Source organism: Argopecten irradians, unplaced genomic scaffold (genome assembly GCF_041381155.1).
Source record: "Argopecten irradians isolate NY unplaced genomic scaffold, Ai_NY scaffold_0171, whole genome shotgun sequence".
Taxonomy (NCBI): Eukaryota; Metazoa; Mollusca; class Bivalvia; order Pectinida; family Pectinidae; genus Argopecten; species Argopecten irradians.
Genome location: NW_027187638.1, coordinates 1 through 70,272, shown reverse-complemented (window position 1 = coordinate 70,272; position 70,272 = coordinate 1). Strand labels below are relative to the sequence as shown.

The following is a 70,272-nucleotide window of genomic DNA, read 5'->3' as shown; positions in this document are numbered from 1 at the left end:
ACTCTAGCTGATCTGCTGATAAAGGACCATGGACCGGTTCCCTGTTACCCTTTGACTTTTTAAACATATCTTTAATATTATCATAAATGTACAAATGGATTAGGCAGTTATTTCAACATAAGAAGCCTTCTTCAATCAACATGAAATATTTACAGGTGATGACATACATACTATAGGTATAAATAATAATTACGGGTATATTTGTCAGAGTATATAATAACAAGATATATACTATGTATTATAATATTATGTAGAATTCAAAATCTTCTGCTGGACTTTATAAATGATTGCACAAGTTCAAATACATGACAGCTATTTACTTCCAAAGCCAAGTTTTCATTTCCATAAAGTAATAAATTTAAATTTACTTGTATATCTAAATCATTTAAAACTTGGAGCATTTCTGTATGGGCAGCAGCATAATTTTGACATACAAAAAAGAAATGGTTAGCATTTTCACAAGTGTAGCCACAATTTATACAAATAGAATTTGGTGCCAAATTTACACGAAAAAGGTCATCGTTTAGAGAACTACACTGATGACTTAATTTAGTATGTATAATATTAAATTTTCTTTCTCCATAATTAAAATAACATGGTAGACTCATAGATATAGACTGAGAAAGAGCTAGTTTAAAGGAAGAAAAAGGTAAAGATTTAACTTTAACATCTAAGTTGTTCGAGCTTCTTTAAGTAGTGGGAAAGAAAGATTTTGTTGTAGTGGAGTCGATAATTGGAATTTGGAAACTTTCACAATTTCTTAAAGTATAAGGATTATGATAGCCTAGTAGGAGGTAATAAGTTATTTATCTTATAAAGTAACTGTAGTTTTCTTTTAGCTCTTCTGTCTGAAAGGGGTTCCAAATTTGTTTCAAAATATAATGATTCATTTCTAGTATAACACGGTAATCCGCTAATAATTAGCCTGAGAACATCCGTCCCAAACTTCACATGCATATTCAAGAACAGGTAAAATAAAAAAGACTTATAAATTCTTAAAAGAGCATCATGCTTTAACATATATTTGATTTTCCTTAGGATATTATTTTTTTTTTTTTTTTTTTTTTTTTTTTTTTTTTTTTTTTTTTTTATAACTGATTTATAAATTTCATTGATGTGATCAGACCATTTAGCATTTGAATTAAAATGACCTCAAAATGTCTATGAAAACTACTAAAATCTAAAATGTTCCATCAAAAAAAAATTAAGTCCAAATATTTGTCAATGTTATCAAAATTTGATATAAAAATTACCTCAGTTTTATTAGGATTAAAAGAAACAAGCCACGTTTTGCCCATCGATTTGATTTATCTAAATCCCTATGTAAATCTGTTTCTAATTCACGACATGAAGATGATGACTTTATAAGGGTAGTGTCATCAGCGAATAAACGTGTTGTTGATTGAAGTTCATCAGCTAAATCATTTATATAAATAAGGAAAAGAAGTGGTCCAAGAATTGAGCCTTGAGGGACATCTTCTCATATCATACCAATATAAGAAGAAGAATTGTTTATAAATACGTTTTGATGTCTTTCTCTTAAGTAATTTTCTAACCAGGACAATAGGTTACCCAATCGAAATACCATATGATTTTAATTTAATTATAAGACCTTTGTGCCAGACTCTGTCAAAGGCTTTAGAAATGTCACAGAATATCATACAAATACCGGGTATGAGATTTAGACAAATGTTATGGTATATTTATTTCAATTAATTGGTATACTATTGAATGACCAGGCATAAATCCGTCTTGAAACTGGTAAAATAAATTATTATCATTATTAAATAATTATGCACGTGCTTAAACATTACCCTTTTAAAAACACTTTCCCAACTGTGAACAGTAGAAAGGAGAGAAATGGGACGATAGTTTGATATAGAATGTCTATCTCCTTTTTTAAAGAGAGGCATAACTTTAGCCATTTTCCATTCATTTGGAAATATACAGGTAGATGAAAGAACCTTAAGAGGTTTACAAACTGTATCAGCCATGTATTTAAGTCTATGGTGACTTATACCATCTTCACCTGAAGCTTTTTCCAAGCTTTAAATTAATTAAAACATCACAAATTTCATTAGAAGTAACAAGTAGATTATTTAAAACACTATTAGTTTTCAACTGTAAAATAGGCACTTGCTATCGTCAATATTAGTAAACCTACAGAAATATTCATTTAATAGATTTGCCTTGTCTTTATCATCTACAATGTTACCCCCACTAGCTACTGCTGGAGCTGTAACACTCGAAGTACTGGGACCATTCTCACTCCGACTGGCTGCTGCACTCAACGACATGGAACCATTCTTGTTCCTTACATAGGGGCTGGTAGAGAGCCTCGAGGGTCGCTTTCCCTTACCCCGCACGACAATTCTGTATAACAGACACACAAAGAATGTCCGTATGAACACTAAATTACTGCTGGCACCACAAAACTTCAACAAGCGTTTTTTTTTTTGGCAAACAAATCTATGGGAGCAAATATTGTGCACCTTCCCTGTACGTAAACTAGATTAAAAAGGATTTTATTCACCTCCCAACAGGAGAGTTCCACTGCTATAGAAGGACAGGGGGCGTAACTCTTTTGTCTTCATCTGATAAACTGAACTAATTGAGAGACCATTAGTTCTTATTAACTTCAGTGCTTGTGAACATTTGATGTGTTTGTGGAATATTCGACATCCACAACTGTTAATAAATTATATTTTGTCATTGTTAACTGTTACAGGTATGACATGTATAATTAACAAAAATTATAACAAAATAAACGAGTTTGTCAAACCACAAAACAAAAAATGTTTGTACAATGAACAGTATCAACTTCATTGTAAAATCTCCTTTTCAAAATGTCTTATTGATTGGTTAAAACTTAAAATTAAATTAAGAATTGAGGAGAACAGAGCTGATGAGATGAAATGTTGTCTAATATTACTAATTACTGTCATAACAGTAAACTTAATATAAAATCTAAGATTTGATATAAAACGATTAAAAAAAACCACACAAATTTTTTATTTAGTCCAAGCATTATAGAACAGGTAAGCTCTTCAGCATGCATCGCAATATACCATGTAACTGTTCTTTTTATAAAATCTGTATGTTGTGTTATAGTAAGATTTAATCTTGGAATGTTTGATTGTGTAACTTGAATGGTATCCACTGCACTAATCCATGCATTAAATAGTGTACAAATACTGGGGCATAGACACTTCCAGGGGACATCTAATTTTATGGAACTTTTGCCAAAGTTAAGAAAAAATACACAATTTGTATTTCTTCGTCTAGAAATTCTTGTTGAGCTTTTAGGCCTAATGCACACAAACATGTGTTCATTTTACGATAATTATTATAATATTCTTTCTCAAAAACGATCATTTTTTGGTTAGAATAGACACGTGTAAGTCTTTATATGCGGGATCTTTGTTATTATATGTTGTAGATATATTAATTACTTTCCTATTCTCCACTATTCTCATTAGCTAATTCATGATCACATGACGTTCGACAAATATAAGATTTTACCTTTAAATAAATGAAACTATTTCCTTTTTTTAGGTTTATTAAAAAAATGTCCTGCTGTTAGGACACGGATTTCTCAAAAGATATAAACGAGTAGAACATTTTCTTTCAAGTTATTAGTGCCGTAATTTTCAAACTTCACCAGAAATTGTCAACATTTTGAAAATTATAAAAAAACTTACAATGCATAGCTTTTAATTTTACAAGTATGAATGAGAGCTGAAAATGATTTTCGGTAGTACATGTATATACAGTACAGTGAAATGAGTACATACGGTCAGAATATGAAGCCAATATATGATCTGCAATTTATTTTTTTTTTCATTTCTACATATATATTTCCATTTGTTCTTGTTTTATTATTGTTGTGTTATACATGTAATGTTATCTTTGTAATTTGCTATCGATCCTTGTTTGTGGATGTAAAAATGCAAATAAATGAATTGAATTTAAACACACATAGGCATTAATTCTGAATTAATAATGTTTACAAGGCATCATACATGCTTTTTCTGTCCATTTGAATGATTTTCACAGCTTAAAAAAAACCTGATAGTTTTCAATAGATAACTGAAGAAAAATAACATGTCAAAATATTCTCCCAGTTACGGCTCATATACATATAAGTCAACCAAAGTTTCCATCAATACATAAATCGAGTAAATTAATAAAACAAAATGTAAAAAAAAATACAAAGAATATATACGCAATATTTTTTTCATTTTCCATGTCCTTCCCAGCTACCGTGTCTTTATCTTATTCTATATCGGCTTTATTATCTATGCTATATAGGTATCTCATATTATCCGAATAGCGTATATTGAACTCTGATTTCTAGCTGTAGCGACATTTTAAGATTTTTTTTTTAAATAACAAGATATGTACCCTGTTGAGATCAGCCGTTTGATTTGTATACTTTGAAGCACCTTATCCTTAAAATGTTCCCGAAAAGATTTTGTTGAATTCGGACCAGTTGAGAAAATGATGAAATAGTTATATTTAAAGGTGGAACATGTAGACGATAGACATTATAGACGGCAGATAACAGAGATGGTGATAGGCCACCTGGATGACCGCCTAATCCCCAAGGCCTAATAGTCCGAAGGCCCGTTAGTCTAAAGTTCTGTTTTTTTTCCGGAGGCCTAAAAGTCCGAAGGCCCGTTAGTCTGAAGTTCCGTTTTTCCGGAGGCCTAATAGCCCGAAAACAGATAATGTAACTGGAATTTATACGCGAACAGAAATCGAAATGAGACAGACCTTTATGACTGTTTTCGATACAAAAGACTCAGTAGTAAACTTGCTGAGATACATGTATGTGTATGAAAAAGATTCTTGATTTAACACAGAAAAGGATAATAAATGGCGAAATGTCACGAATTCTAGAAATTGCGAATCTTGCAAGAAGTAAACGTATATGATATTTATAAAAAGAGAACATTACCTTATTGTATATTTGTGTACATTGCAATCCTCTTAAATATTTTCCCACGAACCATTATTATGCGAACTATTTTCATCATTTAGGATGAAAAAAGAAGTAAAAGAAAATGGAAGGAAATACAAAAATAAGTCGTTAATGCATATTGTACAATAAAATGACGTTTACACATACATGTATACAGGCCAGTTTTCGGTAAGATTTGATCATATATAATAATATCATCCTTTCACGGAGCAATATTATCCCTAATGCAATCAAATTACAGTGGACATTGGGTTACAATAGGACATCTTAAAGCTAACATGCATATGTTTGAAAGGTAATTCATAGAATGTATATTTACGAGACATCTTATGAAATATATAAAATGTTAGATATTTTCTTTCTTTTTATGATTTTTTTTAAGATTTTGATGCAATTTTTATCAGGCAATGCTCCTTGAAGAAATGTCAGCTTACCGTCTATAGAAATTGGCATTTAGATAATTCTGAAGCATTGCCAAAAAATGTATTTGTCTAAATTCATCGAAAACATACCAACCTATCAAATCTATGTGAAGTATAACAAACTATATAAATTGCAATGTTTTCTAATTTTCGGATTAGGCCTTAACTATAAGAATGTGTCATGAAAAAAATATATCTAAAAGAAGAGAAAATCATAAAATTTTGCAGTTCCAAAAAATGTATCATGTGAAAATTCAGACAGTTTACAGCTACTAAATTGCAAAACACAATTTTATAAAAATTCTTTTTTTTTTTAATTCTTCAATTAAAGCCGCATAATCCGTATCTTTCAGGGTCCGTAAAACAAACAATGAAAAGAAATGGTGTAATAGCCCTAAAAATTTATGAACTTTCCCCAAATTACAAGTCTAGAAAGCTAAAAGGTCCAAAGATATAAATATACAAAAAATAATTTTAGACTTATGCGCGGTCCGACAGAAAGTCAAAAGTTAACGCCTCCAAAGCTTAGAAATGCTACTTTGCGCATGTCGGGAAATAAAGTTGTTTACCGCAATGGAGCGAGCTTTGCAGTGAAAGCTCGCCGGCTTAGAATCAACTGCTGATTCGAAGTGAATAAGGAGATTATTTAAACTAAGAAATGTTGTGAATTGCTGAGAATATTATATGGAAACGAATTCGAGTTATGTCAACAACTATGATTTGTGAATGATCTACCAAAACCACATAAACTGACTTCTCTTCGTCTCTATAAGGTGAGTGGGGCTCCGAAGGGGTAACAGTGATATTCTATTAGTATTTGGTCGCTTTTTGGAATTGGTACCATAGTGAAATAGAGATTAGAAATCAGGAAAAGGTGTTGATAAATTGGGGAACATATAACAGATTTATTCTTGGATTACAACAGAAGGATTAATAGAGTCGTATTATACGCGTTTCCTTAAAAGATGATCGCATTCTTCAGTGTTATACATGTACGATATACATGTAGCTACTGTTACAGGCTTACAGCGTCAGGAGTGTGATATCTTTTCCAATATCAATTTGTGTATTTATGTATATCAGTGATATATATCCTTTTACTGTATGCTATGGATATTACTGTATTAAAGAAGCCACTTTCAAACTTACTTCATCACTGCTCGTGTGTGTAAGATTGTATTTTTTAGACTTACAGTCACTTAGTCACGTACTCGTTATCCTATCTGCTAGTCTTAATTATATAAAATTCACACCAATACATCATAAGTGGTGTAAGTAAAGAATAGTAATTGACTTTTTACAATATGTTTATATATATTATGTCCAATACATTTAGGCTACATAAATTCTGGCACTAATTAGTACCATTATTCTTCACATGAAAATGCCTAGACCCCTGTAATTCAAGAAATGACTAACTTAGTATCTCGTGAGGTTTGATTTTGATAAACTTGTGTTCAAAAGATTGCAATTGTTATAAATGTCTGTTTGACAGAAAACAATTGGAACTAGTTTGTTTTACATGTAGGCTTACACTGAAAGATTATGTACATGCATGTATACAGTATTTATCTATGTACATAACTGACATTTACTCCATATTTTCTTTGTAGAATGTACGGGACATTCAACCAGATGACAGAAGTGCAAGATCAGATGGCAGCTCGCCCAAAAATAAAAAGGAAAAACAACTGCGTGTATCTCTGAGATCAAAACTGACAGTAAAAAATAAAGTCTGTTTGTAATGTACCCATTATGAACCAGAAAGAATTTATTTTCAAGAAGGAAGGACAGAACAAACCTAGCACAATTCTTTACTATTATCACCAGGATATTTTCAAACTATTTATTTGTTCTTCACACAAAAAGGAATAATAATGATTATTGCAAGTTTACATACCTAGTATGTATAACTTTTGAATAATTTATATGGGACAAGGAAGTAATTTCAATTTATGAACAATAAACCAATTAAAATAATATATGTCATTTGTCTGAGTTGTTTAATTATGTAGTGTTCATTTTAGAAATGTTCAAATACAGAAAAATAAATAGCAAACAAGACTGAAGCTAGATCAAAGGTTATTTGGGTCAAAAGTCAGTGTCAAATCTCAAGATTTTGGCTCTAATAGATATACAGATATCCCTATGTGTAATAAAAAATATCTTGCTGTTGTGTAATACACACATATAAAAGAATATCCATATATCTGTAGAGACAATAGCCTGTGACGCATTATTCATTATTGACTATTTTAAGTTGCAAAGTTTTGATTGAATTAGAAAGGAATAGACTGACAATAACTTCTAATTAGTCCAGGTCAATCAAGGTCTACATGTACAAGCTCTTAGCAACTTCACTTAGTGTTTGGAGCAAGATCACACTAAAGGATTTAGGATTGCTTGAATATATAAAAAATAAACTAACAAAATACAACTATTAAAGTTAGATTTTCCTAAAAAATACTAAAAAATGAATTTTACTGCAATTACTCTGATGACATGTACATGTACAATATACAATATATATGAATGTGCTATTTGTGCATGAATATGATTGTATAAGAAACACCTAGGTCTTTCATTATACATGTTTCTGATTCATTTGATTCAGAGGCAAATTCACCGCTGGACATCATATTATATGATAGCTATATGGTTCATTGGCAAGCTATCATGTACATGTACATCAAAATTTAACCAAGGGAGCTGTCTTCATTATCTACACAGAAAATACATACATAATTGCATGTTAGACATTCAGAACTTTTAACACACATTAATCCGCCTTATTGCAACCTCAACCCAATTCTTTCTTTTATTTTTTTTTTTTTTTTAATTTTCTGTAATCCTTGAAATCATATAACCAAATGTTTATAGTTTCACCAGGAATTTATCATCATGTTTTTTTAACGAACATGGAGCTTTTCCAACATACACTGTAAATATCAGAAATATACATACAATAAACATGTATTAAGTTTTATATTCGTTTATGGCGGTACATAGTTATTTTTAACTATATGTATGTATACATGTATACACATATGACATTGAACAAAAATGCATACTATGTCAAGTTTGCTCTCCATGCTTATTTTACTTGATTTATTATTATATTTCATTTGGACCTTTATAAAACAAGTTATATGGTTATCCAAGGCAAGTCAAATATCGTCTGAGATATTTATTTTAAAAAACTAGTATCACCAGAGATTTACATGTAGATAAAATTTTTCGTCTCTATATAGTACGATGTGTCTTGTCTGTTTCCTTATTTATCAATGTCATTATTTATATATCTGGTACATTTTTGTACAATTTATTATGTTGTCTAGTACGATGTTTGGAATCGCAACACGAATTTTTTTACGAAGTTTAAATACCGTTCCCACAAAAAATCCCTCCGGTGGCCCCCGGAAATTAGGCAAAGCATAGTCAACCGATCGCCGTATTGTAAACACTCAAAATGACCAAATGGAAGTATTGTTTACACGACGATAATGTATATATATTATTCCGGGGGACTCTTTAACTTCATCACATAACAAAACATTCACTTATTCATGATAAGTAACAAGTTCTTCCGTATAAGTTCCTGCTAACATGAACGACACACTTTTGACTGCGCACGCCATTTCGTTTGGTCTGGAAAGTCACGTGATCGTCTACGATTGAAAATGCATATTCAAACACTCTGGATATAGAACTTTTAATCATTAATTTATTTTGAACTCGGGACTTTTTGGGTGTGTAATTATGGAAAAGTTGATAACTTTTTATAATATATGTACCCTAATTTTCTTTTGTTGATTTACGGACCCTGTAAGTTCCAGTGCCGAAATTTCCTCTGGCTTGATATTTCAGGGAAAGTAATTTATATAAGCTTTAAGCTTGTTTTCCGATCCCGAAATGTGTTTATTTACTGTATTATATGTATCATTATATGAATAAAATACTATTTAAACTAATGTGTCATGAGCGGTACAAGTGATCTAAGGCCAGATCAATATTACACTGTTATTAGAAAATAAGGCAATGATTGTACTTTGACAACTTTCAGTAATTTGAAATTGCTATCAAACATGTACATACTTTTGAACTTCTTTTTTTTATAATTTCTGTTTACTATACATGTCATACCTGTAACAGTTGAAAATGACAAAATATGATTTATTAACAGTTCTGTACGTCGAATATGTCACAAGCACTAGTGTGTTTTTTTGTATTCAAAGAAAGCGGCTTTTTGTTATATAATTTGCGCATGTGTAACAGGAAGGCAACAAGTCGACAACACGACAACACGACAAGTCGACATTTTACCGCGACAACACGAGATTCTGTACGTATGGAAACGTATTTGGCCCTGCATTTGTGGAGATAAAACATAGTCTAAACGACTTTAAAAACACGACATGTCGAGCAACTTGGCACTTTCGCGATATAGATTGTGCGACATATCCCTAGTGATTGACGTCATATCATGTCGACCTTTACTTTGTCGACTTGCACAGATACAAATCGATAGGCGACTTCGGAAAGTCGTTTGTATCAAAGATTTTAGACCATGTTGACTTAATTATTTCGACTTGTCATTCAAATAAAAAGAAGTCGATTTCAAAAATATCGACTTGGTGCTCAGCGAAGGAAGCGGCTGCAGTAATAACAGGGTTATCTTCATATGCAAGTAAAGATTAATTATTTTTCGAAAAAGGTCTAGTTAATCTTTCGGAAAAGGCGAAAAAGGAGAAATTAAGTCTAGTGTACAAAATGAAAACAAATACTCCTATATATAGTTTTTTAACAACCCTTTTACCAAATAAGGTTGGTGACAATAGTCAGTACAATTTACGTATAAAGTATGCTATACCTTCTTTTTGACTCTCTACTAGTACCGCGTCCTTTTTACCAACAACCTTACGCCTGTGGAATTTTGTAGAAAAAGAGGGAAAAACCTTTCCTTCTTTACAAACTTTTGAAAATGCTATAACATATTATTCTTATTAGTCGCCGTCTTCCTAATATAGTTCCGTATACGGCGATCGCATTTTTAATTTAATAAAGTTCATCAAAATATTTGATTTGCTTCGTTTTAATATTGTTGAAAATCCAGCATGTACAGTAAGCAATGGATACCCTTTCGAGAATGCTTCACATTATTTCTTAGAATACAACCTTTATCAAGCAGCATTAACTTTTATTTTTTTTAAACATAGATAATCTTAATATTGGTATTGTTAATCTACATTTATTTTTATATGATAATAAAAATTCGCCTATACACATAAAGGTAGAATTATGTCTTTAGACATATACAAGCTTTTATCCAGTCAAGCAACACTTTTTTAAGTAATAGTAATTATATTCAATTTATTTGTATGCCTTGTTATAGTTATCATGTATACAATATGTACTGTATATATTAGAGGAGAAGGCTTAATAAAGGACAATAAATCAATATGTTTAAATCTACATCTGTCTGCAACTCACGTGTCTGCTATAACAATATCATAATATTGTGAACTTGACTGACCGTTTTGGAGGTTGTAACATATTGACAGGAATTAGGAGAGAGGAAGGAAGGAGGTATCATCAACTCTGTCTGCCGCACTTCATTCCGCCACCAAGTTGTCACCAATCTTTTCATTTAAGCATATGAAGGAGCATCATTCTTTCCCCGTTTTTGCTTTCATACTAGTATTGATATTCGTAGAATGTTATACCATTTTATTCAAATATTATATCACCATTCAACCGATTATTTACTAGACCAAAAGAGACCAGTTTTACATGGCCCTATAAAGTCATTAAAGATGCTCCACCGCCGACAGTGCATAAATTATACTCATCATTTGAACAATAACTGATATTTAACCGTGTATATGTGTGTCTAATAAACACAAAAAATACATATAAAAGATCCAAATTACCATTTGGTAATTTGGCTCAATCAGTACTTTATTCCATATAGGGTAGAGTGTCATGGATTTTTTTCGGAATTCAATTAATTATTTCTAATATTTTAAGTTAAATCACAAACTCAAACTTTTCAATGGCGGTAATGGTGTAAAGTAAGTAACTTTTGTAGCTAAAGAAAGGACTAATTCGTCTGCTCCTGTTTTTGATTTTTGATAGAGAAAAAATACATGTACCATTCGGTAGTGGTGAAGCATCTTTGATTACCGGGACTCAAAAATAATCTGTTCATACCTCTTTCAGTACATGGACCACAACATATAAATAGGCCCTCGTCTGATACATGTCAAGGTGCAGACAATTCTAGAATTCAAGCTGTTAAAACTGAAACATATGCAGCTTATGAATGTATTCGTTAATATAGGCTAGCTCGGAGATAAACAACATATTTGTACAATGAAAGTTAAAACGTAGTTAAATGGGAACAAATCAATATCAAGGCGTGAAAAGACAGCTTTTACTCTAGCCTAATTTTTGTAAAGTGACATGGCTCTTGCAATATGTTTTAAGATCACTAAGTCAAATTCTAGGATGACCTATGGACATAACCTTATGTCCGGTATTATCCGTCGAAAACATTTTACATTTTCGACCACTGTACAAACTCAATTTAAACTTTGCAACAACATTCTTCGCTATAGGGAATTTCGGTAGAGCGGCGGAATAGTAATACGTATTTGTACTAGGGTCGGAGCTTCGATTCCGGCTGGCTGCACACTACATGTACTCTTGCTCATATTACACTTTATTTGATTGGAAGTTCCGCAGGTCATGGCTATCCCAAGTACAATTGTAACTAGATGGCTATAGCCACAGGACATTGAATTATTTTGAAAGAAAAGCAATGGATAAAATTTCTTTATGTATTTTCAATAAACTCCATATATAAACAAAACATTAGTTTAAAGTCCAACTGTTGAAGGTCAATGTTGATAATCCGATATATTCTGTCGTTTAATTGTCTTATATGTCTACCATTCTTTCCTGTTTTTAAATCAGATTGGAGCTATGTTAATTGGCTATATATAGAATATATATAGAATGAACGCCAGAAGTTTTCAGTTAATGTCACTGGTATTACAAGTTAGAATTTTAGGGCTATTAGGTTTGGGTCAGAGTCATCGTGACTATTCTTAGAAATAAAAAACACACATTGTCAGCATTCTCACTTAGTTTTTTTTTTTCATAGATCGTAACAAAACCTGTGAATATACATGAACTATCAAAATATCTTAGACAAGTTTAGAGTTTCATGGTTACCAGATCAAGGTCAAAGGCACTTTGCTATTTCTTGGAAACATTTGTCAACATTCTCTTTTTGCTTCATTGCATCAAATATAATGTAAACACGTGTTTTATTCAGCAGCACAGCAGGTTGCATGTACAATTAAAAAAATGTATATGTTTGTTATAAGTTCGATAGTACTGCTTAACTCAAGTGACGCTCAAAATACATGGACCTCTTGTTTTCCTCAATGTACGCCATGTAAAGATACATTTTACCAATTGTTATACATTTGTATTGATCAAAAGGAGTAAGTTAGTATAAAGAATATCTGAGCGCCCCTACGTCTTGTCTAGCCTTAAATATTTACATTTTGCCACAGCAACTTCCATTACTCTAATGATAATCGTCATCTGCATTATGAGCCTATAAATGCAGCAGTAATATCTACATAAATGAATGTGAGTCTTGTTTACTAATAACATGTTAGTCCGCGCGGGAAAATTAACATTGTAGTTGAATGAACCAGTTTGGTTATGAAACTTATAAAAATAACTTTAACCCTTAGACTGCCACAGGGCCGATTTGAGCCGCTCTGACTTTTACGATGACTGCCACAGGGCCGATCTGGGCCGATCTACTTTTAAACGAATTTTGACATCACGTTTTGCATTGCTGACGACGTCATCAATGTATGTGTGCTGCGCCTGCACCGACATGAGGCAAGCTGGAAATTGCATATGTAATGACACAGCTTTAAAGTTATCTTGCTCCAAAACCGCTCAACTTATTTCCACGAAACTTTGAGTATATGTAAGGCTAGTGTCATAGCTGTACCTTTTAATATCCGGAACCTTCTATTTTTGGTATTTTATCTGTTAGTATGAAAACAAAAATAGCAAATTACAGTTTATTGGTACTCCAAAACGGTTCAACGTAGATGCACGAACATGTTTACATACTGTGTATATATAGACTTTAAATTTTACGGATGTATCATAGCGAAATTTCGTACGTTTATTGTTCTTAAATAATTGTTTGTAATTGACCTGTGAATGTTTTGATAGTTAATTATTCTGATCTTCAGATCAACCATATTTCCTTATCTTTGTGGAATTACCGCCAATTAATATGACCTCAATTCATCATTATTCACTTATCAATCAAAGTGTTTATACTGTCGATATCTCTACCTGAGGCGATGGTGTCATAGTCATGTATATCAAAGCGCACACTCTATTGTCAAATCTTTTAATTGTTATGTAATTAACCTTACATCCGGAGTTGCCTGCCAAACTGGACAGTAGTCACTTCATAAAAACGCCTATTGGATATTTGGACGCCAGTTGGATCCCAACGGTCAAGCGGACAAGACGGTCCACTATATCGGACTTTTATTACATATTTTAAAAGGTTGGATTTCCAAATAGAGCACAAGTGTGCAACAGTGAACTTATTGATGGATTGCCATCTACGGTCATAATATACAGTGTCTACATTGGATTACCAATATCAGTTTAAATTTAAATTTACCTTCTAAGCAATGTGCCACTATTTTGTTTATTTATGAAATGAAAACCAATTCAAATTACCAATACAAGAAACGAGTATAAGCCAGTCGAACTCTTTGTTTTGTGTCCTGCTAATTCAACAAATACCAACGGTCCGAAAACAACCAACAATCATCATCAACAATATACAACAAAAAAATCTTATGATAGATGCATAAAAAGTTTCACGATTTACAGTTTGGAACATATTTGCGGGAACTTATCTTTGCGAATCATCTATTTCACCATTTGAAAGTGGCATTCATAAGACATGCTATAATATGTGAAACCATATTTTTTTTTGTTAATTTTTTTTCGAAGTAAAATAAATTTCGCTAATTTGGATAGGTCCGCGAATTTAGCGAAATTAAAAACTCCGTGAATATTAGCAACTATACATGTATATATACATAGTATTACACTAGTGCTTAAGTTTTGCGTTTGGTCATTAATTACTTCCATAGATTATATTTATGTAACATCGGAAACTTATTCAAAACGCTAAATTACAGATTACGTTCTTTTCTGACCGACCCTTAGTTAAAGCTCCCTAATTGTTCGACTGATCTCCATGTTATGGCAATGACATCTTATATCGACATATATCTAATAGCATTAATAATTTGGCAACATCAATTTTTTGTTGGAAAAGAAATAAAGACTAAAGACGTGGTTAAGCATAGTTTTTAGCAAATAAGTAGATATGATATTCGCAGGTTCACATTATAGTGGTCCCGTGTTACGTACCTAGCTAAGTTATGTTAGGTGAAAATACTGTAACACATATTTCGATTTTTATGATTGAAAATGTGTTGCTACAAAGCACATTAAGAATGGTGATGAACATGTTGATTATTAAACCTATATAAAACATACATATATATTTTAAGGAAATTAAGGGATATGCTTGGATGGTTGAGGTATGGGGGTGGGGTACATGTATTTATTTATTTTTATTGTTGATCCCTATTTTCGAATTCGAATTTTGAAACATTTTCGCCTTTTCCGTGTTTAATTTCTGGATATTAGATTTTGCATTTTTTTTCCTCTGTATTAAACATAGATTCTTTGGTATTTTTCCCAAGCAAAGTCAATATAGACCTATATTCATAACGTAACATGTACTCATATTGGGATCTTAAATGAAATGCGTCATCCGTCGAACGTTGTTCAGTTCGCAAACCTTAACAATTTCGACCCATATCTATCACCAGATCTCACATTTCACATAAGCTTAACAAATTCTGTTTTAAATAATCTTAAGTTGGTTCCAACCAAGTGTTGTTATTTGTAGGGTCAGCCATATCCGCTAAGCAGGACGACAACGCGACACACTCAGGCAACAAAATGGGACATATTATCTGTAACATTACCGTGCGATTTTGTCGCTTTGTCGTTTTGTCACATTAACGGATTAATATCTGTCACGTTGTCGCATTGGCACAATGAAACACCATAGAAGGAGTGACAAGAAATTATGAAAGTGATAAAGAGAACAAACTATTTCTTGTTAAGTGAATTTAAAACTATTTAAAGACATATGTATTATCGTTCAATGTCAAATTTCCACTGCGCGGAAAAAAAACTTTTGTGACATGGGTAAGTTTGATGGAAGCGCAAACGTTTTCACTACGAATACATTATTTTCCAATAAGCTGAGCTATTAGATAATTGTGTCAGCTTTCCATAGAGGTATGAAATGTCATGTGGAATGCGGGACGGGACTTGTCTTTATTCAATCGTTTTAATTGACGCAGATACCGTCTTTTAAGACTGTTGACGCCTGTTTTGAAAATTAGGGCATTTTTGTCAAAATTAGGCCTTTATGGTCTTCCAGTGGACCGAGCTGTAGATCCTAACTGATTACAAAATATGAGACATAGCTTTAAATGTACAATTGATACAATGGGCGATACCTGGCATGTATATGACTCTATTATGGCTGGTCGGTACTCGGACAGGTAAGACAATTAGCTTATATATTGTCTGAGTCGTAAGTGTCATAGTACTAGTAAGACCAGTTTGGATAATTAACTTCAAAGGGTAGATGAGTTATAAAAACACAATGAATAAATTACAATAAACCATATGTTATATATAGAGTAATTAACTGAAACAGAGTGAATAGATACATGTACAAATTGTAGCTTTAAATATCATGTCACAAGAAGAAAATAAAGTTACGAAAGTTTGTGAAAATCAAATTAAATAATACTGAATTAGAATTTTAACCAATGTTCAAAAAATACATAATGTAGCACTTATATCATAAAATTCTTCATGATGCATACACGGGACCACTAGAAGGTGACCTGCGAATATCATATCTAGTGATTTGCTTAAAACTAATGCTTAACTTTGTCTTTAATCTTTATTTCTTTCCAACAAAATGGATGTTGCCAAATTAGTTATGCTATTACATACATGTAGGAATATGTCGATATAAGATTTCATAGCTTTAACATGGAGATCAGTCGAACAATTAAGGGAGCTATAAATAAAAACTCAGAAAAGGATAATCTGTAATTTAGCGTTTTGAATGTTTTCGATGTTATATAAACATTATCTATGGAAATGTTTAATAGCAAAAAGAAAAACTTTAGCATTAGTCTAATCTAATGTATAAGTAAATGTAGTTGTTATATTCACGGGAGGTTTTAATTTCGCTAAATTCGCGGACCCAATCAAATTCGCGCGATATTTATTTACTTCGAAAAAAATATCATAATCATGGTTTCACATATTATAGCATGTCTTATGAATCACGTTTTCAGGGGTACATATATATGATTCGCAAAGGGTAAGATAAGTCCCCGTAAATACAAATGTATGTTCCAAACAGTAAACCGTGAAACTTTACATGCACCCGCGAAATTTAACTATACACGGTATATAAACATGTTCGTGCATCTAAGTTGAACCGTTTTGGAGTTACAAATAAACTGTTATTTGTTATTTTTGTTTTTTCTTAGTAACAGATAAAAAATAGAAGGTTCTGGATAGCAAAAGATACAACTATGACACAAGCCTAACGTATACACAAAGCTTCGTGGAAATAAGTTGAACGGTTTCGGAGTAAAGTAACTCTAAATCTGTGTCATCATATATGCAATTTTCCAGTATTTCTCATGTCGGTGCAGGGACAGCACACATACATTGATGACGTCGTTAACAATGCAAAACGTGACGTCAAAATTCGTTAAAAAGCAGATCGGCCCAGATGGGCCCTGTGGCAGTCAACGTAAAAATCAGATCGGCCCAATTCGGCCCTGTGGCAGTCTAAGGTATTCCTTAACTTAAAATTCTCCATAGGTAAGCATTACAAAAGTTAAGGAGAAAATCTTAAGTAAAGGAGTCTTCCTTAAAATACGTAATGCTTTCCTATGGAGAATTTTAAGTTAATGGATTCCTTAAATTTAAGGAATGTTCATGAAACTGGGCCCTGAGTTTTAGTTATATAGCTCCCTTATTGTTCGACTGATCTCCATGTTATATCTATGACATCGTATATGGACATATATGTAATAGAATTACTAATTTGGCAACATCCATTTTGTTGGAAAGAAATAAAGAGTACAGACATGGTGAATATATGATATTCGTAGGTCACCTTCAAGTGGTCCCGTGTATATACAGATGTACGTACCTAGCGAAGTTATTTTAGGCAGAAATACTGGTAACCAAGATTTCGATTTTAATTTTAATGTGTTGCTACAGCAAATCAAGAGTGTGATGAAATGTTGATTATTAAACCTAAATACATTGTATACATACAAATAAGGGATGTGCTTGATAGTTGAGTTGTGTGTGTGTGTGTGGGGGGGGGGGGGGATTGGAGGGGGGGATGAAAGAGGGTTAGTTATTTTGTTATTTTTTATTGGTGATCCCATTTCGAATTCGAATTTTGAAACATTTTCGGTTTACCGTGTTCAATTTCTGAATATAAATTTTGTATTTTTTTCTCTTTATTGAACTGGGATTTTTTTAACATAATAAGGATTATATCGATGACCTAAGATGAGGTTACAACACCAAACAGATGTGAAATCATTTGTGTAATCCATGTTAACAGTGAAGATTAATTTCGCTGTTTTGTCGTCTGGCGCAGTAATAGTCAACTAACGCGCGTTAATTAGGACGACGGCGGGAAACATAAGACGACCCGCGTTATGAACATTCACATTTGATTTATCTATAATAAAATTGCTTGAAATGTGATTATAAGTGAATTACTAACTGTAAGCTAATAACTTTTGCGACTCTACAAAATATTCAAAATTGTTTTGCATTCCGATTTTGAAAAAAAAAAAGCTGTTTCAGAAAGGTAGCGGGCCTTTAAAGGCCCACTACCTTTCCGGAGCAAAATATAAAGAATTCTTAAAAACATTAATTACCCCAGAAAATATATACCGATGGCCTAAGATGAGGTTACAACACCAAATATATGCAAGATTTCCTGCGTAATATACGATAACAATGGAGAGTCATTTCGCTGTTTTACCGTCTGCCGCAGTGATAGTCAACTACCGCGTGGTATTTAGGACGACGGCGAGAAACATAAGACGACCCGCGTTATGAAAAATTAACATTTTATTTATTTTAATTAAATTGTTTAGAGGGTGATAATAAGTGTAGTATTAACGTTAAGTTAATAACTTTTGCCACTCTACAAATTTATTAATCTTGTTTTACATTCCCATTTTAAAAATCAAAAACCATTTCGGAAAGGTAGTGGGCCTTTAAGTTGCTTCCAACCAAGTGTTGTTATTGGTAGGGTTAGCCATGTCGCCAAGCAGAGCGACAACGCGACACACTGTGGCAACAAAATGGGACATATTATTTCTGTAACATTGGCGTGCGATTTTGTCGCCTTGTAGTGACAAGAAATTGTGAAAGTGATACAGAGAACAAACGATTTCTTGTCAAGTGAATGTATACCTATTTAAATACTAAACGCATGTTGTATTATCGTTCAATATCAAATAAAATTTGCACTTCGCGGAAAAAAATCGATGAATATTAACAATTTCTAGTGCATCCGTAAGTTTGATGGCAGCGCAAACTTTTTCACTGCGAACACGTTATTTACCAATAAGCTGAGCTACTAGGTAATTATCTCAGCTTTCCATAGAGTTATGACAAGTCATGTGAAATGCGTGACGTGTCTTTATTCAATCGTTTTAATTGACGCAGATACCGTCTTGACGCCGAGATCGTTGTGAGATGATAGGTGTATGCAAAACTGTTGACGTCATAGATAAATGACGTCATAATGGGAGGTTTGAAATGCCAGCAGAAATCGTGGCAATTCAGAAAATCAGAGAAATTCCTATGGCAGCGAAATGGTTAACCCCTAGAGTGCCACAGAGCCTATATGTAGGCTCTATGATACTACCGTTGAGTGCCAGAGGGCCTATTTGTAGGCTCTCTGAAATTCGACAGTTTAACAATAGTGATGATGTCATCTAACTATTCTGCAACGTCATTTTCGCGCCCCAGAAGATCGGCTCGACGGAATAATGGCGACGTGATTGTTTGCTTCAAGGTTTCGACTTTTTTTTCACCTGAGAACAATAGCTTTATTTATCGACGGATTTTTAGCAAATTTGGTAGAACTATGCGAAATTGTCTGCTCTCTCAGATCATACTATTTCCGATGTTTCATTTTCAAAATATCATTTTTGCACCGTTTAAAACTCCATGAAACTTTCTTTTTTTACAAATAGCGTAAAAAAACTTAGGACACGATTTTCTAAATAAAAATTATACTATGGCTAAAATTGCTGATGTATGATCTGTAAGAGTAGACAATTTTCTTGAAGTTTGGCAACTTGTTTAGAATCCATGAATAAATAAAATCAGGTGTATTGCAAAATTGACCAAGTGAAAAGACGTTTCAGCCGAAATTGAGCTTATGGAGTCTATAAACGCAGCAGGAAAATACTTAAAATTCCAAATGCATGTACATTGGTGGCTGTCAGCCATGTTGTTTTCGGATTAGTCCTAAGTTACAATATACGTGTACGTAGGAAGCGGGACATATAAATGAAAAGAGATCACCTCAAATACTTTCCTAGGATTACATGTAGCGGCAAAAAGAATGTTTACGGACGGCTGAAGAACGACGGAAAAAAGGCGAAATTTAGAATATAAAGTTTACGTTGTATAATTTAATTTTAAGGGTTTTATGCTTAAGAATTAGAAAGAAAAGCAACATAAAATGTACAGGAATTAACGCAATATATCAATATCATAAACATACGAGAACATTGATTACCGGAGACATTCTGTTGAGAGAGGCACAGGCACAAAACATGTTTTATATTAAATACAAATGTATGCTTAGACAAATAGCTCTCCAGTTCACTTGAATGTTACAATTTACTGACATATCAAACGTACGTCAATAAATATCGACATCAGCAAAAATAAGTAACTAACAAATCAACGATTGTCATTGCGTAGGATATTTTTTTCGCGGGCTTTTGGTGTACTCGCGCGGCTGGCAATACTGTTCAGATTTGTCTCTGATTAATGTGAACAAATTACACATTTATACATGTATAAGACTCGTCCGCCTTATTCATCTTTCTGAAAAAGGAATGCACAAAGTCTGCACCGGGAAAATGTATGCAATTTGTTCAAATTCCTTATCTTGCAATGAAGAAATATATGAAAGTGAAGTAATCGATTACACCTACCTCGCTAGCCAATCATTACGATATGTTTTGGGTACCCTTGGCTTGCTACACGTTGCGGTTATATATAGTACCCGGGACATACAGAGTAACTTGCACCACAGGCGTTTGGTTCCATAGACATGTTTCTCTCTATTATATATATATATATATATGTAATACTGTGACACAGTATTACCTTGCATATCTATATAAAGAGATGTAGATAGAAATATTTATAGAGCCAAACGCCTGTGCTTATACCGTATCGCTGTACAACCCGTCGATTGTCCGTCTAGACACCGAATATGATCGGCCGCTATATCATTTATTTATACCGAAATATTTTACATTTCCGTTTTCTCTTTGCTATATAACCTTACCAACTGAGAAATCGTTTACACTTGCGTAAACGCAGTGGTTGTCGCGCAAGAATACACACACCGGAACACTGACTTCCGCAAGTAGTGTGAATTCGCATCCGATTAGGCCTATTGTATCTGTATGACAAATCTTCAATATAATCAAATATCAATGTAACGTAAATATTTAATTATATATCAGCAAATAAAATATTTAACAAATATTGTATAAATGGGATGAAAAAAGATAAAGTTAATGTGGAACTATATTTTGTGTACTCTCTGAATTTGACAACATTTCCCGCCAAATTGAAGCCAGCTGTTCCGGGATTCAATCAATTGACCGGCTGATCCAACAATCGTATAACATTGAAAAACAGAGTTTTATTTTATTTGAACACTTAATTTTTAATGAAATGGTAGGTCGAAATGTAAATATAAGGAATGATTTTTATTGTTTGTTGTTTACTGGTGTGTAAACTGCATTTTTTGTACAGATATTTCAACATGCGCGTCATTTAAAATATCTGTACAAAAAAATGCAGTTTACACACCAGTAAACAACAAACAATAAAAATCATTCCTTAAATGATATATTTCGGTGGCTGACCGTCTGATTTGCTTATACATTTTAGAGTCATACAAATGTGCGAATATGGTATGTTCAAGGTATTTTCGTAGAGTACATGTAAGACATATGTATACATGTGCAGTTGACGTGACGAAGAATAAATGTTGTTTGGTTTTCTGTTTGGAATAAAATGTCATTTGAGACGATACATTTTTTTTTAATTTCATTCAATTTAAAAACTCCTGTTAAAATATCTAATAGACATATAGTACATGAACTTAAACGCTATATCAACAGTTTCGGGTCAAAAGTCTTTCTGCATTGTAAAATTTTCCGCTATATTTGTTTTATTTTCATTTTATCTTTGAATTTTTCTTATCTCTTTATTAGTGGATTTTTACCAAATTCATCTATATGTTCAGCTCATTACATTTGCATAGTTTTCCAATGTTTAATTTTTTAGGTATGATTATTTTTGTGCACAGCTCAAAGGTGAAACATTCCTTTCCTTGTTATGCTAAACATAAAACATTGTTTTTCTGAAAAGAATCAGTTACAAGAAACTATGCAAATATCATGAGCAGAAAAAGTAGAACATTTCCCATTAGTATGTCAAATTTGGTAAAATTTCATTTGACTAGGAACTGTACACAAACATGTACTTTTATTAGTTTCATAACAATGTCAGTCGGTAAAGTTATTCCGAGTCATACTTGCGTACCCTGTACCCCGTATCCTATGCTACCAGCGGTTATGGAGACCTGCTTCCTACGCCCCTGCTGTTTGTTTTGCATACTATATCAAGACATTTGATTTTGTGATTAGTTTAAAATTACCGATTAATTCAAGTTATTACAAGAAATGTCTGTCTTTAGTAAGCTTTGTGTTTCTTTATCAATATACACAGCTAATTTGGTTAATATCGGAATCTTTTCTGGACCTACACACTCGTATTGCCTTTTAAACGGTCTATTAAATAAAAACTCCAAATGAAAAGTTAACTATTTTTAAAGGATAGGTAAAATACATATACGCTTTTTAATTTGTTTTTACTGTATAAAGTGAATATTTGATTGAAATTATCGGTATGTAATCGCAGCTTGACATTATATGTATATCGGCCATGAGTGACCCCCAGGGGAAACTTAAATCATCTCAAATTCCAGCTAATGTCTATGGGCCTCTTGTTAAAAAAAACTTTACTGCAAGATCGGAATCTGTTTGAACAGCTGTATTTGACGAGGACAAAAATACCCGCTGAATCATATACAATAAAAATTGTACAGTGTATTAGATTAAACATTTTATTATATTATATATTCAAATTATATATGTCTTTAAGGTTATAGTGTATGGGTATTGGATGTGATGATTTGGATTCCTAAAAATGTGTGCATGGTGCAAAATCGAGCAATTAGAGTTCATTAAAATGATTCCTTTATAAACTTTTGTAATTCTCGCGAACATCTAAGGCGTCATAACCCGCGCATGCGCAAGCCGATAGGCCGTAATAGCATCTCATGTAGGGGTACAGGTTACGGGGTACGTACAGGATACAGGGTACAGGGTACAGGATATAGGGTACAGGGTGAGGTGGCTGGTTAAGCCCTCCGCCTCTGGGTCGCGAGTTCAAATTATCTGCTGGTTGTTGTTTTTTCTTTGGGTACTCTGGCTTTCCTTCACCATATAAACCTGACACATCCTTAAATGACAGGCTTTTAATACATTATACATATAGGATGTTAAATTGATCAAACCATACTAAATGTATTAGACTGTAGTGTAAATACTGATTGATGTTTTGTTTGAACTTACGGGTAGTTTTCATCTAGATGACAGATTATAGGTTTTCTCTGTCTACTCTCCAATGGACGTGCCACGCCAACATGGTTGATAGGTACCGGCTTGATCTTTGGTCCTCTAGGTACATTCCATTGTTGGGGGACACTTGTACAACTCTGATGTTGAGGAACACTGGTGTAATTGTGAAGCTTCAATCCTTGGAGTGATTTGAGTAGTCCAACAATGTGTGAACAATGTCCATCCATCCTATCAAATTGATAATGAAATAAATTGTACCACATTTAATTAACATACACTTCTGATTTATGATATTGAGGAAAGGTGTATAGTAAAAAATGATTTTCATAAACTACTGTCCATATATTTGTCCCATGAATCAAGTTTCCAAAATAGCCTTTGTCAATAATTGGCTGTACAGCTGTAGATACATCTAGGGGTGGGGTGGGGTGGGCTACATGGATGTGAAGGAGAGGTGGGCAGGAATAATCAATATTCTATGGAAAATGTCTTTTATGTGGCCACATTCAATTTGTTGGCATTGATGGTAATTTCATTCAGAAGCAAAACACGTAAATTATTAAAACCCTGCTTAATATAATTATTACATTCAACATAATCCACATGTAAATGTATGTACTGTATTCCCATTTAAATATCTCCATTTGTCTGAAAATCTACATGATATGAAGTAAATTAACTATAGATCTTCATAGTTATTTTCACTTTTCATTTTACCTGGACATTATGACATCCATTTCCTAAAAGTACCAGGTTATCAGTAATATACATATGTATGAGCCAGGCTAGGTATAATACAAATAGAGTTAATGCACTGAAATGGCTGAGTTTACTATGTGTGTGTTTTTTTTTATGAGTATATTACCCAGTCATTACCACTCATTAGTGATAGAAGTGATAGAAAACAAAAACAATGTTGTCAGTGTATTAAAAATAATAAAACTTGAAATCATGTATGTGTGTGAGTGTATGTATTTTGTATGATGTATTTTAAGAAGCAATGAAATAATTTGTTCTTGAAATACTCTTTTATCAAATAATGAAATATCAAATAAAAAGTGGTGTCCTAAACATGTTGATTATGTGTTTGTGATCAATGGAAGTATTTTATAACTCCTGTCAAATAGTATAACACAGTTATAATTAACCAAATTCTTAAGAGAGTCCCATGAAATTTAATTTTATCTTAATCAGATTGTAGATTTATCACATTGTCATTTGTCCAGAGATCGATCAGCTGATCACTGTACGGATATTGCGCTGTAAATTGTGGTCAACTCGGTACTTTTTATTGGTCAATTCGGCAATAGACATATGTAATGCTACTTCTGAAACACAAATGCTTACCCAGCTATACAGCTACAATGTGATTCCGTCAGCTTCTCATCGTTTAAACTGATTTCTATGTGTAGGCGATGGGGCAGCATCTCACATTTACTCGGACGGTGTCCTCCTTAACGATAGAGTTCACGGTAATGTCGTGTATGTAACCCTGAGTGTAAAAATCAACCACTTCTGTTGAGTTTTCTCAGATAAATCTGCGTGGTTAGGTAAATACGTCACTGGAATATTGGCTGGGATATATGGTATAATTAGTATTATTTTAGGAATCTTTAATTATTATTTATTAAAATCTTCAAGACTTAATGTACGGTATTTGAGACATACTCGTGTTATGTCTCCAGGGCAAATGTCTACTTGTCAGCGACGTAACAGTCTGGTGTATAGAAACGTTCCTTGTTGTTATATAATTTTATGGTGTAATAACATGAGTAACATGTCATTTGTACACGTAGGCAATATATCTGATCAGTGTATATATTTGGCTGGCCAGTGATACAGATAGACATACAGACGGGGACGCACACTTGTGTTTGTGGGCCCATTGGGTCCATAATGCCTGGCAATCTAAATTGTACTCCTTTTCACCATATGTATATTTGATGTAAATACAGCAGAATAAAACGTCGACTACATACTGGAGTCTTTCATCATTCAACTCTACATCAACACAATAACTACATGAACCTCAAGAGCCATGGAACCAACAAAGGATACATCCCACTACTGACAAAAACGAGAAAAAATCATTTTATTATATATATTACGAAGTGAGTCGGTATTTGCTACAGCAGTCGCCATCTTTGTTATTAATGTGATGCGGAGCAACCGTTCCTAAGGGGGCGTGGCTTAACGGGAGATTCTCGGAACCATGAATGTCCTGGTTACTCTAGTTACGCATTTCCTAGGAAAAGCGGAAGGGGAGGGGGCATAGTTATTTTTTACAAACATAATTTAGATAATAACATTAGAGTTGTACATAACACAAACGATTCAATAATAGTTCTGAAATACACCAAACAAAATTGTACAATTCATTTCAGTTTTTATTACTTTTTCAAGGAAAATAGTGTATTTTTATACATCTAATAATACTGACTTGTTTCAGAGTTTAGAGGAAACATGATTTTATTGAGAATGGCATACCAAATAATGATCTACTAGATAAATTAGAAAGTTTTAACTACAACAGCGATGTAAACTTAGAGATTAGAAGTAATATGGATGAATATGTGAACTCATTTGGTAGAAGACTTTCATCGTTATGTAAAGCTAGTGGTTTACATATTGTCACGAAGGTGACAGAGATGGAAGTTTCACTTTCTACAGTAAAAATGAAAAAAGTACTATTGATTATTTATTGACATCTATTGAAAACTTTAATTATATTAGCATGTTCAAGTCTGGAAATTTTTTAACGATTTCAGATTATGCACCTATCACTTTTAGAATACGATTGTATTATAAACATGAAGCTTTGTCTACAAATACACGATCTAGAAGTAAGGAAAGAGCTGAGTGTGAGTCTGTTAAATGGAAAAATGAAAATATTAACATCATTCGAAAAAGCCTGAGTGATAATTCAAGTAATTTGATGAATATAAGAAACAGAATAGTTAGTTCCCAAATAGATGTAAATGGTGTAATTGATGATTTTTGTCAAATTATTGATGCTTGTGTTTTACCTTATTGTGAAGTTCGTAAAGCGTATTCGAAGTGTAATGTGTCTGAGCCAATTAGAGCTCAAAGGTGTGATGATAAACCATGGTTTACAAATGAATGTAAGAAAAAGTATGCTGACTATAAAAAGGCATTGACAAATTTTAATAAAGTTAAGTCAGAAGTTAATCATTATATACTTATTGACAAAAAAACAGAATACAAAAGATATGAAAATAAATTGAAAAGACAATACAAGATACATGAAGGGATATGTTAGATCTGATTCGAAAAAAATAACCCGAAACAAATCATTACATATTTCTCGACACAAAAAGCTAAAGTATCGCCGTCGGATTTAAAGATTGATGATTTGTATACCCACTTCAAAAACTTGAATAATAAGGAGTTTGACAATGCCTACATTTGAGTAACGGAGAGCCTATTTTTGAAGAGTTAGACATGCAGATAAGCACCGATGAAGTGTTAGCTGCCGTACAAAATCTGAAAAGGGGCAAAACCTGTAGCGAAGATAACATTTTGAATGAGGTTTTATAGACTGTTTGAATGAACTACTTCTGTGTATTACTAATGTTTTCAATAATATATTCAAGTCTGGGTTTTTTCCAGAGTCATGGTCAAAAGGTTGTGTAGTACCAATTTACAAAAAAGGTGATATCAATGACCCAAATAATTATAGGGGGCTGACATTAGTTAGTTGTATGGGTAAATTATTCACATCGATACTTAACAAAAGACTGATGAAATGGGATCCGAAGTATAATGTAATAACAGATGCCCAATTTGGTTCTAAGCCTGGATGTTCTACAATTGATGGAATTTTTGTTTTGCAAACATTGATAAACAAAACTTTAAAAAGTAAAAAAGAGTATATTGCTGCTTTATAGATTATAAGAAAGCATTTGATCTAATTGATAGAAGTATTTTATGGACTAAACTTATAAATCAGGGAATCGATGGAAACATGCTTAAAATCATTCAATCACTTTACCAAAATGTAAAATCTTGTATCAAATATAATGGATTTTTGTCTGAATATTACAGAAACACGATCGGTCTATTCCAAGGCGAAATATTGTCACCGATTTTGTACAGTTTATATGTCAATGATTGTGAAATGTGTTTTATTAGAGAGAACTGTCCATCAGTAGAAATTGGTTTGATTAACTTGTTTTTGATTATGTATGCAGATGATACAGTTCCACTCGCTGAATCGCACAAATCTCTGCAAGAAATGATTGATACGTTATATAAATATAATAACGATTGTAAATTGACTCTTAATGTTGATAAGACAAAAATAATGATTTTCAGAAACGGGGGTAGACAGAGGGAAAATGAATATTGGACTTACAATAATGTTAACATTGATGTAGTCGACGAATTCAATTATCTTGGTATGTTAATTAATTACAATGGTAAATTTAAGAAAACGCAAATTCATGTTGCAAATCAAGGAAGAAAAGCTTATTTTTTCCATACGTAGTAAGTTGAAAAATCATGCATTTGATATTTCGACTCAGTGTTCTATTTTTGATACATATATTAATAGTATACTGGGATATGCAAGTGAAATTTTGGGACATCATAAAGCTCCTGATGTAGAAAAGGTGCACACTAACTTTTGCAAAAACGTTCTTGGAGTAAATAAAACAACTTGTAATGATTTTGTCTATTTAGAACTAGGAAGGTTGCCTTTGTATATAACCAGAAAAATTAAAATTTTGAAGTATTGGATAAAACTAAAAGGTACTTCTAACTGTATTTAAAAAGAATGTTTAGATTATAGAATTGAAACTAATGATGATTGGTCAATCAACATTAAAAATGAACTAGCAAAACCCGGATTAGCATACCTCTGGAATGATAGATACGTTGACTGTTATACATTTACTATTATTGAGAATAGAATTAATGAGGTATATAGAAAGAGGTTATCAACAGTATAAGTAATACAACACGAGGTATCCTGTAACATTCAAATGATAATTTTTGATAACAATTTTATTTAAGAAAGCCTATTGACACTGTATATAAAAATGTTTAACCAAAATAAGAATTTCGGCACACTATCTGAATATTAAAAAGGGTAGAAAATAAAATATCCCACGAGAGAATAGATTGTGTACATGTTGTGATTTAAATGAACTTGAAGATGAATATCACTTTCTATTACAATGTCCATTTATGTTGATTTACGCCAAAAGTATATTAAGAAATATTATTACAGAAGACCAAGTGTTTTTAAATTAGTTAAATTATTAAGCGTTAACAACGTTAAAGAATTACAAAATACTGGTAAATTTATGCATTTTGCTTTTAAGAAAATGTCAGAAAAGTTCAAAAGTTGAGACATTTGGCTGGAAATTTAATATCTATTACATGTATATAAATAACTCTCCATCTCTTTTGTTATAATCAATTGTATATTTTACATGATGTAATGTGTAAATGAATTGAATTGACACGTAAGCTAATCCCTTGGTTGTAGTGCACAGTAGTGACTCGGCCAATGTACGGAATTGACAATGACCAGTTGAGTGCTAACATAAATAAATACAAATTAACGCATGCTATTATATTGAATTATCATTGATAATATTTTTTTTAAGAATGCGTTTTTTCAAGTTAGTACCCGGTTTAGTTTTCATACTGCTAGTAACGACAGTGATGAACTCGGAAAGGCCATGAAATACAGAAGAAACATTTACAACCTATACACAGTCTAAGATTGGAACAGTATCACCTGTGGTCTTTTTGGTTTTTCGTCTATAATACTGAAAGGTCAAATTACATCGTAAGTTAATATTTGACAAAAGCAATGCATTAAAACATAGTTCGTTTTTTGTTTTTGTTTTGTATTCAATACAAAATTTACCTTAATATTTTCGATTACAGATAAATTTTAATTAAAACTATAATAAAGTATACAATGTATGTGCCAAATGCAAGGTAGATATATAATAAAAGTACCGAGAATAACCTATACAATATACGCTTTGTAAAACCAGAGCAAGTGTGATATATAACTCTCAGTGAATACGAATACAGCTAAAAACGTATTTTATAGTTTAAAAACTATATCTTAGATTTGCAGCGCTACTTGAAATAACTACCATGCGATTTTTAAATGAAGACTGATTTGATATATTACTGAAATAAAAACGGGAACTCTTAAAATGCCAGCATAAAGCCATCTCCGAACACTATGTTAAAACAAGGACGTAGATGACGTATCACTTATATAGTCTCGATTAAAAAAAAACAGTTGCGTAATATTCGCATGAAGGTGTCCCGTATATAAATACTGTGGCAATTAAAATTTGACAATACTGGTGGGAATTTTGTTTTGAGACATCTTTTCTGATTACACAAAAGTGAATGTCAAATTAGTATGATCGTGACACATAATTACACATTTCATGTTCAAAGAAAATAGAACTTTATAAACGGTCAAGCAATTAAAGCCCTTGCTAAAGAAATCGATAGCTATAAATATATTACCAAATACCAGAGATTAAATATAAATCTCTGCAAATACTAACACCTTTGGATTGGTACACGTCAATTTGATACTCGGTTATTAAAGCTTCCAGACGAAATAGTTGCTCGAATACCGATGTCAGAAGTACAGGGATCTGCGAATTGGTCACCTGATTATGTAATCATGGACCCACTAAAGTGCCCTTTCTACTCGTATAAGGTATCATGTATAGGATGATTTTAACACCGTGTTTTGATTTAGACCTCTTAAACGTCTGAAAATGGTCTTACGGCACTCTGGTGGGTCCATGATTATATAATTTGTAACTAATGCTCAGACCCCTGTGTCAGAAGTGGGGTACGGAGAAATAAGTATGTTTACCGGTAGCAACATTACAAACGCATTACATCACAGAATGGACGGTCTACGTTAACCCATTAACTCCCAACTACGCATTTCTACGCATTTTCATGTCGGTGTTGAGAAAATCGCAATATCTCCCTTATTTCTTGAGCTATCGGAATACTGTTTACATGTTGTAAAATTAAAGGATTTGTGCAGCCAAATTGTTTTCTGATAATACGTCAGGATATTGCTTTGGATGAATGAAAAATTAGGTCCCACTCAACGAATCGCCTAGCTTTTACCGCTATCGGTTGGTTTTGGTCGTAATGTACGGGTAGTGTCGACTACAGTTAAGAGATAATGTGCTAGGCGGTCACGCGGTCTTGTACATCACATAAACATATACGTTAGATCTACAATTTGAGTTTTTCGAGTAAATGGTTATTCTAGCTTTATGATGTAGATATTTTTCAGTTTCAAAACATTCCATTTACACCATTTCAAACCATTCAAACAAGCATATATCTAACTTTAGATTATATAATCAGTCCAATTTGATAGCGATATCAAAATGATGTTCGGATCAGTCTGGACTGAGAGTTAGATAGCATGTTATGTAAATTTCTGTGTAATAAAAACAGTATAATGTAACACTATCTTTTTACGAGTAAAATCCCAAAATTTAGCATGAATATATCTAGAATCCGTGTTTTTATTTCAAACTTCTGCTATAACGATGCAAACATGCACAATTTTTGAATAAAAATAAAATGTGGACGGTTATCAGTTATGTGATATTGGAGTAACAGTACCGATCTTATACCGAAAATAATATCTATATCTATATTGTTGCCTTTGAAACTTTATCCATAACGTTTACTAAAAAGCAGAAATACATAAATGATTTTTCTGATATATGTTTCTAAATTACAGTATAAGTGTAGATTTAAATTCATAATTTCAAAATTATACTAAATCTTTAAAATAGTATATTCATTGTCGATCCTTTTGTATATCATACCGAGATTTAATAGAATGATATATGAACATTTATCGTATAATCCAAGAAGTAACCACATATAGTGTTCAAATGAAAAATGATATATATATATATATGTATACAGGCATTATAAATAGATATGATATCTTGTACCTTTTTTAAAAATATACTTAGTGATATTTAAATAAGTATATTTAGTCTGGTAATGTTGTAACCCTTCTTGTATGACTATACATGTACACGTAGATTCGAAACGGTGAAAATACATGCTTAGAATTTTTACTAATACCTTAGAAATTACGGAAGATTGCTATATGCCACGATTCCGTAATTACAGTACTAGACTGGAATAATTTTCAAGGTTAAACCTTTAGTTGAAATAGTTCTTAGAACCATTTTCATTTCTGAATAAGTCAACTTCCATTATTGTTTTACCTGTGTACGACATATAGATATATATATCTGTAATATATATTCCTAGGTATGATCAGGGATATTTTATTTCCATTTGCTTTTACATCTTCATTTTAAAAATGGAGGTGACAATAAAAAACCTAGAGCATAGATGTACGAGGTTTCCATAATTCAAATCACAATCCAATTAACGGATGTCCTAACCTGGTTGTCAGTAAGACAATAGACAAGGGTCCTCCGAAAAGCAAATTGCTCGCAGCCAGGTATTACAAGTGAGTTCGATGAATGGCGTTGTGTACAGGTAAACAACATCCTGGTCAAGGTATTACATAACCATCAAACCAAAGGCATGACTAATTATATATCTTTATCGGTGTATCTACTCGTTTATCGCTTAAAAATTGAAAACGACCGCACGGTCTGAAAAATTTAGTTTGTTTTGCTTAAAGGTGATAAAAACAGATTTTAAATATGCTATTTTTGTGTTGATATTTGTTTATTGTGATGCACTTTATGATTTCCAACAAAAAATACAGGTTGTATTTGACGTAATTTCAATAAAATGTGCTTGAAACGAAGTCCACAAACGCTCTTGTCTAGAACGATCGCATCACTTATCGCCCCTGATATCACCAGGTGGCCGTAGATTCGTGACGTCATCTGAGACCAACAGCTGTGACAAGAGCCGGGAAATTCAATGGGGCAGTGTTGCGGTATTGGCGATTATAGATATATAAAACAGTCGCACTACGTGTAGTTGCTATATTGATAAGTGGAAATGTATCCGTATAAATTATACAATCTATAACACACCCTGATATAATAAAAACGATTGTTTACTCATCCTATTCGTCATATTATGGGCTATAAAATTGTTACATATGTATGTTTTGTAAGTCAAAAGCCATTTGACATTGTGTAAGCTACGTGTGTGTCAACTCATGTTTAAGGGGATGGCGCTTGACTTTTGTCTGTAAATTAAAACTCTAAACATAGACTTTAAAGTTTATATCAACAAGAAGAAATATAAGTTTACAAGAAAATGGACCCAAACAACAATGAGACTACATGCTGTACATGTACATACATATAATGCATATTTATAAAAGTAGACCCCGTCACCCTTCATACCCTCTCTAAAACCCTATCATACCGCGACAAACGTGCCCCTATCCCGCCTCATGTATGTACTACACACCTCTATTTCCTATTTGGAACTTAATCCTTCAGAAAACCGCAAAGTAAAGGGTTAGGCTAATTTATTTCTTTTAAAGTTCTGGAATGAATTTTACGGATTTCGGGGCTTTCCGTGTACGCAAATAGAATACTAGTACCACACATGTACAGTAGTAAAAATACATGCACGACCGATAAAAAAGACAAAACACAGATACTATAGATAAAATGACCTATTATGGATGACATGTACTCGTGGACAAGATACACCTAAATAGTTCAACTAACACAGGGCCATAAAACAACATCCTATATTTCTTATAAAACACAAATCATTTACAAGACCGCTTCATTATATTATCTTATCTTGCGCAGTTTTGAAAATAACAAACCTGTCGATCTAAATAAATTTTAAAAGTATACGAACAGTCCACAGGGATTTGAGAATTAATTAGTTTATATAAATATGGACACATTAGATAGCCTATTGACCATTATGAGACGATTTAAGGGTTTAGATAAAAAAAAATCGGTAAAATTCGTTTTCTACATATATATACGCAAGTGTACTATATAGAATATAATAGGAAATGATGAGTACGTAAATTGGTCAAATTGGCGAGCATTGTGGTGTTTTAGGGGTTCGGGGAGACCCCGGGAAAAATATTACGATTTAAAATGGTTGAGATATGAGTTTCACGATGTATTTTGATGATTTTGCGAGAGGCAAAGGCGCGATATTTTGGTGTTTGGGGGTCCGAAGGTCTCCCAGAAGGAAAAAATATTACTATTTACAATGACTGAGATGAGTTTTACAATGTATTTTGATGATTTTAAAGCGTTCTTAAATTAACATGATAATTTTCCGATTTTAAATTACCTCCATTTAAATAATGATAATTGTGTATTATATCATTATGCAACCCTGCTCGATCTGAACATACCGGATTCACACCATCGGCACATTGTTGTGTAACTCAAAGAAAGTAATAATGAATTAATTGTCTTGGCAAGACATATACACATTTTTTGAAATACATGGAGTAGAATCCCTAAAATGAAGTTTGAAAATGTGCAGGAGGACCATTTTTTCTTTAAAATGCGCATTTTTAGGATATTTCAGTCCGAAGAAAATGGGGGGCAAAAATACAAATAGAAATTATTGTTTTTTTCTTTTAAACTGCGTGTATTTTTCATGTCTCCGTATGTTTGTAACGGATGATTTTTTTTTTCATCAAAACGTAGGTCTAAAGAGGTGGGCCGCAATAATTGCCCATTTTCACTATGATCTTATATTGTATATATTTGTACATAAATTTACCAGTATGTATATCAAAACCCCCGGTTAATTTTATATGTAAACTATAAATTACATACATGCACAGTCGTATTATTCAAGGGTGGACTGAATAGGAGAGTACTACTTATTCATTCATGAAAAATGACGTTATGTACTCGACATTAATGACATCATCATTCATATGTAGTGACGTCATTTTATATGTTATGACGTCAATAATGTGTCATTATGTAGAGAATAAATCACGCTACCCAATAAGTCGAAATATGACATTTTTCTCCTTGTGTATTTACGTAAGTACTAAGACATGTGGCTTAAAATCCACATGCATGTTTACAGTTCCGCGATCGGCTCACCGGCTTCCGGTAGTTGATTGTCTCAGATGACGTCACAACTCATCGGAACTCAAGGGAGGTAAGTCATAGAAAAAAATCTGTCGTCAAAAAGATGTGCAGATTGATTTCATTAATTTTACTATTAAGAGACAAAATATAAGCAAATATCAAACTGGTATATGTTTTAATAGGGCATACAAATGTTTCTAGCGTATTATCTCATTTTCCATGTCCCTTCTGTTTTTATCACCTTTAATATCTCAATATTTTGATCTTTTATAATATCAAAATAAATTCTTTCTACCACATGTTGAAACGTTTTTACGGTATTCTAATAAATATATCTCAATTTATGCGGTTAGCAACACATGTACACAATACCATGTTTGTTATGATCAATCATCGGTATGTACATACGTCAATACTTTAATCAAGGATTTCTTAAATTGTTACGTAAAATTTCATTTTACAGTCACAAACTTTGTAATCCACAATGTATCAAAGATACAGACTACAGGAAAATATTATCTAATTAAAGCTTATTCGTTGCTGAACTTCTCGACAAAAAAATCCGAAACTTTTATTTCTGTGTGGATTTTCTTACATAATTACACGAAGATACCTGCTAATAGAGCATAACTTATATCCCATGAATTGGTCTATTACTTCATACCGAGTCGCGTAAAAGCAGTAAACAATCCGTACTTTTCCCTTTCATCTGTACCATATTTGATGTTGACTTCCATGCTGATTTTGATATGCAATACTCGCATTAGTGGTACTCATTGAAAAGAACCTTCACGATCATCTTGATTTTTGTTATTTTACTCAGGGGGATGAATGTGATGCGGTGAAATATGGCCGAACAGAGTGAGTGTGATAAGACATACGCGGACCTTACACCCGCGAGTATGCCTTTCCAATCAAGCGAACACGGAAGAAAGGGCGATATGATAGGTCAGTCTCAAGAGGATGATTTAAAATCGTTTGACCAAACTCTTCAGGGTCTACCTAAAGACGTGTACGTTTCGGAATCTCCATGGTACCGGGCAATTCTCTTCGACAAGGCAAGACACTTAAAAGATTGTCCAACATCTCGCCTGGTTTCAAGGAAGAGTACTACCAAATCTTCTGCACAATCTAAGTATGCCAGAGATTGTTATGTTCTCCATCAATTTCTTAAAGGCGATTCTGATGGTGACCTCAATGAACTATTCTCCTCTCAGAAAGGCGCGTCCACATCTAAAGAATTCACACAAGATAGCTGTCTTCCGATCGATGACAACACTATATCAACGTTATGTATTGATATCGATATGCTGAAGTTCGAACTTGCTAATGTGAGGAAAAGTTCTCATGAGACGAAGGAATGCTTGAACAGCTAAATTAATGAGATAATCAAAGAGCAAAAATCTATCAAATCTGAGCTGGAGGAGTTAAAAAAGGATGTGACGTCATCTTGTCAATTGATGGATAAAGTATTTGCTGGTAACACATCTATAAGCTCTACCATGAAAGGCTTGTCAGAGAGACTTCATCTAATCGCTTCGAAAACTCTGTCACTGGATAGATTCCGGCAGTCAGTTGGAGCTGATATATCTTGCATGAACCAGGCCGTGAAGGAAAACACCTTAGGTCTATCGAGGATTAACGACGATCGGTTCGCGAATGTAAAAGCCTTGCATACGGACGTTAAGGACATAAAAGGCAGATTATCATGCTTTGAGAAGGACATAACTGCGTGCAAATCGTGCTCTTCCTCAGTATCCGACTCTTTATCTTCTATAAAAACTAAGGTAAAAACCAATGACGCGAATATCCAGGAGATTGCTGAAGTTGCCCAACATAAAGTTGATTTAGAATTAAGAGGTTTCACGGAAGAGGTAGGTGATCAGTTGAAAGGAGTCAAGAAATTCGTGTCGGACTCAGTAAATCAAATATTTGAACAACCTCCCGTTTGTCCTCCAAAAGGAAAAACCCCATCAAAGGACTCGCCAGAGAGAATATCTATTTCACCTGTCTCGGACTGTCATGATGTTATCAGTCATTTCGACCCGTATCCTTTTCCATCAGAGTCTATCTGTAATATGGAATCGTTGGTCCAATGTCATCCTCTGGGTGAGTTAAGAAAATCCCCTGTAATAGTCGAGGACACCGCTAAGAACCTTTCAAAGCTTTCACCTCAGCGTATTCATCATGAGAAGCCAATGCAGACCAAACCCTTGTCCGAGGAAAGCCCCACAGGCCATAGATCCAGAAATAGTGATAGTCATAAGCTCTCTGGAGGCCTTTCGACCAACGGATTCACTGCTGTTGTAAGAAAGAAAACCACCCGACTCTTTCTATGTGGTATGTCAGCAACATGCACATTTGAGGACATTCAGTCATATTTAAGCGATCGTGATGTCACTGCAACCTTTATTCGGATCCTCAAGGGTAAGATAGAATACTCTGTATCTGCACAAGTCAATTTCCTGTCCTCTGATATTGGTAAAACGAAAACCGGAAATTTCTTGCCTGCTAGAATTCGTGTGAGAAAATGGGTCCCTAAAAGTCGGTTCTATGGTGAAAACGTGGAGTTCACAAACGCTAACGAAGATGAATAACTCAAAGAAAACCCTGCTGTTAGTTATTCTTACTGTGATGACTGCTGTCAGAATAATGACACTGGTATAATGTCAGCGGCTTCCCATCTCAATAATGCTCTAACGTCTCATAACATAGACATTTGTGGAATCTCGGAACATTGGTTGTTAGAGGAGCAGAGATACTTATTTCAAAGTATACATGGAGACTTTGACAGCCATCTTATATCTGACTTCTCCCTTCATCCTATGGCTCAAAACCGGCGGTGTAAAGGCGGTGTCGCTCTGCTTTGGCGAAAACGTTTATCCAGTCGTGTTACTGCAGTTGACTCGGATGATGATAGAATCGCTATCTTGAAATTAACTCTTAACTCGGAAGTTATCTTCTTCATTCAAGTATACTTTCCCACAACGCGTTATGGAGCTGAGCTGTACTCTGAATATATCGCCAAGCTTAATGATCTATGTTCTTCGTTCCTACTCGAGGGTTCGGTTGTCATTCTTGGTGATGTCAAAGCTAGATTAAGTGGACCAAGGATGGTTGGCTACGAAAACCATCGAGGTCATCTCTTACCATGTATTTTGGATCGTAACCAACTTTATTCAGTGACAACGTCTAGTGTTTGTAAAGGTCCTCTTTTTACATACGTTCACTCCGAAGATGGTTCATCCTCTCTGATTGACCACATCATTATTCAAGTATCTAAAACGGATTTTGTCAAAGAATGCCGTATTCTTGGCCATATCTTCTTAAATGTATCCAACCATCGTCCAATCGTATGTGAACTGTGCTTCTCCATGGACATCCCCACTACTTGTGAACAATTAATTAGATTTTCATACAAGTGGACGACGTCCGATGATATTGATCATACTAGCACTTACCGCGATACCCTTGATAATCTTATAAACGCGTCGGACTTAAGGAATCGTGATATGACATCAGAGAATGATGTTACCGAGTATACTAAAGACATAACTTGCTGTTTATATAGTCCGCGGCTGAAACGTCGTTAAAAAACGCAAGTTCTGTAAATTTTTGAAACCTTACTGGAAAGGTGAGCTCAAGAGTCTACACAAAGAGATGTGGAGAATTCGTAGTTTATGGATCTCCCACGGAAGACCTCGTGATCCTTACTCTATCTTATTTAGACAGTATAAAAGATGCTAAACGAAGATTCCGTCTGAGGCACAGGCAATTGTCTGAATCACATTTACGAGATCTTAATATTGAATTAGAAAACTCTGCTGAAGTGAAACAGAAATCCTTTTGGTCATGGGTAAAATCACGCCAATCAACTTCTTCTGGTAACACTGGGGCGGAAATGAATTCGAAAATTCAATGGTAAGAGATCCGCCTGGTTTGGCACTCCTTTGGGGAGCGTATTTTTCCCGAATTTACTCCGAAACCCCACAAGAGAGCGATAACGACCCTTTTCAAAATGAAGTAAAACAATTTTTGAATGATTTCCTGGGTGATGCCTCACGACGGAATTCTTCGTTGCCCGATTTTACCTTACTTGAGGTTAAATCTGTATGCCGTAGTCTTCCACGGTGCAAAGCCGCTGGTGCTGATTTAATTGTATATGAAAACTTGATATTTGCAAATGATTGTTTTTATGAATGTTTGTGTAAACTTTTTAATGTCTTTAAAACATTTTTATTTGTCCCTCCTGATTTAAAAAGAGGCATGATATGTGCATTATATAAAGGCCACAACAATCCAAATCTGACCCAAATAGCTATCGAGCTATCTCTCTTTTGCCTGTTATTGTTAAAGTCTTCGAGAAAATTCTGCTTGAAAGACTTATATCTGAAGAACTATTTCATGTCAATCCCTTACAAAACGGTTTCCAAAAAAACGTCAGCAGTACGATGACGTCATATGTCTTGCACGAAGCAATTATTTTTTGTGATGAAAATAATAGTAAACTGTACTCATGTTTTTTGGATGCGGCGAAAGCCTTTGATTGTGTATGGCATGCAGGCCTGTTTTAAAAGCTTGCCCGTCTGGGTTTTAATTGTGATTTTGTCAATTCAATAATTTGCTTGTACAAAGATATGTACAGTGCAGTTATGTACCAAGGTTATATACCTAAGTGGTTTCCAATATGTCAAGGAACCCGTCAGGGAAGTATTCTCTCACCTTGGCTTTATTCTGTATACATAAATGACGTATTGAACGAGTTATGTGCTTCGAAATCTGCTTTATCAATTCATGATATTAACATTACCTGTCCTACACAAGCAGATGACATTGTATTACTTTCATTATGCAAAAATGACTTGGATCAGTTAATGCAAATTTGTTATTTATATTTAAGTGTAATGCCTCAAAATCCATTGTTATTGTTTTTAACGAAAGAAAACGTGCATTTTGCAATTCAAAAAGGGAGTGATATCTAGGGCCAAACAAAGTAGAAGAGTCCACTAGTACAACACATGTCGGTATCTTTGTAGATAAGTTCAGTCCTGGTCGCCAAGACATAAATGAAGTTATGTATAAGTTACGTGGGCAAAGCTTTGCTCTGATGCAATGTGATTTACTTGGTCCAGGTATTAATCCGGTAACAAGTCTGAAACTCTACAAATCTATAGTTCTTCCAAGAGCGCTATTTGGCTGTGAGCTCTGGTTCTCGTTGTCCTCTAACGATTCACGTCGTTTAGATACTACCCACCATCTTTGCGCTAAACTTATGCAACACTTCCCTATTCGTACTAGATCTGATATCGTTTTGGGTATGTTAGGTCTGACTTCGATTTCATCTTATGTTGAACAATGCAAATTACGCTTTTTTGCTGCCTTATGTAACGTAAAGTTTCAATATACTGTAAAGCGGTTGTTTTTGATACGTTTATTTCATATGTATTTCAGTATTTACAAGTTCAAAGGAGGGTATTTACCCGATATATGGTATTTATTCCATAAATACGATCTACAGTCATACTTATATGATTACTTACAATCTATCTGTATCCCAAGTAAATTAGTGTGGAAGCATATTGTAAAACATGTTTTGTTTTTGCAAAAGAAAGCGAACAATGGGAACAGCGTCTGAGTCTAAATAGTGACCTATGCAGATTTAAGTTAATTCACAAACAATTATCAGTTTCTATTCTTTGGCGTCTGTCACAGGCATCTCCAAATTTAGTTGAAAATTGTAAACGAGTCTCTAAGCTGTGGATTATTCCACCTGACTGCGAACTATATTGTGCTAGTTGCAGCTTATTTGCCTCAGATGCTGTCGCCCACTGTCTTTTAGACTGCAAGAGTCCTGAAGTAACGTCACTTAGAGATAGTTTCTATACAAATATAGTAAATGTTTACCCAGTTCATGTATACAAATGTATGTAACTTTAGACCAAGCAGAAAGAGAAGATATCAAATTACCACCATACTAGGTCGTCCTTCAGACGACATTGCTCTCGCTCTTGGTGAGGACAATATAATTCTGTCTTTCATACGTGACTGTCTGTTTTTTGCTGACATGGTCTCAGCTCTAACATTTCAATAAGATTTTTTTTTAATCTAACTCAATATGTAGCTGTCTATTTTTGATATTATGTTATAGTACTATACTCTAGCGTAGCAGTGTCTCTTCAAGCCTTGGTCAATTTTCTGTAAGGTTTACGTTATATTTTATCACTTAAAGTTAAGTTTTTGTCCATAATTAATTCAACCTATTGTTACGCTACAGGGTTATATGCATTCCACTTTTCTGAATGTGAACTAATGCTTATACATGTATATATATATATATATCTTTGTCTTTTTTTGTTGTTCTTTTTTCTTGTATATTTACTTTTGTTTTTGTTCTTCTTTATAATGTTCATTATTATTTATTTTAAAAATGGAGGTTACAATAAAAAAAAAAACTAGAGCATAGATGTACGAGGTTTCCATAATTCAAATCACAATCCAGTTACCGGATTTCCTAACCTGGTTGTCAGTAAGACAATAGACAAGGGTCCTCCGAAAAGCAAATTGCCCGCGGCCAGGTAATTACAAGTGAGTTCGATGAATGGCGTTGTGTACAGGTAAACAACATCCTGGTCAAGGTATTACATAACCATCAAACCAAAGGCATGGCTAATTATATATCTATATCGGTACATCTACTCGTTTATCGATTAAAAATTGAAAACGACCGCACGGTCTGAAAAAATTAGTTTGTTTTGCTTAATATCTCAATATTTTGATCTTTTATAATATCAAAATAAATTCTTTCTACCACATGTTGAAACGTTTTACGGTATTCTAATAAATATATCTCAATTTATGCGGTTAGCAACACACAATACAATGTTTTTAATGATCAATTATCGGTATGTACATACGTCAATACTTTAATCAAGGATTTCTTAAATTGTTACGTAAAATTTCATTTTACAGTCACAAACTTTGTAATTCACAATGTATCAAAGATACAGACTACAGGAAAATATTATCAAATTAAAGCTTATTCGTTGCTGAACTTCTCGACAAAAAATCCGAAACTTTTATTTCTGTGTTGATTTTCTTACGTAATTACACGAAGATACCTGCTAATAGAGCATACATTAGAGTATTTATATCATCGAATTTCACTCTTTTAGTTATTTACATTCGAGCCAAAGTTATTGTACGATTAACTTCACTCAAAAGTAATCATAAAAAAATCGTTGATCGCCTTTTTCCTGTGACCGTCGATGTAGGTGATAGCACATCAGTTATAGTAAAGCTATGTATATATATATAAGCCACGGACTACTATGACGTCACACGGTTTAGAGCTAGAAAATATGCATAATCGGGCGGTCAGAAAATTTGACCTCGATATCAGCGGCTCACAGGTTATTCCGGTCGCGCGCGGTACAGAGAGGTTTCTACACGTGCTAATACAGCCATTTCCAGCATAAACTGAAATTATCATTTTTGACTGCACAAATCCTTTAAACTAAAATTCATTTGACAACGTCTTTGTTCTCTTTCAGTGAGTTGAGAAATCATGCTAACTTAATTCCGAGCATTTTTAAATTGTTGACGTCGTGTGTCAGACGGCGTAACCGCCGGAGCGTAGATTCGAAATTTTGTCTCGAAATATGCAACAAGTAGCAAGAATTAATACTTGTATTTCACAGTTTTTGTAGCTGATATTGTCAATTTTATGTGTGACCACTTATATTGAAAGAAATCCACTCTTTATAAACAATAATTTTCTCGTTGATTAAGTACATGTAATAAGTATATTGTGTACTACACAGTAAACTTAATCCTAATACAAAATAAACAAAATATCTATTTTCTATACATACCAAGAAAACCGATAATCCATTGGTCAAAATATTCAAATATGTAATTCATAACATGCCGAAATAAGTTTTCTATCGCCTCTACAAGTTAGATAATGACTTCGACGGAAACCGCGGCCCGGTACAATTTCTAACTTTAACTTCATTGGATATTGGATTCCACTTCGGGTCAAAATCTGACACGGCACGTTGATGTGTTGCTTGAAGTTTCAGACATATGCATTATTAGAACAAAAAATGTGCAGTAAAACCAATGTCACAATAACTATCTATTATTTGTCAGGTTAAGTGTCAATGATGACTCATCTCATTTTTGTTTTGAAAGAAATTTGATAGAATCTAAGATCAGTAGCGTGACAGCTCGTTGGTTTAAATTCCATCTAACAAAACAAAGGATCAAACATTTCAAGGTGTGTTCTCTCAACTATGCATTACACAATTTTAAATCCTGTACATGTTAACTACAAATGTGCGGTGGCCCGTTTGAGCCGTCAAATTACTACTTCTGATTAAAGTAGAACTAGTTGTACATTTATAACTTGACGAAGTGTACAGGACCATTTACTCTGAAGTAGTTGTGCATTTATTTACTCGGCCATGCACTCTTTATCAAGTTATAAAATGTACAATGCACAACTACGTAATCAGCGGCCATCGTAAAACCGAGAACAGGATCCATTATACATGTAGCTCCGTGTCTTAAGGACACAGTCAATTAAATGTATAGTTTGTTCTCCGTTGAAATAATACACTTCGACGTCAAACATAAATTAACATATTCAGATTGACATTAAGATACATTATCTTATGCTTAGTACTCCATTCCGTAAAATAAAAATCGTATACATACAGAAGGATAAGCCTAGGCCTTGGTGGAATTTTTAAAAATAAATATCAAACGTATTCACTATTCAATGGCTACAGGCGCTTAATGAATGCATTTCGATTATTTCCTATTCTCCTACCATATTTATATTGAAACTTGAAAAGCTTAACTGTAGTCATCAGCTGGAAGTCATCATCATCTTTGTTATAAACCGAAACAATCAACGTCGTCTGTCACATTTTGTGGTTACGCCTCAAACTCAGGTCAAAGCGCCAGGAACACGATGCGTTTTGGTAACGTAGACGATGATAACGTTATCTAAAAATAACCGTGCAATATACTTTTTTCTATAAACTACTTCCGGAAAAATCGTGCAATATAGTTTTTTTTATCGGTGATCACGTGGCGTGTTTTTGACCAATGAGAAGTGACAAAAAGTCCAGAAAAATAATAAATATCATTATACTTAAGCTAACATGATCACGACAGATCCCAAGTTAATAAATGATCAGGATCATGTTGACCTAAGTAATGACATTTGTACATGAATCTATTCTTTTCATGTGTCTATGTATACTCTAAGGTTTTTATACCTATTACGAATCTTGTATATAGACCCCATAAGTTGAATAATGTTTTGTTTGCTTAGTGTTACGTCCTATTAACAGCAAGGGTTATGTAAGGACGTACCAGGTTGTTGATGGGGGAATTAGGAGTAACCGGAGAAAAACCATCGAACAACGGCTATCACCTTACATCTGTCCCACATGGGATTCGAAAATGCAACTCAGAGGTGGGGGTTTGTTGTAATAAGTATGAACACACATTTTAATCACTCGGCTACAGCAGCCACCAAAAAGATAATATATTGAAATAGCGGGTTCAACAATTTTACAGTGATATGAAAGAAAAGTACTGTAATATTGAAGAAATTCAATTTTATTTATCCTAAAAGAATTGACCACTCTCTTGTGGCTGATCTTCAAGAGACTCTCTCCCCGGTACTGCTCCTATCCAAGCAATAGTGCATACTTATTTATCAACAGAGAAACAAATTGTTGCAATTCGGCCGCAGCAGTGTTCTTTCAGAAGAAACAAAATTGTCTAATTTCCATCCGAGGTAATTTATCCGCGCAATCGACCAATCCTCAACCAAATCTGTTAACCTTCGCTGTAAAGGATCTGAAAACGCCTTTTACCGTTTTCTTTGCACCATCGCTTGAAAGGGGCACTGAGCGCAAGATGGTGTAGTATGATAGCCTAGTGCCAACTGCGTGTTTCATCCCCCGAGTATTTAGCTTGGGATATTTTAAATTCAAATTATTTTTTTATTCAACTTAGGCTTTACAGCCCATTGGTACAATATGCAATTATTTTATACCAGGCAGGCACTGGTACGAAAGCAAGTGATTGAGGGTAAGGATATCATATAATTGAACGTTAACGTCAGATTTTTCGGAGAAAACGACTGGAAGTTAAGAGCAGTTGAAGTGCGCTCAACAAAAATAATGACGTTACAAGCGATACCTTCCCACAAGGGAGCTATGTTGTAACTCTGAAATATCCAAAGGCGGACTATGCACTCCTGGTCGGCATTTTGAGATAGCAAATGTGCAATAATGTATCGGACATTATATAGGCACACCCGCTTTGCTTGTTTAAAAGGTAATTTGCCTTTTGTTACCAGGAAACCACACCATACATTGAGCCAAATGAACCGTAATTTTCTCTGTCAGGTTTAATATGGTTTATTCCTTTGAATTTTAAAATCTGACGATCAGAATTTCACGCAAGCCTGACTGCTCACTTTGTGTGTTCACAGTGTTTGGGTTGTACGGATTTATTACAATATAATTTCGTCACGTTTCAGTCAGATATGTTTAAAATGTTAAAAAAAATAAATGATTATCAGACTAGATTATGACAACATAACTAATTTTATATCGAGGTACCCACATTATTCCTAAATGAATGCTTTATATCTGAATATTTTATTATTAGTGGTCCTTTGTTGATATATTTACAAAAAATATCAGAGTTATAGGTATAACAAATTAATAAATACTTAATTGGTGTAAATTAACACCGTAATGTCTTTATTGCCTAAGTGCACGTGACATCTATGTCATGGCGACCGGGAACACAATCTGTCACGTGATTTGGGCGGCATCAAGTCATGGCTTGATAGTTATCGGTGATCGCTCACTTCGATGGTGACATTTCAAACATATAGACATATACAGTAGTATACTGGTAGTTTGGATATTTTTTGTATGTTCTTTATGAAAACATGAAGGTAAGTGACAAAGTCATCTATTCCATAATGAAAATCTCTCCCAGTTATTTACCCAGAAAATGAAAGGTTTTTTTTTATTATTATTTTCATTTTTTGTTGATATCACTGATACTGAGAGCATTATTGTTGTCAACATCATCAAAAGTGATTAGGGAAAGTATTTGTTTCTACTATTGTATATTTCGGTATAGATCCATATCTCTGTAGATTTGTTGAACGTCAGTAGATTTGTGCATCATAGATTATTTTAGAAAAAAATTAATAAAAAGATGAAAAATATCTGTTCGAAATACATGTATTCTTGTGATAGAAAATAAATGTCGGCTATAACATCATGCGAAAAAAATATGATAGTTATTGTTTTATTTAGAAAAAATATTATATAATAAAAAAAACATGTGATACATTTTGTACATGCCGCTTAGTGAATAGGTTTATAAACGTTGTGTATGTATGTGCATTGTTATTTTAAAGATTGTTTGTTGAATTTTTTTACGTATTTCTTATTCATTTCTGTGCAATGCCTCATATCACATCATCTTTTCGTTTATACATAATCTTTACAAGAATATCATAAGTTTGAGAAAACATTCTTACAAATTTACAAAAACTCGATACTGAATGCAAGGAACAATTAACGCTATTCTTCAACTTCCAATAATCTTTAACAGAAAACTGACATCATCACAAAATCTTAATTACGGACAATAATAACGTTAACGCTGTTTTTTTACCAGAAAATAGTAACACTTTACTGTCGTGTTCGTGTCGGTCTAACCGTTGACGATGACAGTGATGTACTCGCCGCGCAATTTGCGCACTACTATTGCATACTGGGTTACAATATAATGCTAAACGCGAGTTGATTAGTTGATGGGCGTGGTTTTTATCGTGTGATATGTGTAACCCACGTGTGATAGATCTATCTTGAACTCATCGGGTATTACCTTACTCCTAAGAACATTCAAGGACAAACATCGTACGGTCGTAGATCTAACGCTGTTATCGTTAGGACTTGCGTGGAAATGCAGCAACTTGCCTCTATAAAAACTCTAAAATGGCCGATTGAACCAACATTCCTCTCCAATAAACGGTCATTATTTTATGACAGTTTATTCTATTAACTTAAGACTTCGTTTGTAATTTTGCTTGGGTTCCGATGAACAGGTGACTGGGTCAAATGTCCCCCGTGCAGGCACATTCTTTATAATCTTGTGACAACCTCCTCTGGTAACATCAGTTTTTGTTTTACTAATCTCATGAAAAAAAGATCATCCTTTAGTTTATGATGAAGATCAAGTATTTCACGACGAAGTTTACCGTCCGTCAGTACCCCGTTAGCATAAAATCTTCCATACACGTTTTTTTATCAGGCGCAGCTATGACACTGCTCGTTCTATCGCCTGACGTCGGGTAGGCTATCTAAACTCCGCCCAACAAACAATTGACAGAACCACTCGACCAGTTGATAATACTGTCGCTCAACATACCGAGGTATTACATCATTTATTTTGTCATCGGTTAGACCGACACGACAGTAAAAGGGTTTACTTAAAAGATTCAAAACTAAGTACACAATGTAGTTTGTATTACAAAATATAAGTTGATAGTATCAAATTCCATCACTTAGCCTTAGAGTTATTGGACTATGAATAAGAGTAATATTAATACGAGTTTAATATCTAAAAGGTGTCTTCAGTAAAATACAACGCTTCAAAGAAACAGCTCAGTCTATACTTTGTACTTCATTTATGTATCCAGCTTTTATTCAAATATTTTTATGATTGCAAATATGTTTTTCATAATTGTTTGTAATTGTTTTATTTTTCAAACGTTTTATACATGTATTAAGGTATTTTTTCCTGTTTAACTAGAGATATTTTGTATGCGGATACATGATCTCCAAGGTGTAAGTGAAACATAATTATATGTTACATTTCATGATAGTAAGTCCACTGGGTTCGATACATATTTCCGTCACTCAAAACAGCATGCCATGAGTCTTTACTTGTGTTCTTATATGCACGGTACTTGGAGCGCATGGGATTTGACTAAAAAAAGCCATATAAATCGAATGGTTGTTTTACAATGAGCACATACAACAATGTGGGTTATAATAAATCGATAAAATTGCAAATTATTAGAATTATATAGGTCGTCCAATCTTAAACCCAAAGATTAAGACAGATATATACGGTTGCACACACATGTGTAAAACGCAACACACATGTAAACACACACACACACCGACACAAATCCTCATTTTCCGCATCGCCATAAATACAGATAAAATTTTGTCAATTTATTCAGGTTCAACGAACATACGCCGATATCAATATATACACACACCACCATCACTAACATTAAGAAGTTAAAGTACAACATTATCAGAGGATACTACTGTACCTTCTACTGTGCTCATTCACCACCCACATAAAACATTCAGTAAAACCCCTTTCACTCGAACTGCAGGGGACCAGGTTCATAGTTCGAGGAATACGGGGTATTCGACTCATCCGAGGTTTGCCAAAATAGGCAAATCTGTGACGAACCTTGCATGTCAATAACGTTTTGAAGTATTGTTTTCCAGCATTTAAAAACATGTATATATATAAAAGGGCGATATTCAATTATTCAACATTGTGAATTGCTGAAAATTGCTATTCTGTGACAAACCTTGCATGTCGATAACGTAGTAAGTATTGTTTTCCAGCATCTAAAGTATTCATAACGGTATTCATAATCGTATTGTTAATAAAATGTGAATTTTATAAAATATGCACGTTGTGAAATATGCGGAAAATTGCCACAGTCTGTGTCAAAGCTTGCATGTCCATAACGATTTAAGTATTGTTTTCCAGCATTTAACATATTTATAACGGTAATTTTCGATCGTACAGTGGTGCAGTGCAGTATATTGATTAAAATTCGCCAATTCGCAGATGATTTTAAATGATTCAAAAATATTGCATAAGCACTGTAAAAATTTCTAATCAAAATATTATCGTATTTGAAATATATAAAATATAAACTTTATTTATTTTACATCGATTACGAAACAAGTTATATATAACTTATGTAAATCACTCTTGATGGCCCGGATGTAAGCGCGCGAGGGATCTTAGTGTGGGAGGAAACCGGAGTGCCCGGAGAAAACCCACATGATCGGGCATGTGACCCCTAACCTTTTCACGTCCGTGCGGGGGATCGAACCACGGCCTGCTAGGGTGAAAGGCGAGTGGCTTAACCACTACACCACCCGATCACCGTATTTGAAAGGCACCAATGTAAGAGGAAACGATACTTACAGAAACCGGGAGAGTTAAATGACCCAATTCGTAAAAAAAAACAATATACGGAACGCATTCATAAAAAATAACATTGATTTGCTGCATATGGATAAGCTCTGTCCTTTCAACCTTAACTTAGACTAAAACATTAATAGACTAGCAAACCGTAGGGTGGAAAACTGAATACCGATAACATAACGAAATACGGAGCCGTGACTCGTTAGGACAATCCTCATTTCTGTTAAATAATCCAATTGACAACTTCCGCATCCATACGATAGAAACACTGTGCGACGAATAAATGGTTTCTTTACTATGCATTTGACGGGAACGTGATACATTTCTGTTCGAGGACATAAAAACACAGAGATGGACAAAACTTTTAATCAAAACAGAGACACTGACATACAAAATGACAAATAATTGCTAAAACATCATCATATACTTTTAAATTTAAGGAACGTTTTATAATAACACCCTTTATAACATAATTTCTATACATAACTTTTTCTTTTTGGAAGTCAATAATATAAATATCTTTTGGTTTCGTGATTGCTGCGAATATACAAAACAGCGAATTTTGCATCTTAGATAATTGCATTTGGTGTACCACCTGCCAATGAATAAGTCAAATGCATCAAATAATTTCATAACACCATATCCAAAAATGTAACTTCTAGCATTTTTGTATTTTTGAATATTTACATGTTAGCTATCTAGGACTGTCATGGATACATTAATTGGAATTGCGTTCTCAGAAATTCTCAGAAATTCTATAATTTATCATTTCATTTCATTTATTGACTTGAGTTGGACCAAATAAACTAAACAATTATTTAAACTGCCCCTGTGAAGTTAAATTAAAAAAAAGATATTGTGAGTAATACAATATTTACCTCGATTAACAATTTTCCAATTAAATAGCGTAATTCGAAACAAAGAAAACACAACAGAGGAAGTTTAGCATCATTGATGAATTATAGAATATAGAAACAGCTGTACAATTATATAACTTAAGCTTAGTTAGTTCGTGCAATGATTTTATGTTTTATGATTTTTATTCATGATTGCAGCACTGGCGTCTGGGTCGCATAGCTGCAGTAGCTATATGTGTTGGTGTTTGGTATACCATATGGAAGGGGAGCATTACCGACAAGTTTGAATCAATGTTGCATCCGACGACCCCATCGCTGTGGAAATGGATATCATAACAAATGAACCTACGAAACACATATATATTTCAAATCAAACAATCAATACGAACATTTCCAAATTTTCTAAGATAAATCGTACAGAAGGTTACATGGTGTACGACTGCAGTCACATATGGCCAGGGCGGATGTGGTGGCTGGTCAGATAGACTTTCTGGAATTTTGTCTACTTATATTTTAGCAAAAATAACTAACCGAAAATTTCTTATCAACTTTGACAATCCTTGCCTACTCCAAGATTATTTTGAACTTCATGAGTGGAGTTATAACAAAACGCTCTTAGGAAATAAAGATTCAAAAAATTACTACTTAAAGGACGACAGTGGACGGGAGATTATGAATATATTGACGAATGCCACATCAGTACAGCCCATACAGAATTTCTTCACTGCTGAAGTTAGTTTCGTGCGTATAAATTGGGACATGACACCTGAATTCCGGAAATTCCTTCACGTGCGAGAAATATGTACCTTGGATAATGGAGCTGCATTATGCGGATATTCATCGTTATATCTTTGAATTGTTTTTGCATCCAAAGCCTTTCCTTACTAAACTAGCTGATAGTGTTTTCAAAAGTAAGCAAACAAAGACGTCATTTTGTGCGCATGTCAGAATTGGAAGAAGCTCTACGTTGCCTAATGATAATGTTCGAACAAAACCAGAAGACGTCCATGTTATTTTAGACTTCATAGAAACAATTGATAAAACAAAACATGATTTACTTCTAGCTACAGACTCCGACGACTTACAACGTCAATTTACGGCTTATTATTCCAACAATTTCCTTCTGAAAGTGCCAGGAAGGATAACTCACATAGACCAAACAAAGACTGGTGATATTTGTGATGGGTTTCAGAGACAACTTTTAGATTTTTTGTTACTAAGCAAATGTGACAAGTTGGTTGTTTGTGAAAGTGGATTTAGTATAATGGCGGCCTATTTACGTAATATCAGTGACGGTCTCTATTGCTGGACTCGCCGGTCAGTGGTTCCTTGTTCCAGGTATACAATCCACGATTTTTTCCCTAAACCCCTCATTGGCCCTCCGCGATGAACACCGACACATTCTAGGGATATGAAGTACTCGAAGGGTGAAGTATTTTTAGGTAAGACGTCTCTATTGAAAAGTTGTTACAATAAAAAATGGTAGTTATAAGCATTAAACACATATCAATCAAATTTAAAGTAAATACTGCAATGCACTTTATATTAGAAAAACACAATGTTAACTTCCATATAAAGCAAATGTTATGAAAGTGGATACACGAAATTTGTTACGTTTTTTATTGAATTGAAAACGGATTTAGGTGTAAATTTCGTTTTTGTTTTTAGTGGCTTTTCAATGTACTTTTCGGGGAGAACTTCATGATAAACCAAAATTATCTATATTCTCATAATTGATATTAGATATGCACAAGATGTTTGGATAGGCCCCCGTTATAGTTATCCTACCTCCGTAAGTTTTTCCTTAGGTTTTACAAGTTGGAGGTTTTTTGTTTTGTTTTTGACACAAACTAATGTTGATCTGGCATCCATAGTTCGGCTTTCTTTTTGTACCAATGTATTTGTACAACTATTTTGTGATTGAAGTATTATTTTATTATATGAAACAAGAATCCAGCAAAAAAATCCACTATTTACTCTGGTCGAAGATAAAACTCAGTTTCTATGTTCTCCCTGATTAACAATGCAAGTGTATTTGATGTTCAAATATATATTATATAAATACGTAACATTGTTCAAAAATAGTTTTTCTGACCTCCCCCCCCCCTGCCCCTCAGTGGGAGAGAGTGGGGGGGATAGGGAAAAGGAAGAGGGGAGGGTTGGGGAGAGAGAGAGGGGTCGATCGGACCGAGAGAGTGGGTAGAGGGACTACTACAGAGAAAGATAATATAGGGGGTCTTTCTTTATAAAAGATAATAATTATTTATTCCACAGTGCATTGCATTAATCGTCTAATCAATAAATGGAATATATTAAGGGGAGGTAAATATGGCACGTTACAATGTAGAATTTCGCAATTTTCCTACAACAATACTATTATTCGTAATTTAATTTATCTTGACATCTTATCAATCAGTAAAACAAAATGTTACAAAAGACAAAGAAATTATTCTAGCGATTGACCATCATTAGCTGGAGTTTGCACTTTTACTGGAAAAGTTATCACCGGAGTGATTATAATGGGCATATGATTGTTAGTTTTTCCATTACAGCTGACACTACAGTTTCCTGGTATCTTAAAATTTCCTGAATATAGCATTGGATCTCCATTATTGGGCGATTCTGAATACATTGGTATCTGAACCGATTTTAATTTCAAATTGGCCCCTGAATATCTAAGTTTGGGACTTCAAAATTTCCTAACGTAATCCATTTTTATGTCCGAAAAAGAATTTTTTGTAGACTTATCTAAGCGATGTCTCGCAAAACGAAATATATTTTATAGCAGACAACGCACAACTAATTGGAGCGCAGACAATATCAAATCTATATACTTACGCTAAGTAAAGAAATGAAAAAAAGAACTAAACAAATGTACGGTATCAGTTCCATTTGTATACTCATAACTGTCGTCGCTTTGCCGCACGAACACACGTCATCATCCATTGATTATTTCATGTTGTGTTAACATATATCAAAGTAAGTGATATGTCCTGTCGACATGGTTACTCTCTCAGTGTTCGCTTAATTTTTTCAATGTTTTCTAATTTATAATGCAATATTATTGTGGCTCACCGCTTCTCTGAGACCAGATGTGTCTCGTCCTTCGATTGTCCGCATGTGGACAGTCATCTCGATACATTTTTGGTTTACCAACATGGTTCAAATACCTTTAGTTCAACTGTCCCGTGGTCCAGAGTTGGCAGAGTCCAGATTTGCACAGATAGTTAACATCAGGAACATCCCCGAGGGTTCAGGAAATATGTCGGGGGCAGAGTAGCTATTCCTGTCTTCTAAACATCCATAGTAATTTTACATATCGTATCAATACTCTAAAACTTGATGTAATAAATTAATATCTTATTTTCTTTAATTGTAAGAATGATTACAAGAGGCTTTATTGATCATAAAGTTACGGAAAATTTATTTTCGAAAATGAGGCTACTCTATTTAATAGCAAAAGTGTGTGATATTAGAGTAAATCTATCGGTATGTGGCTTTCCTTAAAAATTTACGAGGTTTTATCATTGAATTATCGATGCTGGTTAAACTCCTCTAGACTTTTTCCTTTGCAATTTAGTTGTTACTAGTTAAATATAGTATTCTTATAACTAACAAATGGCAAAAGGGATAAGGCCAAGCAAACTGCTTCATATTTCTATTTCTTCATTTCAAATTATTTTTCATTTAATTGAAGTATTTTAGTATACAATTACGATATATATATGGATTTCGTATTAATAACACGAGATTTTTATAAATCCATCCCCGTTAGTTCAGTTTACAGTCTAGTGAGATGGTAAATCCAAAAGGGCATATCGATCTCCGCATATGTGTGAGGTATGTAATTGCTAAATGACATTGAAGATGAGTGTTGCACTTTCATTATCTTATACTCTAATTGTTACTAAATGAACTTATTTTAGAAAACGAGTCTAATTATTAAAGATCATATTTTACTCGCCACCTCGGAGACAGCGAAACTGTTCGCAAAATTGATTGGCGGAGACCCGGAGAGCAAAACTGTCTCGTGCGATGTGTTGACCCCCTAACAACTTTATAGCGGGATACGGCGAGTGAAATTTTATATTAAGGTATGGTCGCAATATGGCGGCACCTGTCGCCATTCGACTTCAAAATTTGTTTTGTGAATCCACATTCCATCTTCAACTAAAGTATAATCCACTTCTATTACCGTAAGAACTATATCACTATCTTAACTTATGCACTTATATACTTGTTAATTGTGGTGTAAAAATAATTTTGGAATCTCGTTTAAATACTTGCAAATTAAAATGAAAATTGTATTTTTATTTTAAATCACGAGTTGCTTCCCCTAACACCAGTTTTTGAAAGTTGATGACTGCAGCAGACAGAATTCAAACGTAACAATTCAAAGCGCGTTGTTTCTAGACTCGTGATTATAAACTACTTCGGAGGTATGTTTAGAACACCTACTCAGATCAATCTCCTCACTCGTACAAAGCCCGATTTATCGGCATAAACATTTTCATTGATTATCTCAGCGAAAAAAATGCACAGCCATGATCAAGGAGGATTGTATAGGCTATATAAAATGCTTAGATGGTATGGTTGTGTGTCAATCTTGTTTGTGATGCTTTCAATATACAGGACGGTCTGTGGTTGTTAGTATTGAGGTTAGGCCTACTGTGTACATTAGGCAATGTCGAAATTATTGTTGATTTATGACTATTTATTCAGTTATTTCTGCAGGTTACCTCTTCTTAAACAGGTTATACTCTGAAAAAATTCTTGAAAATAAAAAAATGTAATAGATAGCCTACTTGAAGTAGGCCAAATTTTATTATGTAAAAGTGTCGATTGTTTGTTAATCATTCGCCAGTACGATTTAAGTTTGAGTTTCATCATTCTTGCTCCAAAAACACAATCAAGGCAAACAAAGAATTAATGAAACAAATTAAATGGTACCTCGATGCGATAAATTCGTTATATTGTCAGTTACTGACCACCACTATAAGGCATAGAGGCTGTCAGTAAGAAGTATAGGAGGCTCGGCGCTACGCCCTCGCCCCCTATAAAAACTCTTACTGACCCTCTATGCCTTATAGGGGTGTCAGTAACTGACTATATAACTAATAATTATAGACGTCCTAGTGTGTTTAAGTTGGTACTTTTTTTATCAACCCAGAATATAGGGGAATTAAACAGGTTAGGGAAAATATATAGATTTGGCTTTAAAGCTACGAGATAATTTTATATCTAATTTAAGTTAATTAATATTCCAAGGTTTTAAAATTTGCATTATTAATCATTGATCTTATATTTTATGAAATGGTATATATACATAATTAATCATACAATTGTACCTGTTTTTGCTATGCAAATGTAGTTATATGTTTGTCCAGCACTGTCTGCATTGTTATTATTGTATATGTTTATGTCAACTCTCCGATGTTGTAAAAAACAAGGAATAAAAGAATCTGAAAAAATCTGTAGAGTGTGTGCGTTCAGGCGTGAATGTGTGATACCCTGATGACCAAATCAAAATAATAGGCAGTTGCAATTGGATGTTCTATTGTTTAGAGGATTAAGAGCCACTCTATAACGACATCTTAATGTTTGATTATTTACAATTTTCAGGCAGATTTTGGAAATTATATAATGTAAGTGAATTGTAACAAGTGGTATTTTAAACAAATGTCACAAGATCTATCTTACTGTGTTGTACGTATATGTACTTATACCATGTACATGTATATAGTGTAATTGAATATATACAATTTGTATCTCTGCTAATGTAAATGTATATCAATAAATTATAAGTCATAGAGTACATGTACTATTTCTGGATCATATATAGAATTGCACTACATAAGTGTAAAAGTACTGGATTTATCCGTACTTACGCTCGGTGTTTTTGTTATGTCCTACGTGACAAACCATGTGTTGTGATCGAGACTCCATTTGTTATGGGGATTTTCCCGATTGGGAATCCCGTTTCCGGTTCATACTTATGTAAATTTTGATTGGCTGTTATTTTTGATACCTAGTCCACTCACCTGGATAGCATGAACACGTGCTGTTCATGGCATATTAATAAATTTGGGTATATAGCCAGGTGTTTTAGCTTAGTATAGCGAGTTCTGACGGAAGCTTTCATGTATTGGCTGGTCAGCTCCATTCTCTCTCTCTCTTCAAAGTAATTATCCCGATATTATGTAGGGTTTTTCTGGCCGTAGTTCCTCAAAATTACTCCGGGTTGGGTGGTTGTATTCCATGTAGACAGCGCTAGGGTCAGGTTAGTATTTAAAAACGTGATAAATGTTAATATAGTGAATCCCAGGGTCGGGAGAAGGGTGGTCGTTGGAGTCGGTAATATTAAAATATAGTGTGCTGTAGTTGCTCAGCTTAGGCCTGTATTGTTTTGGCAATGTTGTCTCGCTGATGAAATGCGTTCTTTGTTAAATATTCTGTGATGTTCTGTATTTCAATCTCCATGTTTAGCCATTGTGTCTTCTCTATAATAAAATGTTGAATGAAATTTTGTTTGTACTTTATTAATTGTGTTGTCGTCCGTTGACCTGTAGATCTAGCCAGCAGAAGTCAAGACGGAACCACAGAGTTGACAAAAACCTATAAAAATCCACTATACGAGGGTTAAATTGCATATCGGTGACGAACATCACTTGAAACTTTTACCCTTTTAGTATATTTATATATGTCATATTTATATATAACGGTAATTAAAAAAACATGTATACATGTCGGCTATGTTAGTAATTTTCAATGTTTATTCTGAGTTATTTTCTAGTTTTAGAAACATAAAAATGATTTATGAAGCATACTAACATTTTATCATTGTTCCCCTGTTTTTTTTCCACTGCCTTGAAGTAGAGATGTATTCGGTATACATACATATTACTAGATGCATTCTCGAATAAAAAGTTCAAAAGATAACCTCATTTTAATATTATTTTTTTTGCAAGTACATGCTTGCAAGCATTAGCATTTTTTTAAGTTTATATAACAAATTTGGTGGAGTGTAAAGCTTGAGGAGGAAGTATAATCTCATTTGGATATATTTTTTGCCTTTACACATTACACGTATTATTCCTGATATGTTTTCAATAAGAATATATTTTTAGCTTTGTTAAACACTTTATGTTTGTGGGGGACATCGGGATGCTTGAGAAGAAGAATCTAAAACTACACGGTAGGTTAATAATGAAATACATTTTAAAAATATATAATAATACCGCTACTAGTGATACTTACAATCAGTGGTATACGTATACAGATAGTAATTGAAAGGGGAGCGACCATTATTAATAAACACATTCCATATTTTTAATTTTGCGTCTGTTTTATTCATATGTGCTATACAAACACATTGAAATTCTCTCCTCTTTTGGTCCCATAGTATTAATAAATCGTTTTTTTTGTTACAATAAAACCAAACTAAAAGTGTTAACCTATAATCCTACCCGTTACCCAGGTGTCACAAAGAACACACTGTGACAACAGGTACAATATACACGTCAGTCACGCAATATTCGATTGAGCGGGTAGTCTTCAGAGATCATGATATGTTTATTGACACGCTAGAGTATTGTACTTCTAGCATGAAATCACGATAGTAAGAGTATATTTTAAATTCAATATTCAAAACACGAAAATAGAAAAAACATTAAATATTTTAAGAATAACATAAGGTCGCTCCCTTTCCAATAACGTACATATCCGTATGCGTATACATATACCGCTTATTGTAAGTATCCCTAATTAGTAACAAAATGTCGAGACAAATACTACACTGTATATTCAAATAGAATTAACAAGTTTTAAATCTGACAAATATTTATTACATTAAACCAAAACCAAAGACCACAAATCAATGAAAACAACATGACAAGATAACAATTATATTTTAATTGCAATATAAACAAATGGAATGAATGATTTGGTTAACGTAATTAGTAGTCTTAATAACAGAAAAATAAAGGGAGAAATAAATGAATAAAATATTAACTAGTAATGCTTTCTTGTGTTTCTTAATATATATATATCAGTAACAATTGTCACTGTTAGAAATGCATGGATTAATATCGAATTGTGCAGTATTTAGACAAACATTTACATATTTTTTCATGTTTAAAGAAATCAGAAAGAATGGAAAACGATGACGGGGACATTGAGAACTTCGGAGCACGAACCTGTCCAATATATACTGAACCCATTTATAAACATAAACGTGATATCAGATGATATCACTTTGATTGGCGTAGCCGTTTAGTCCATTAACCATTGGTTCTTTGAGAATTTTAATTATTTCTCTGAAATTTAAAAAAAAGAAAGAGCAGGATTTTTTTTTTAAAGAAAGAGCATTCAATATATTAAAATTGCGTTACTACATGTATATTTAGTATATATTCTTCAATCGCTAATGTGAGAGAAATTAAAATTAATTGAAATGAACTAGGGTATGAACATGGATTATACATATACATATATAGGTTTTTTTTAAAAAACTTTTTCACATTGATATCCATGTTTGTCATACATCAGGTCGTGGATTGTACACATACATGCATGACTTTTGTTAACTTGTTCATAGGAAAAAAAGAATCCTTTGGCTTGCTATTGCCACCCTATGGATACCTATTTGACAAAATATTGTATTTTATGGATATTTCGTACATTATAAAGCAGATTTATTCCGTCTTTTCATAAAAAAGATATTCGCCATTCTGTCGAAGGATTGATTATGAAGATTTGTTTTGAAAGTAAAACCTCAAGAACCTGGGTGAACTCTGAATAATCCGCGACCGAAAACCAAGTGATGAGGTATTGAAGAATTAATACCAATTTAGTTTTATATCTCCATAACATAAAACATATCTTTCATAAATTTGATCTACATGTACTATTGATAATATATATCGACAAATTCCGCATCTAATGAGGGAGGGTTACAAATGGCAACGCATTTTTTTCCTTTGTGAGTAAATTTTGAAACAGATGAAAAATGATCGTTACTAGCTGTATCAGAGTCAGTTAAAATTGTGTCCATGGTTTCGGTTAGGTGTTTAATGCTTATAAATCGGGATAAGGAGGGCATATCGAATGTTTGTTGTAATTGTGAAATCTATTTGAAATTGCATGTCGATTGTTATAACATTAAAATACAGCCAGTCGTCAACATGGGGAGGAAATACAATGCGACGCAAGTGTTAAGGCAGTGTGAATTTACAAAACGTAACACACCATTTCCTGAACATATAGACTAGCAGTAACAGTTGCTTAAATAGTTGAGGAATCAAATGCAAAATTAAATTAATTTACAGGTTCCTACTAAAACCTAATACGATATTTATTTCATTTTACTTGACGTTAAATTTAAATGTATATTATGATACCCATCGGAAGAAACTATACCCATCATAGGCCATGGGCTAGGAGGGTCCCACATGCACCCCCCTCCAAACATCCGAACCAATATTTTTTCTGAACCCTTATGACCCACTGATCACAAATCGAAATGTTAACATGGCATAAGTTGGGATGAACTTCCGGTTATGACGTTATCAAGATGGCCCGCCATCTCGAATTTCACTAAAAAAATGAAAAAAGTCATAACATTGACATTTTTTAACTGAAGTAGACAAAATGAAGTATAAAAATGACCACAATAGAACATCAAATACATATATCAGGACCAAAAAACAAAATAAGTAGTAATTTCTACGCAGGGAATGAAAAAAATCGGATTTTAAGTTCAAAATGGTGATTTTTCAGCAAATTTTTTCATATTTACCTTTACACAGCAAAAATGTTTCCCAACAGCAAACTATAATTTCTAATAAGTGTTTTGACCACTTATCAATCAGTTTAAACAACAACAACAACAAAAATATATAGAAATGCCAAAGAGAATTATACCATCAGTTGGTTTACACAACATCACCGGATGTGGTATATGATTGTTATTTTTTCCAAACCGCTGAAACTACAGTTTCCTGGTGTCTTGGAATTTCCTGAATATAACATTGGCTATTGACGATTTATATCTTAACAAATTTGAATTTAAAGTTGTCTGAATATCTAAGTGGGACTTCAAAATTATTATTTTTTATGTTCGAAATTTTGTAGACTAGTAGCCTCTCAAACTGAATTATTACAGAAAAAATCCAACTATATAGCTATAGGGTATCAAATTGAAATTTCATAAATATCATGACACTTTTCGAAACGTGTTGTGTCTTTTAGAATGAGCACATCCATTTTTTTATTCCCTGTGTAAAACGTAAGGAAATATCAGATGGTAACTACAATGTGACACATTTCTTTCACTAGTTCTTAAACCATTTTCGTTCTGTATGCTTTCTTGCCAGAGTGTCGTCTTCGCCTCGATCACCTGATGTGGCATAAACATTACCGTGTTACCATATATTTTTGGAATTACAATCTAAACAAATGAAATGAACGGATTAATTAATTTGAGCAGTAGTTGTACATTTACATCTACATACTTATGTAGATAAGAAAGAATGTGTTGTTCAATTGCTTTAAATTATTGTCATGAAATTCTATCAATTAACATCGTTTCATATTTCCATTATTAGGGAAAAGATTGCATCAAAAGACTTGTTGTGGACCATCTATTGACCATATTTATATTGATAAGTATGCTATATCAGAAAAATGCAGGATTAATACAAGAAGTTTACGTTTAGACATGTCATTGGAATATGTTTATGGTTTGACGCTACAAATTGTGCATGTACCTTCAAAACCGGTTTTAGTGTGTTTTTGGAGAAGTGCCAAATTCAAATGAACTCTTTTGTGTTCAAATTAGATATCAAATATAGAACACACTCATTATACACGTTATGCCTTTGAAAGGGTTATTGTGCAATTTTACAGACTTATGTGTATATGTGTATATACTGGAATACTTAACCAGAACCTGACCTGAAATTGACTTGAAATTAAATATTTTGCATGTGTATGGGATACAGTCTACCCAAGTGTTTTTTTCTTGGAAATTATTGGACCAAATTATCCTCAAATGGATAGAGACACAACTAGTACTTTTATTCCTGGCGGTCGCAGTACTCGCTCGCCTCACTTTTCTACATAGCCCTAATATACCAAGTATAAGTGTAATTCACAAACCCACGACACATCGAGTAATCTAGTATTATCCTAGGGGTCTTACTGTTTGTCATTGTCACGTTATATCCAACACTCCGGGACTATCCTCCTAGTAAACCTGAAGACAGTTCAGCAGACAAAACAAACAGTCACGCCACAGTGTACCGTATATTCGAGTTTGTATATTTAGCTTCGAAGGAGGTCAAATCAGGCAGATTTTTCAATTTTGCGACGGACATATTCCAGGGTTGGATGTATATAATAAAACAGTAGATAGTACCGCTATCTGGACATATTGTAGATGAGTTGGTTACCGTAGACAGAGTCCGCTAATACTTTTGAGTCTAGCATGATTAGGACTAAAGTCTAGAGATTGTTACGCAAGCTGTATACAAGTTCTCCGTTGTGTAGCGGATTATCACGTACTTGGATAGGGAGGTTTAGTGCTTTTAGATTGGCCGTTTGGAGAGAATTGTGATGAATCACTTGGGTTATTTTCTATGGTGGGTCTGACACATGGAAGACAGACGCGTCATCGAGTGTGGGAAAACCTGAAAAAAGTAAAAAAACAAAACTGCCAAAATGCATTAAGGATTGTTGTCTTAAATTGAATTCATCAAAGAAATCCTACCGATAAAAACAAGACAGAGACAGTTGTCAGAAGGGCCATCTGACTTAGCCTTTGCAAGTGACTGTATAGGAATATTGATTGGATGGTGGCCATCTTGGATTTGGGATTACCCGAAAACAGTTTGTCGAGACTATTTCAGGATTAAACTCTTCAGAGGAAATTCAAAATGCGTTTTCAAGATTGCAGTGTAGTGGCGGCCATCTTGAATTTCGGATCGACCCAAAAAATAACAGTACTTGTTTGATACCACATCGGGATCATTTCAGGCAAGTTCCGGCCAATCGCACCGGTAGATCTTCAGAAAAAATTTAAAATGTGATTAAAAATGGCGGCTGTGGTGGGGGCATCTTGGATTTCGAATGGAACCAAAAAATAACAAACACTTTGTCGGGACCATGTTAGGATCATTTCAAACACGTTTCTGCCAAATGGCATTAGAAGAATTAGAGAAGTTCAAAATTATGCTAAAAAAACGATTGCGGCTGTGGCAGCCATCTTTGATTTGCCTAAAAACAACAACAACAATTGTAAAGAACATGTCAGGATAATTTCTGACACGTTTCAGCTGAATTGCAACTTTAGAACCGACCATTTGTATTGGAATAGGGTAATCTTTGTGATTGGTATTGTTAGGTGTATGTTAAAATGTGTAAACTTCAAATGTAATGGATTTAGCTTTTTTCTTTCTTAATTCCAATAAAAAAAGTTTTAAGAAAGGACAATTGACATTGTTTTGTTACAAGAAACCTTTTGGAAAGAAACATTTATTTATTAAGTCGATGATAAATAGAATCGGAACGTATTCTACTCATATGGGTTATTAATTGTCGACCAGGGTTGTAGCTGTAGTGTTTAAAAGATTGAGCATATGCAAAAAGAAGTTCAAAGCAAATAACATTTGAGATTTAAAAAAAGAAAGGATGTTTTTTCTTTTTCAAAATTCGTGTTTTCTGTGACTGCCCTTTGCGTTTACTGATAGGACGGAACAGAACGCTACTTTTGTTTTAAAATTTGGATATTGAGGAGTTAAGGCTTGTTTTTGTCATATGTGCATTAATTGCGTGTTGAAATTTACGATTTTCTTAATCGAATAAAGGTCTACCATTTTTATTTTAGTTGTTTTTCTCTCATACAAAAGATGTTCGTCTATTACTTTCGAAATCTTAAATAGCTAGAGGATTATTTTGAAACACAATGAACTTTGACTGTTGACTTCGTACATGTTGCATAACGTTTGATATGTTACTATAAAGCAAAGTTGTCAATATCATCAATATGTTTTAATTGAAAATTCAACACTTTTAAATGACATGTGAATTATTTGAATCAATGTCTAGATAACAATTACTGTTAAGAGTAGATATATTACTTAATAAGATATAGGATTTTCTACATTTTACATAAAACACGAATATAACCTATCCAGACTAGTGTGTTTGTGTATTACCTTAGGGTTAGATCGTTACATATTATAAACTGATAGCCCGAACACACGCGCTCATTATGTGATCGGGAACAGACCAACAAAGTGAAGACTTACCTAATAATAAAACATGGAATTACCATTATTTTGTATTTGATTGCTTGAAATGCGTGAGAAACCTTTCACAAACGTACATGTATGTCTTTGTTCCTGTTGATAATGCGCCTGTCTGCAATTAAAAGATGTTAATCTTATACTCGTGAAAGTTTAAGTATGTTTGGAGATTAGGAACGTCGAGTGCAATTTTGTTTTATTTTCTGTTAATATGCGTTGGATGAACGGTTCTACACTAATCGAATACATCAACATTTTTATAACTAGTTTTCTCGTTTGGACTGATATTATTGGTTCAAAGTGTAAGAATGATAATAACAATTCAGCCGGAACTATACCTTTGTGATTATAAAAAGTTTTTTTTTAAAGTCCTAGAACCCGGAACTGTATGGGCCGTACAACTACATACATACCAAGTACACGGTGAATCTGTTCTACCAATTCAGCAGACAACGGAGGCGTGCGTATCCAGACATGGACGAAATGACAGAATAGATTTGTTTGTCTCTCATTATATTCGGTCTTGTTAAGGTGACGAATATTTAATGCTCTGATCCATGTACTTACGAAACGAAATGCTCACTCATACTACTCCAGTGGTGGGCGTCTTGTATATATATATACATCACTTTCGATAATATTCTGTAAATAATAACATACGTATATAACTTGTACACAAATTCGCGATTCCTTGAATTTGTTTTTTAACTGTTAGCTCTTGTAAGTATCAAATTACTGATCTAGAATCGATTTACAAGTGGCATTCTAAGAGTAACATGGTTCTTTCGGCACGGAGATTATGCAGCTATTTAAGGTCGAATTTTCCTATTTGACATGTTCTGACACCGTTTATCGTAATAACTGATAACTCCTGGACTTTGTATACCAACGCAACGGAATAATTGGTACTGTACAACGCAAGCGTTAGGAAATACTAGTTCGTTCAAAGGCTCTGTTCTGTGCATGTAGCTTTTAGGCAAATTCCATAGGATTTATAATGGGTCGAGAAGATTTCGTTTTTTTGAATGTCTCTCATGATACATACTACGTAAACAATTACCATGCAGGAAGGATCCGACTCGCTCTAATGATCGAGAAATAAACAAATCCGTTTTTTTCTCAACAACATACTATATTTGTCTTTATCATTGTTGATGGAGTCAAGTACGAAAAAAAAACAAAAATGTACTAGAGATAAATTAATTTCCTCAAAGATGTTTTACTTTTGCATTTAAAGGACGGGAAATTGAAGTTTTTAAGAAGAATTGTATCTTATATTAAACTATCGTTTAGAAAACATACGAGACAGGCTCATGGAAATGACTTAACAAAGTATGGACGGTTATCGCCTAGCACCCCCTCCATGACTCCAGTCGAAATTGGCGAGGGGAGGGTGCGCCGGCGGCCGGGCGCAGCGAGGATATTCAAAGGAGTGTTCGGTCGCGCCCCGTTCATCGCGGCAAGCTGTGCGCCAATACATCAAAGGTCGGCCCACCTGCGAGTTGACTTTGCCCAAAAAACACAGTGTAAAGACAGCTTTTTACCATTATAGTATACGTCATTGGGCAAATCAATTCAAAGATAGAATTATGTTCTGTTATAAAGTAGAAAACTCTGACTCAAAACGGTTGAAATATATTCTGATGGTACTGTTACCAGACTCATGCGGGATTTTACAATTCCCTCTGGCCCGTCACGGCCGCCGGATATGACGGTCACGCTCGACTGGATACCGTCATATAGCGTCTGTGAGATCGATCCTGCGATAATGAAGTGGGCCTTAATTCAAACTCGAGACACGCGTGGTTCTAGCGCCTACGACTCCACTCTTTACGCTGCTGTGGGGGCATGCTTTATTATTTTCGATATAGGGTAGTCGATAAGGGATTAGTCTTTTGGCGGTCCACGATATGCACTTGGCGCAAGAGCTGCTATCTTTAGTTTGTTTATACATGATTTACGAGGTTTAACTCCCTTTTTCTCATTAAGGTATCTGGTCATTCGTCCAGAACAGGCTATTTGAGAATTAGGATATATCAAGAAAAGATAACATATTGGATTCCGCTGGGTTGAGGTACATGTATTTCTAATAGCGAAGAATACTAGATTACTTAATATTTCGGTTTCAATCGAGATATTGCTACTTGGGGTTTCGGTATCTCCTCGGGAAAAGAAATTACGATTTAGAATGGCTGAAATGAGGTTTACGATTTATTTTGATTATTTGAAAGCGTTCTTATCATGGTAATTTTTCGATTCAAAATTACTTGCACTTAGAAATGATAATTGTGAATGTCGTCATATCATTATGCTACCCTGCTCGATCTGAACATACCGGCTTTCCACCATCGGACAATTGTTGTGTAACTTAAAATAATAATTAACTCATTATCTTACTAAGACATATAATTAAGAGACATTTTTAGAAATAGTAGAATCCCTTGATGGACATTTTTAATCTAGTTCATGTGTATTGACTTTTTATTGTTAAAGGTTTGAACATCACGTGTTTGAACGTTTTAGGAAATGCGCCGCGCAAGCGGAAATTTTTCTAAAATAATGTACGAAAAATGTGCAGGAGGACCATTTTTTCTTTCAAATGTGCATTTTTAGAACATTTTTAGTTGTCAATTGCCCCCCTGCCGCCCCCCTCCCGCTTCCTACACCCCTGTTATATAGTCTTGTATCCTCATCTCTATCAGTATGTATATTTTTTGGCAGTCATATTATGAAGCCAAGTTGTGGTCTATATTTTGTCACATTTTTACTGTGTCATAAGTAATTGTAAATTGATTTGTGCTCGTATGTTTCCATCTTAACAGACAAAAGAAGAAGAAATCTTACAGTATATAATTCCTTTGTTGTAAGTGATGTTTACAAGGCATTATTAGTGTTTGGAAGTTCATTTGGATGATTTTCACAGTATAATAATGAAATCTGGCGGTTTTCAATAGATGTCAAATTGTTTGCCCAGTTACGGCACATACGAACTAGAATTTATTTCAAAGCTTATGATTGAATAGTATATGTCTTCAATACTAATGTGGAACAATATCAGGAATTCGAAGACACATATACCTTTGTACATTTTAGATATATACGTATACAAAAATTATAATCAAGTTATTTTTCGCAGATTTGAGTTTGGAATACTCTGGGCAATAGGGATTTAAATGAACTAGTAGTACTGGTTCATCTCTGATTACTGCATAATTGTACACAATAACTGTACGTAATCACTAGCTGGTCCTTGGAACACATGATCAAAGATTAAACAAAAGGGCGTATACTTACAAGGTTATACATGTACATGTATTATCGAAAACTCGGAACCTTGTCAACTGACGACTCCTGGCCGAACTATGAATCATTAAATCATGGGTGGAATGGACGTTTCAGTGGAAGGACATCTTCAACTCTTTCCTTTTATCGATTGTTATGTAAACAAGTTTGTCTAGCGGATGGAAAGATAAGACATCTTCAACACTTCTACCAACTGTTGTATTTCAAAATGATTTTGACAAACCAGTGTTGTACGAGTGTCCTGGAGAGGATTTCATCAATGGTGTCCAAAGTATCCATGACAACGGTGCCGAAGATAGACGATGGGCTTTCCAATGTTGCGCACTACGAGGTGAGATGACTTAAAAGACACGTTGATGATATTTTGTTAAACGCAACAAAAGGTATAATTCCTTTAAACAGTTTTTATGTTTCAATTCAAGTGGTTTGGGAATGAACCGGGTTTGAAGCAATATTCGGTAAAAAAATTAATAAAGGATTAGAAATATAAAAAGAATTATTTGATGCTCAAATACCTTCTACTTTAAAAGGATTATATTATGATTGGCGTTGTGATCGTTTTATTACGGCGTCCTCATAGAGTTGAAATTATAGGTTACTAGAATCTACGATGCTTGTCTTTCCTCCGTGAAATTTTGACCTTCCATAGATTATAAATGCCTAACCTTAAGAATATCATTTTCTTTAAAGTTTCAGTCACTGTCGTATACTCTTATCCATGGTCGTAGTATGCTAAGAACAATCAAACGTGTATTAGAATTGATTAATAACGTCCATACCAATGTGGGCTATGGTAACATATTTAACAATCTCCATGCTTGAGACAAGCCTTGTGTCGCACACGCAAGCTCGTGTTTCCATTCAATGTTGGAGTAAACGTCTTAGCATACACAATAAAAATACAAAGCCATGTGCGGTACCAGACTGTTTGTTTGCAGCTGGCGTAACGTCAGTTTGAGATTCTGGCGATGAGTCATCCATCTCCAGTCTTCTGCCCTACATTTCTACCACCGCTCAGAAATCATCTGACACAAGATCTAATGAAACAAAAGTATGAATGATGGGACACATCGGTTGTTTTATTTGTTTCCAGGTCATGCACGGAGTCACTGTCACTTCACGGGGTATCTGAATCAGTACGATGGCCCACTGTCATATACTGTCCCGGATGATCAACTCATCCATGGCATCAGTAGTATCCATGATAACGGTGCTGAGTAAGTAATCAAAATATTCAATAATGTACGAAAAAAAATCTTTCACTTTTTTCTATATATTAATCGCTTTGTATTTGGCATGGGTTTGCTACTACATGGAACAATCAAGTACATGAAGGAAAGACTATCGAAATGGTCCATGTGTACAGAAGATTAAGCCCTGGATATATTTTGCACTCGGCCACTGGTTTGCTGGTTTTGAATTTCAAAAGTAAAAAATATTTCTAACATATGAATATCTAAAAGTTACAATGATATCACTTTGGAAATTAAGATCAAAATTTAGGTTTAAAATATTGAATAGGTAAAATTATTAGAACTGCAGGTATTAAAAGAATTACTCTGGTTGGAGTTTGATTAGAAGGGTTGCATCTTTATAGCGTTATATGAGAATCTATGCTTTAGTTAAAAAATAAGTAACTAAATTTTAATCAGATGAACGTTAACATATATCTATTTGTAAAAGCATTTTGTTGGTTGGTTTCTGTAAAGTGGGCAGTTGAACAATATGTACAACTCATACATCGCATAGTAATAGACTGTCGTGTGAGTCCTCTAATACAAAACACTGTGCTGCATGACAGTGGTACATAGCATAGTAATAGACTGTCGTGTGAGTCATCTTATACAAAACACTGTGCTGTAGGACAGTGATACAGCGAATGTACGTATAGCCAATCATCAAACGTTTATCTAAAAATTCAGAAGGGAGGTAAATCTCACAGAAAGTGTCACACTCAAGTAATTTGTTTATGCATTTTTTTTATTTCGCTATTTCGCGCACATGTACGCGACTCTAAAATGTGAAAATATTTCATCATGAAAGAGATATTAAAACTCTACGAAATTCAATTGGTTCATATGTAAACGACGTTTTTATTTGCACATTTTTATACTTTAGTTTATTTTTTTTATTTATGAGATTAATAGAGCATATCACTAACTGAGACTGGTCCCGATTCTAATCAGATTATAATATTCAAACCAATGCCTAAACACAGGTTAAGTATTTTAAGCTTATTTGAACTAGGTCGTTGCGTAGCAAGCTCCGCATCATTGAAGCAAAAATTTTTGATAATTACAAATCTTACAAAATATTCAGAACATTCAGTGAAATCGAATGTATGACGAATTAATGAAACGTAATTGTTGTGTGAAGGTAATGTCTGGATTGTGTTCAATTGTGACGTTCAATTACAGAAACAGAGTTACAATAATCTGTATTTTATTCGGATCAGACAAAATACGTTCCGAGGTCCTTTGTCTTACTGATAGACATTAAAGTTAATAAATCATTAGATTTACATAGATTTCTTAGGGGTTTTGACATCCAACAAACGTTCTTATACCTGATATTAGAAAGTTTTCAAAATTACAACATCTTATTTGAAATATTGGAAATGTTTATCAACGTTAAAATATCGCCAAGCACAACAAGAAACTGTATCTGTCGGCATTGGCTGTTTATATAGGAAAGAACAAAGTGCATCTTTGAGTTCAAAATCGGGATCGCTGAAAATCTCATCCGGCTAATGGATATACATGTAGATGTAATAACACCACTATAAGAGTCCACTTATATTTTATCGGTTATATTGGCATGATTTAGTAAATTAGCCGATACATACATTGGCAAGTAAATCAGCATACGTTCTATGAAGCTTTAGAGTATGTGATGGAAATATGACAAGAAGTGAGAGGTATTTTCACCCGTTAATTATATATATAGTATACATGTATACAGGTGTACATGTACTTTATTAAGCAAACATTTACATTTTTTATAGGTCTACAATGTATATGAAAGGTATAGTTTTGCTTTGAATACATAAAAATACACAAACAATTTAGATATATAGTAAGGTTGATTTTCTGAAAGACTCTTACAAGCAAATGAATCAGAGGTATGTTTAAAACACAAAGGGGGATCACGGTTGATTACACTTGTCATCCTAAAGATAGCATTACACGCTGATTTACGCTGATTCACCTTTCTGTACGAGAAATATCGTACACGTAACTACTACTGTAATCAGAACAGTGCTATACAGACATACAGCTCTATATTGGTCACAATAGCAAAATGTAAAAATACTTAATTTGTTTGATTAGTTAACTCCCTATTAACAGCCAGGATAAGGTAAGGACGGTCTCACATGTATGCGGTGCATAGCATGTATCTAGAGGGAGGTGCGTGTTTTTCCGACAGAGCATAAACGATTTTCATCATTTGGACATTAATTGATTTTACTCGTGTAAATGTGCACAGGCCATATGTCTTCAGGTCAATTTGACCTAAAACAAATCTAGAAAAAATTCTTCATGTGAAATCCATGTCAATTTCAGGTCAATCATTTTACTTTTCAGGTAAATTCACCTGAAAAAAAATACATGAATTTACATGAAGACATATTGCCTGTATATGTTTAATTAACACCAAAATGATATGAAATAACTTGTTTTGTTTTAGGTGTATGCACAGTCAGTAATCCATTCCATGTAGGGCATTATGTCATGATATTCATCTCGGGATGAAATCAATTATTTCAAATATATTATTCTGAAGTATGATGTAAAATTGTAAAGTAAGTAACTTTTGCTTCGGAAGAAAATCACAAATT

General features: G+C 33.7%; 1 protein-coding gene and 1 pseudogene across 1 annotated transcript; both read left to right on the top strand.

The window, feature by feature from the left end:
• Positions 1-37,338: 37,338 nt before the first annotated feature.
• LOC138311975 (uncharacterized) lies at positions 37,339-38,265 on the top strand. The gene has a single exon (XM_069253086.1). The coding sequence runs from the start codon at positions 37,339-37,341 to the stop codon at positions 38,263-38,265; it is 927 nt and encodes a 308-aa protein (XP_069109187.1).
• A 7,280-nt stretch (positions 38,266-45,545) lies between these two features.
• LOC138311976 (uncharacterized) lies at positions 45,546-51,385 on the top strand (annotated as a pseudogene).
• The last annotated feature ends 18,887 nt before the right edge of the window (positions 51,386-70,272 follow it).

Bases quoted from the DNA above. Each gene is read 5' to 3' on its own strand.
- LOC138311975 (XM_069253086.1), top strand. From the start codon at position 37,339: ATGTCAGCGGCTTCCCATCTCAATAATGCTCTAACGTCTCATAACATA.